This window comes from Micrasema longulum, unplaced genomic scaffold, assembly GCF_059751315.1.
Source record: "Micrasema longulum isolate JH-2025_06_02 unplaced genomic scaffold, ASM5975131v1 h1tg000108l, whole genome shotgun sequence".
NCBI classification, from domain to species: domain Eukaryota; kingdom Metazoa; phylum Arthropoda; class Insecta; order Trichoptera; family Brachycentridae; genus Micrasema; species Micrasema longulum.
The window spans coordinates 1-59308 of NW_028277314.1; the positions used below are offsets into that span (position 1 = coordinate 1).

At 32.8% G+C, this 59308-nt stretch overlaps 3 protein-coding genes and 1 long non-coding RNA gene across 4 annotated transcripts; 3 read left to right on the forward strand and 1 right to left on the reverse strand.

Annotated features, from left to right (window-relative positions):
• The first annotated feature begins 4279 nt into the window (after nt 1-4279).
• Nucleotides 4280-11593, forward strand: LOC148284582 (uncharacterized). The gene is made up of 2 exons (XM_088237765.1): nt 4280-4417; nt 11122-11593. The coding sequence occupies exons 1-2, from the start codon at nt 4397-4399 to the stop codon at nt 11560-11562; spliced, it is 462 nt and encodes a 153-aa protein (XP_088093891.1). The 5' UTR covers nt 4280-4396; the 3' UTR covers nt 11563-11593.
• Nucleotides 11594-18985: 7392 nt separating this feature from the next.
• LOC148284583 (uncharacterized) lies at nt 18986-22205 on the reverse strand. The gene is made up of 2 exons (XM_088237773.1): nt 22123-22205; nt 18986-19716 (listed from the first exon to the last, which is right to left on the reverse strand). The coding sequence occupies exons 1-2, from the start codon at nt 22138-22140 to the stop codon at nt 19156-19158; spliced, it is 579 nt and encodes a 192-aa protein (XP_088093899.1). The 5' UTR covers nt 22141-22205; the 3' UTR covers nt 18986-19155.
• Nucleotides 22206-37227: 15022 nt separating this feature from the next.
• Nucleotides 37228-41210, forward strand: LOC148284584 (uncharacterized). The gene is made up of 2 exons (XR_015824394.1): nt 37228-37349; nt 40693-41210. It is a non-coding gene; the product is annotated as an uncharacterized LOC148284584 (long non-coding RNA).
• Nucleotides 41211-47655: 6445 nt separating this feature from the next.
• On the forward strand, nt 47656-52979 carry LOC148284585 (cytochrome P450 6a2-like). The gene is made up of 4 exons (XM_088237907.1): nt 47656-48398; nt 49163-49390; nt 51478-51729; nt 52734-52979. Exons 1-4 carry the CDS (start codon nt 47723-47725, stop codon nt 52898-52900), a joined length of 1323 nt encoding a protein of 440 aa, XP_088094033.1. The 5' UTR covers nt 47656-47722; the 3' UTR covers nt 52901-52979.
• Nucleotides 52980-59308: the final 6329 nt, after the last annotated feature.

Below are 59308 nucleotides of genomic sequence, written 5' to 3' on the forward strand. Positions count from 1 at the left end.
TATGCAGGTTAGACACATGCTTCACTACGCCACCACCGAGGGTTAATGACTTATGAAGCTAATATTTCAAAAGGATTAACAATCGGAAAAGGAGGAAAAAGGGAGGGGGAGGGTAGGGTGACCATTACAATGAAATATCGAATAATGTTTTATACAAATTTTATTTACATAATATTAAAATGTTGGACCACAAAGTTAATGCTTTGAATATTAATAATTAATGTTTTAATTAATAGCACTAGGTCATCTAGGTCATCTAGCGGCCGTCGTGTAGCGGTGGTTGATGTCATTAAGGCTAGGGTTTCCTAGGACAGCGGTGCCCGTATCTTAACGACCGTAGTGAACGGTGATGCGGTGGACAGCCGTCGTAACGGAGACTAGAGAGTGGTTCCCTAGGAAAACGGTGTTATCAACACCGTTTAATACCGTTTTCCTAGGAAACCACTCTTTAGTCACCGTTACGACGGCTGTCCACCGCATCAGCGTTCACTACGGCCGTTAAGATACGGGCACTGCTATCCTAGGAAACCCTAGCTTAGAGTATATATTAAAACGTTGCTAGATAACGGTTCCGCTTCCTTTAAGTTTCCATATCTGGTTACCGTTTAGACGACCGTTAAACGTTAGACGGCTGTTATGCCCATCGCATCATTGCATATCATATATTATAGTGGTTGTGATGTAGCGGTAGGTAAGAAACGTTATCTGTACATACCAGGGCTAATATTCCGAACACAATTATAGCTCGTTTTTACATACTAAATACTCGTTATAGCGCGCTATAAATGCGTTCGGAATACCAGCCCAGGGGTGGTATTCTGGAACTTCTCTACCCCTAGAGAGAGATTACATTGAAGAATTTTACTTTTTAATAAACGAAACATCGATTTTATTGATTTTAGTTAGGTATAATCAGTCTGACGAGTAGTTGTCTTTTTCGCAAGTATCGGAGAGGTGTTTGCGAGAGACTGACAGAAAAACAACGTTTAAATACCTATTCATTAAAACAGTCTGGCTCCGCATGCATATAGAGCATTCTAAAAACATAAGATTGTATAAAATGATTAGTCACAATTAGAAACAGCGACTGCTAAAAAGTCTTGCTAATTTTATTGAATTATTTCTAATGAAAATTAACTGTAGGAATTCTACTATAATTTTATTTTTTGACCGAATGTGAAAAATACTTACTCTTCAAACATTTCAGAAAGTTTTCTCATATAAGTACGTTCTTTAATTTCCGTTTTTGTTTATTATTTATTATTGATTTTGCGATGCGTTTTATGCTGAAAATCGATTTGCGATTAAACATGCACTTCTATCGAGTTCAAAGTGGACACTGACGTCGAGTGATAAATAATAATTCCTTTTTTTTTTCGAAACCATTTTCGCACCATAAAGGTGCGAAAGAGACTAGATTAAATTCGGCGAGAGAAAAGGAAAAGTAATAGGAATTAATTTACGCTGTGATACATTAACCAGGGGGCTCAAGCGAAATATATTATAATTTTATTCATAATTATATATTTGGAATTCCTACGCAAACAAAAGTTAGCCACGTTAAAATAGGTCAGTTTGTGAAAACGGTAATGGCAAAAGTAAGCACCTATACTTCTCCGTCATTGAAATTGAAAAATTATATCCTCGCCCACATCGGGAATTTCAGACTGAGTTCAAGCTAATTAGTTCAGAATCTCATTTTCGCAATGTCCGCCCCGTATCTCCTGTGTAGGTACACCCCTGCCTAGAGATGTGTACATTGTGTAAAACATAATTAAAGTGGTCAAGACGCTTGACTCACACACGGAAGGTTCCGGGCTCGGTTCCGGGCCCGGTGAGAACACAAAATATAAATGTGATTGAGAATTCAAGCCTGGGTGTTCTTTTCTTTGATGTAATTCAAAACTGTAATTAGGCCTCCTGGCCTGTTTTTGGTGCAAAAAAAAAGAATTAAAAATATGTTATAATCATTTACTTTCCACACCTATTGGTGCATAGGGCACTATATTAGTAAACCAACCACAGCATATCCTGATCATTGTTGTTTCCTGAAGGTAAGATGATCAGTTTTGCGCTTCGAGTGCCAATTCAGGGACTATGAAATATTCTAGTGTAAAAACAAGTTTTAAAAAATACATTTTCATTAATATTGAAGTCCGAGAACGGATGCAGCAGTCTCCTATTACGAGCGTCTCGAGGATGTGGCGGCTTAGACACGTGCTGCGCATGCCTCAGGAGAACCTAAACGTCCTAAACCCAAGTTGCCTCTTCTTTAAACCTACGGGCTCACGCCGTCCTGTGGGGCGTCGATGACGATCTTTCGACTTTATTCGGCGGAACCAAGGGGCGCTGGATTGACGTGGGAGGAAGCGAGAGTGCTGACTGGCAACAGGGTCTGCTGGAGGCAACTGGTAAAGTCCGCATGCTCCACTTAGGAGCGGATGTGAAAAAGAAGAAGGAATACAAATAATAAGAAGTGTACGAAAAGCAAAACCTCATTGAAGTGTTTATTTACAATTGATTTTCCCCCACTTCAAATACCCATTCTCTACAATTGTCTGGTATCTCGTATTCTCTTAAATTCTATCATAATTGGAAACAAGAAACTAGAACCCGACCGTCCATGCGCTATCTAATCGCGAGACGGGATACTTATTGTATAGCGCCCTTGAGACGATTTTCACAAAATGGCGCTAAATAAAATATACATTTATTTATTTAACTATTTATCAAAATACAATTTTACATTCATTTTGCCCAGCTAACAAGGGTACATACCCCGTTCCAAGCTAGGCAATTACATTTTTTATTTTTTTATTTATTTACAATTTTAAAAAACCCGTTAGGGTTACATTAGAAATTTAATATTGTCTAGTCATTTTATGTCTCGTCTAGTCTAGTTAGTTCAGTCATCATGTGCTTTTTCAGATTGATTTTAAATTTGTCTCCATTAAAAGTTTTCAAGTAGTAAGGTAGGTCGTTGTAGTGTTTAAGTCCATTATGTAGTATTTTTGACTGTCCTGTGTTTGTCTTTGCTTTTTCAATATGATAGTGTTTTTGTTGTCTGGTGTTATATTTATGTATATCAGCATTTTTGACTAATATTATGTCGTCGTCTTGTATGTTTCCCAGTGTTATTTTGTGCACAATTTTTAAGGTCTCAATTTTAGTCAAGTAGTTTATGTCAAACTGGTGTGTTTTTTTGTACAGTTCAGTCGTAGAGGTCAGGTAGGGTAGGTTGTATGTTAGTTTAAGAATTTTATTTTGTTGTCTTTGTATTCTTGTTATGTCTGTATTGTTACCAGTTCCCCAGAAGGCGATCATGTAACTCAATTTACTTTTGACATAGGCTATATATAATAATAGTTAACAAATTAATAGAGAGCAAAGACAAATAAAATACAAACTTATTCGCATACACATTTTGATACATATACATACACACATACACATATATTTATATATATATATATATATATATATATATATATACACACACATATACACACACACATACATACACCCATGCGCATACACATACATACATTCATAAAAACATAGACAATTTATTTATGCGAAACTTCATGGTTGCCGTCTACAAATATATTTTTTTTAATTATTCCTTAATTTTATATTTTATTTTCGACATCCAGTTAGAATTTCTAATCCGTGGCATGCATCAACTTTTCTGACTCCCTACGACCAATGTCATGAAAGAGCGAGGTCAACACCTGCCGCAACTTGACAACACTCCCGTCTTTCCACGATTCTGGCAAAAGGTTATGGACCTTTTTGCCTTCGTAATAGTGTTGTCTCGATGCCAGAACAGTGTTGACCCCTTCACTTAGTATTAGATCCCTATTAGAGTATCTTGTATTATGGTTGTGGTTGACGCTTGGGTAAATGTCTCTATTTATGTGTGTAACCACTACCGATCTCAATATATACTGTTGAATAATATTCAGTACTCTGAATTCTTTGAAGAGCATAGTAAAGAAGTATATTTATTAGCATCGTACTTGTTATAATGATAAATTTCTCACGCTAATTAAATAAAAAATAGCAACATTTTCGCCTCGCTCTCTTATGACTGACTGACTATTGCTAATTTGGTGTAATTTATACTTTTATAAGGTTAATTAACATTTTGTATATATGTATATTTGCGCAACATAAACTAGGCACGTACATCTAACTCGCTGCAAACACAACACATCATGTCAGAAACATGCCAACTGGGTAAACAGAACTGAATGCTAAAATTACCTGTAAATTGCCAATAAATAATCATTTGCTTCGTTGACGTTGTGGTCTACTTATATAACCTTCGGTACATCGTAAATCTTATCAGATGAACGCTTAGTTCTGTGCCGAAAAGTTATCAGCGAACTCCATCATGATTGAAATATTAAGTCGGGTAAGTTAATGAATAACATTTCAACTTCAATCAAGAATAGATTGATAAAATATTACGCTTCGATCTTTCAAAATACAATAGGGTATTAAATTAGCCCTATTTTATTTATTATTTTTATTTATAAATTTATTGCAAAAAAAATTATATACATTCTTAATAACAGGGAATATATATAAAACCAATTAATGTAAAATGAAAACGGAGTGTTCTCTGTTTATGATTGTCTCCATCTAACATGGCACAGCATGTTCTAAGATGGAGATTTTCTATCTTTAGAGCATAAGTAGTCCTATACTAATAAAACAATAATATAAAAAAGAAAAACTAATACTACTCAATTATAAATGCCTAGCTAATCAAACGTAAGAAATTAAAAATCGTTATTATACAAATATAAAGTATATATAAAGTATATATACGTGTCAAGAATACATGTTAGTTCATAAATAATAAAGTATAATATATAATAAAACAAATATAAAGCAATGAAATACATAAAAATATAAATAATATGTTTACCACTTATATAAAGTACTACGTTTTTTTATTTACATATATTTTTCAAAAAAATCTCTCGCTACACTATTTATATGTGCAGTTATTATTATTTTAAAATTTGTTATACATTTTGAGTCTTTTACATTTGGCAATAAATCATTGAATATTTTTGAAGCTATAATATATTTATCATAAAATTTAAGTAGTAGGCACCTCACAAACAATTGTCTTACATTCAATATCTTTAACTCAGCGAATAGATCTTCCGTTGAATATCTCAAGGTTTTTTTAGAATGATCTTCATGATCCATTAGAAGCTCTTAAAAACCGCAATCGTGAGTCCCATTTATAAAAGGGGATCACATTCGGACTACGAAAATTATCGTCCCATTTCTCTACCACAAATAAAACCTTTGAAAAATATCTTCCTAAATACATTTCAAATGTATTTTTATAGAGAAATAATATATTAATTATAAATTAATATAGGTTGCAGGAAAAAAAATTACAGCACTGCTACTTTCTAGATTTTCAAATCATGTAAACATGGAGCTCAACGATAAAAAAACATGTTTTTTTATCAATTTTTAAAAGCCTTCGACACGCTAGACCATGAAAAATTCATAAAATACCTCGAAATTGCAGGAAAATACCGAATAAACGCTGTTCTGCAGCACTGAAACTGTAAATGTTAGTCAATAATTATATATGTAACCACTTACCGACTTTTCTATGTCTACCAGTTTTGTCAGGACACTAACACGCGAACCCCACGACAGACTTAATATTTTTATATAAAATCATTAATTCTAAATTCGAGTGTTGCGAACTCCGCGAAGTTACCAACACGTATAACTAGACAAAATACTCTAGTATTATTGTCACCCTTCTCAAACCGCGTATACACGGGCTAGCAAACGAATGTACCTTTCATATCCACATTTTTAATTTGAGTCTCTGTGAATTCAAATCATCTCTTTATATCTTTATAATCATCTGTAATTGGCTTATTTGTTATTTGTTTTGTTATATATATATATATATATATATATATATATATGATAATTATAGCTGTTGGTTATCAAAATAAATAAAATTAAAATAAAATAAATAACATTTTATGATGTTCTATAGTAACGATTAACGATCAATTTGCTAAAGCTACTTACGTTAATGATCTGTAGTGAACTCATTTTATGTTCATTAATACCGACGTTGTATGCTGACATACATATATATATATATTTTTTGTTATTTTTCATTTTATTTTAATATTTCATGTTTTTATTTTTATTGTGTATAGGTATTGCTTTTAGATGTTTATTATTACATAGAAATTGTAATGCTTAATAATATAATATAATAATATCCTACAAAATTTCATGCTTGCCATAATTAGAATAAATCAAAATGTCAAAAAGAAAAGAAAAACGACTCTTGTCTTTTAGTAATCAGAAAACACTACCAGGTTGCAACAATCAGATTTTTTTGTCAAAGCCAACTTAAATTTGATTATATTATAATGCCAGAAAAAGTGTAAAAACCTCCGTTTAGGAAAAAAGCGACATCACAAATTTAATTTTATAAATGGCAGTTAAAACATATCGAGGCTATACTGACAGAATGCATTAAGTCAACAGTATTTACGTGTTTAAAATATTTTTGAATATAGGTGCATGTTAATTATATGTTAAATCAAATTAAAATTACTGATGTTTCTACCGTGAGCGATCTGGGTGTTTTGTTCGATTCGAAATTATTATTTAAAGAGCACATTATTAAAATATCTAACAAAGCTGTAAAATTATTAGGATTTGTACTTAGAACCGGAAAAGATTTTAAGAATATAAACACATTAAAGTATCTTTACCCATCTCTAGTTAGAAGCCAACTAAATTATAATTCTCCAATATGGTCACCTTATCAAATCACTTTCTCAGATTTTATTAAGAGAATTTAGAATAAGTTTCTTAGATGTATTAATTTTAAGATGGGTTTTTCTACTAATCAATTAAATTATAACAAAATTTTAGACTCTCTTAAATTAACTAAATTGCAAGAACGAAGAACATCAACCGATCTTACGACTTTATATAAAATAATAAAACCAATGTTTGATACCCTTGATCTACTGAAATTGATTTCATTCTATGTACCACCTAGGTTAAGCAGAACATCTACAATATTTTATTGTCAAAATTCTCGAACGGTAGCTCAATATAACTCACCTCTTGTTAGATTACAGAATACCGGGAATGAATATGCATCATATTTTGATATATTTAGTTTATCTCTGCCTAACTTAAAAAATAAAGTGACCAACATATTTTTATCAAAAAGAGCAAATCATCTTCAGGAGATTGGGTTGGAATAGTTATAATTTTATTGATTAATGTATTTTGCTTTGTATAATTTCTTTAAAATATATATATCATTCAAGTAATTTATAATGTGTACAGTACGAGTAAATTTTTTTTTTCTCGATTTTTAAATATTTTTATGCACCTTTATACCACATATATGTAAATGGCAGAAGTGCCGTATATAAATAAATAAATAAAAAAAGATGTTCATTAAAAAATTTATGCTATGCCTAGAATAAATATTACTATTTTAAAGCTTAAAAAAATATAAAAAATAGTGGAAGAAATAATGCGTTGAAAGAATAAAACAGCTTTAAATACGATTATCTAGGAACTTGTTTTCATGACTTAATGCATTATGTCAGTAAAGCGTCAATATTATGATGTTATGGAAAAAAACACGTTAAAAAAAATATTAGAAATTCAAATTTAAGGTTAAGACATGCCATGCCGTGTCAAACAATTTATATGTGAAATATATAAACTATATTATTATTGGAGCACACATACGAATATAAAAATATTCAACAGAACTAGTATTATTAACCATTGTTATTCTTTTTGTATGAATTAATCTATTTTTTAACTTTCATTTCTTTATTTATTAAAGTCACTACTTGGTTGGCACTTTTAATTTTTAAAAAAATATATATAAAAATTTTATGCACCCTAACAGGCCCCCTAGAGGCCCAGTTTCAGTGATAAATTACAGCACAAAACACCCAGGCTTGAGATTTTTTTATATTTTTTTTGTTCTAGAAGGGCGAATTGTTTTGACTCAACACAGGCTTAGCAGAATAAAAGAGCCTTAATAATAAAGAGACATACAAATTGTTTAAATACAGTCATACAAAATTAAACAATAAATTAAATGTAAAAACAAACAACTATAGGTACTAATTATGGGTTTTATAAGAACAATAAATAGAGTTCATAACTTGTTAAGAACATAACTTTGAGTTCAGTCAAAAAGAAATGGAATTTTTATAAAAGGGATAAGCAAATAGAGAAGAAAAAGAGGAAGGAAAAAAGCAGTAAAAGGAAGTAAATATATAAATAAAATAAAAATATAGAAAGTAAGAAATAATAATATATGCAATAATAATGTAATGTAGAAATAAATAATAAAACGTAATAAATAATCAAATAATAATGATAACAAATATTGCTCATTTCATGTCTCTTAAAAATAATATTGACTTTTTTGAAAAGTTATATTTATTTACTTATAGGTTGTCTATTACACATTATTTGAGACATAAGTCCCAACTCCATGGGACTAAAAGTCCTGTGTTGAGTTGGTACGAGCAATTAGTTGACATAGACACATGAGTATATCATCAAAAATATTTTATAGGATCAAAAACACAACGATAATATTAAAAAAAACAAAATATGATTTCATCAATATGCTTAACAGTAAACTCAAACATTCAAACTCAAATCCCTCCCACTAAGGGAAATCCAGTCCCTCCTCTCTTGAAAATGGTTTTTATCCTTGAGAACTTAATACGCTCTTCCAAAATATTGAACACTCTCGCTGCGATAATGGAGAGATGTCTCAGATCAAAAACAAAAAAAAAGTTGATATTTATTTAAAGCAGATTACTATCTGATTACCTACTGGAACAAAAAAAAAAAATAAGAAGAGAAAACAAATTTAGAGGCATAGGGGTGCTATTCTGAACCACTCTCGTGGCACGAGAAAACAGCTTTTCTCGTGTATTTTGTATGTAAATACACGAGATAATACGGCCACGAGAGCGTTTGGAATACCAGTCCAGATATACTTATTGTTATTCGAGGAGACGTACTCGATTGATGTATTTAAAAAAAAAAAAAGAAAATTTATTTATAAACCCTTACGGATTATTACATTTATTTTACAAAAATAATATAAACATTTTTTATTCATACTCTGTTGTTCAAAATAATATTTTTTACATCTTTTGAAAAGTTTGTCTGAGTCTTTTGTTTAGTTTTTCTGGTAGTTTATTGTATATATTATTATTTTTTACACTGATTTGATCATTGTAGCGATGGTAAAAAAGGGGTGTTGATTTGCTATTGAATCTGGGTATTCTTAATGAAGAAGTCCAGTTATTTTGAAATATTTTCTATCATTGTCATGATTTTTAAAAAAAATTAGTAATTTTGAAATTACTCCGCTCGTGATGTCGCAATGTCACGATGTCGTCGGTGAGTTGAGCTGAAATTTAAAAAAAATCCTGTAGCGTTGGTTGAAGGTTGAAAAAAATGCCTACCTGGAAACCGGAAAACTATAATAACACTCTATAATTGGTATTGGTTGATTCGGAAAAACTTGTTCAAAGTAGTTCATTTTTTAAAAAACAATTTTTATTATTTTTTTCATACGTTTATGAGAATCTTCGTCGTACAATTAAATGTTAACTTTTACTGCGTTCAAGGTTTTTTTATTTTATTTTTTAAATTATTATTTTTTTCTTTTAAATCTAATTTTCCGTAGCACTGAACTTCCTCATTGCCTAAGATATAGTAGTTCGGTGGAATATTTTTCATTATTCAACCGTTTATATAAATATACCGGCTTTTGAAAATTCTTCGAACTTTGAGATGATTAATTCCGTAGCGTTTTGCTTTTTGAATTGTTAAATAAATAATTAAAAATAAACTAATTTAATACAAATGTCTTGTGAACTAAGTTGTGGTTCCGTGGTAGTGTTGTGGGTCCACGGATCAAAGATCCGAGGAAAGAAAAAACGAACTTGAATCGGGTTGCGGTCTCGTGGCTAGTGTTGCGGACTCGCGGATCAGAGGTCCGAGGTTTGAACCCCACTCTACCCCAACTTGATTCCCATTTTCTAATAGTGAGTTATTTACAACTCGTTTAAAAGGCCCAAAAATTCAAATATTTGGGTAAATAATAAGAACCCAAATATTTCCTATTAAAAAAAAAAAATCCGCCCAACCGCAACATGATTTCCAGAGGAAAATGGATGCTAGAAATAGCCTTAAAATAATCACGATTTTTATAAAATGGCCTCACAAAAAAGTCTTTCCATGTTATTTTATTATTTTCGTTTTTAAAGAAGCAAAAAACTACTATGATTAATGTTTTTTTTTCGTGTGACGTCGGATAAATTTTCCAGAAAGGTTTAAATATCGTCGTTGCGCCGGTAATATCTGTTAAGTGACATTTTGCATTTTTTTAAGGAGATAATTTAAACAAAGTATCTTTTGATGATGGATTTTATTTTCAAATACATTTTTATTCATGACATAAAGGAAAAAAAACGTAATTTTATTTTGAAAAAAAATTTAACTATATTTTGTTGAAACAAAGCTGAGAAATCTTAATGAGAAGTTAAAAATACTTTTTTTTAAATCACTTAACAGATATTGCCGGCGCAACGACGATATGCATATTTTGAATTACCCGAAAACGAGACCTTTCGCGCACGGCACGTATGACGTTTTGGTGCCAAACTTGTGCGCAATGTTTATTAGAAGCGCAGTCGGCAGTCATAACTCATGACATCAAAATGACGTGATGCCAACTTCGGGCCGTTTTGTATGCGCTCATTTTTAAACCAATAAAATATAATTGAAAGCTTGTTTCGAATGCATTGATAGTTATATCATTAGAATCTTAAAAATCCGCTCTAAATATATATAATATTTGAACGTTATTCCCGGCTTGTGAAAATACCCTATTGAGATATTTGGGAAATAAGAAATCAAATACTTATTTAAATAAAAAAAAACAAATTTCCAGCCTAATTTGTGATCATTTCTATCGACTGCCGATGATACACGTATCTCTGAAATGCAAGACTTTACTTGTTTTTTTTTTTTTTTTAGGTAGCGTTCTTGGCGTGCATCGTCTTGGTTCAATCGGCACCAGCTCCTAGCCCCAATTTCGGTGGCTTCGGTGGCTGCGGCGGACCCCCCGTGTTCGTCGGCTCCTCGGGATTTGGGAGCCAGCCCGTGTTCATAGGGCCGCAGGGCTTCGAGGGAACGCAGGGCTTCATCGGACCCCAGATCTTCGAGGGGCCTCCCATCTTCGAAGGGCCTCCCATCTTCGAGGGGCCTCCCATCTTCGAGGGGCCTCCCATCTTCGAGGGGCCCCCCATCTTCGAGGGATCTTCCATGTTCGGCGGAGCCCCGGGATCCGAGTACATCATCTCCATGGTTCCCGCTGTGCCCGCCCCAGCGCCGGTGGCTCTGGTTCCGACAGTCCCTGTTGTTCCCTCGGGATACTCGGTTCTAGCGGGAATTTTAGAAGGACTTCTAGGGAGATGATTTGATATCAATAAATTTATTAATGACACTACCTAGTGAGGTTAATTATTTTAATGTTAATATTATATCTTATTAAATACAAATAATAAAATTAAGTACATAATATATATTGTTTTTACAAAAAACTGTGAGTTATTTACTAAATTTGACTAATTTTATTATAATTATTAGCGGGTCCGACAGACGTTGTCCTGCTCGATCGTTGGTTAGCCTGCTATTAACTTGGAAAAAGATTTTTCATTGATAAGTAGGTACCTAGGTACTTGTTTATGATTAAATTTTAAAACTCCAGAGTCCTATAGAACGCCAAAAAATGACTCTATTCATTAAAAAAATTACTACTTGAGGAGGTACGTGGAAGGTGAAATTTAGTTTTAAGTTCTACCCTTTTCTCAGATATTTCTTTCTTACAATATGTAAATATTTAATTAAAATTTTTATTATAAATTGTTTTTAATTTCTTTGTAGTATATACTTGCTTGCTATCTTATTTCAGTTTTATGTACATATTATTACTTGTTACAATATTATTATTATTACCATACCTTTATGTAAATATTATTCTGTCCCAAAATGAGGTTGTTGTAACTCATTGGACTGCAAAAAATGTATGATTTAATAAAAAATATTTTTTTTTTACTTATTAATATTCAAATATTGAATTTAAGTAACCAAAAAAAATCATTTTCAAATATAAAATTCTTTATGCAAATGTCAAACTCGGTTCTTCTCACCAAAGGGGTTGCACTTTATTCATTAATGCGATTTTCAAAAATGTATTGAATGTCAGTTAATATTATTTTACTTATACCAAAGATCCAGTAAAAAGAAATTAATGGGAAGAAGTTATAAGGAATGTAAGGAAAAAATTTGATTGGGATCCATAAAAAGAGAATTTTGTTTGCAAATATTAAAAACAATTTTTATTTCAACACGAAAAAACAACATCCTTCCATTTTTTTAATATGCATTCTCGTCGAATGCAACCCTGGTAGGTCGATGAGAAAAAGATTTTTGTTTTTTTTTTTAACAGATTCGATTGAAAATTTTAATATTTAAGAACACACGCAGCGCAAAGATCTACATTTTGCTGAAAACCATACGTAAAAGTTCAGTGAAATCACACGTACAGAGGAATTATAAAAATATTATTTTTATAATAATATATAGATTATTTGGATTTTTATTCGCAGATGTAAAATTTAATGAAAGAGAAAAAATACCGACATCTGCCGATGCGTGTTTTCATTAATTTCGGACATCATATGATCAAATTCAACCAGGTAGTGCTGAAATTTTACTCTGCGTTCAATGCTAAATTGAAATTTAAGTATTTCTTTTTCGCATTTTAAATACGCTTCTGTGAGTAAAAGTAGCCACTTTAAAAATAATAAGATAAAAAAAATCGCATTTAAAGCAAAAAATACTCGTTTGAATACGTGTGACCATGGTAAAAATTCTAAAAAAAGATATTGAGCAAAGAAAAGTTCATCTTATAGTGTAAGATGGTTGGCACGTTCGCCAACCATTTTTGGGGTCCAGGGTTCGATTCCTTTCAGGATTAATAAATTATTTAATAAAATTATAGAATTTTTAAATGATTCAATTAAAAATTTAAGTTAAATCATCTTAATATTGCTACACCACTGTATTATTAAATTAATTATCCGTATTATATTTTGATATTACGTATAAGAAAAAATGAGTTACGAGTAAGTTACCTACTTGATAAAAAAAATTAAGTTCCTATAACGCGTTTTTATTCATTATTATCGTCACACCCTTATTCACATCTGATGATGCATAAAGCACTGCATTGGTTACCGCATTCGTTTTAAAAAAAATAATTATTCATATAAAATCAACGAGTTAACTATAAATTCTTCTACGGAAGTCCGTGACCTTGGTGTTGTACTTGATAGTAAACTTACATTTAACAAACATATAGAAAACACTGTAGAAAAAGCTTACAAAATGTTAGGGTTTGTCATACAATCAACCAAACCTTTTACAAGAACGGACGCATTAAGAAAACGTATTTTTTCATATATACGAGAGTCCTCGAGTTTGGTTCGCTCAATATAATACTTACGAAAATCTCATTAAACATATTCAAAATTATTTTCTTAGACAATTAGATTTCAAAAAGAATATTTCATTTTCAAATAGGACTGAGTCCGCTAATTTTCACAAGGTTCAAAATCTCGCAACTCGGCGTACCATGTTGGATATGAGCTTTCTCTACAAAATTGTTAATAACCTAATTGATAGCCCAGAAATTGTTAGAGGCATTTCATATCGAGTCCTTGTCCGTAGAACTCAATCTGTACTCTTCGACATTCCTAACTCAATGACTAATTATTTGAAAAATAGCACTCTTCGAAGAATACAGATTACCTATAATTACAGTTTTAGTGACATCGACATATTACATTGTAAATACCATATTATACGGTTCATTGGCGAAAAATCAGCGTGAACTATAAAAATAATACAATATGTTGCATTTGCAAAATAGTGAGGAAGGAGTTTCTAATACAAAAAAGGGGAAATTAAATTACAATTACCATGGCGACTGCTTTTCTTGACATTTGGCTTGGCAACCGCCGGCTAAATGCAATAAATAGCATGATAAATAATAAATAAATAGATTAAAATAGCATTTTTGGAATATTTTCCATATTTACACCGGTGAAATTCAAATATGTTTGCGCAGCAAGATTATACGTCGCGAAACGTAAATATTTTGACATAGGTGTTCACGGATGTTGCATTGTGATCGCGAATACGATAAACAACCGTGGTGAGAAATTGTAATCACGTCGCGTATAAGCACGTCGATAGTTATTTGTGATTGAGCTACAGAGGCACCAACCCGGAAGGCCTTCAAAGATGTGGCAAGACAGTTAAAGTTCGGTATCCCTGAAGACCGTTTTGTAATGAAGAGATCCTCGGATTTACTACAAGATGAAGAAAAAGAAGACGTATTAAGAATATCATCATCATTCACCTTTCTGCACTGTTTGGTTTCTCTAACTGGTCTCACCTCACTGGTCCCACCAATCCTCTTTGACCAAAGGTTGTATTTATTTTTATATTTTTTTGCAGCATCAGGGTGGAGTATCTAGTAACTCTTGAATTGCTCTAAATAAACCACTGTAGCAGCTATAACTGACGATTTATTTTTAAGCATTTCATTCACCGTTCGCTTCCTCAATTGCTGTGTTAATAGTTATATTATCTTTTCTTTTTATTCAAAACTCATGATCTATATGGCAAAACATAAATTAGATAAAATAATTTATACCAAAAAATAATTTGAATCGGGTTGTGGTTCCGTGGCTGGAGTTGTCAACTCACAGGTCAGAGGTCCGAGGTTCGAACCCCGCTTTACCCCAACTTGATTCCCATTTTCTAAAAGTGAGTTATTTACAATTCGTTGAAAATGACCACAAAATTAAAATATTTGGGAAAATCATAAAAACGTATAAGCATACAAAAAAAATCATAATGAGACGGACATAAGAAATACAATGAACTGGGAGTCCGTTTCACTATGCTTTTTGATGTCCGTTTAATTGAAATTTCTAAACCTTAAATAAATTTAAATATATTCATTACTTTTGAGAAAGAAAAAAACGTATTCACCATTTAATAATGTACGTAATAATGCAAGGTAACAAGGTAAACCAGCAATTGTAGTTTGGAAATAAAAATAAATTTAACACTAAAGGTTTCTAACTTTTTACTAAGCTCTTTATTGTACCATTTTTAATACAATGTACAAGTTTTAAGCAAATATATTATTTTCATACTTACGCACCCATACACCGCACCCTCTCCCTCTTTCATTCCCACACGCACATGTATCCTCTCCCTCATTCATTCACGCATACACACATTCACATACACATGAATACAAACGTCACACAAATACAATTACTAAACTTCTTTTCTTATATATTATGTGTCATTATATTTACAGTGGATTTTTTTAATTGGCTTTATATTGTTAAGATTTTTCTAATTATTTTGTTTATGTAATAGCTGTAAAAATCCCAAATAAAATGAAATAAATAAATAAATAAAGTTTACGTTTGCCAAACTCTCAAGTTTGTAAAAATAAAATAGTCTAACTATTTTGGTTGTTTATTTAACTGAAATTAGATAGATCGCATGTCATCGCATATTATTTATACAAGTGGCCTAAATTCCAATAATTCTTCAGTAAACAACCCGACAAATAACTAATTATAAAAGGTTACATAACAGATTAACAATAGTTGTATTTACTTTTAGTAAATAGTAAATATATCATGGCAATGGAATGCTATTGTCAACACCAAGAAAATAAATAAAAATAAAAGCAATTATTTATTCAATAATACTTCATTTTCGACTAAATACATTCAACATATACATTTAGATCGATTTATTATGTATTGTTAATTTTAATTAATTGTCTCAGTCAGAATAAAATTTTCCAAATCACCAACAAATAGGTTATTTCTGAAATCGGATGTCATTCGTAATTTCACCAGAGATTTAGGAGTTTTTCTGGACTATAAACTGACATACAGCGAGCATTTAGATAAAATAGTAAATAAATCACTGTAATTACTTGGCTTCATCAACAGAATATTCTCTGATTTTACTAATGTCCGCACCATCAAAACTCTTTATTGCTCAACTGTTCGCCCTCTTCTAGAATATCCCTCTGAGGTTTGGTCGCCATTCTATGTGAATCATTAAATTAGTCCGACATCGCTTGCTTCGAAAAGTAGCGTTGATGCTTCGACTAGAGAAAGGTAACTATTCATATGCTGATTTGGAGTCAATATTAAAAATTTAGATTTTTTAAATTTACATTTAGTGCTTTATCGCCGTCAGAGCAACCTAAGTATAAACAGCCAATTTGTCTGTTACCCTCAATCAAACTTTCCCAATTCTGACGACGATAGGGTATGTTAGTTCATTAGCTTGTTAGTAAACCAAAAGAAACGAGTCCGATCGGGAGAACCAGTACCGTTTACCACCCCTTGTTAAGTAAATAACAGCATTTATCGATACTATTCCTGGCCGATTACCTTTCGTTCCCATCCTTCCTTTGACCCACCCTTATGGTACCTACCTAACATCAAGATAGAAGATATTCAAAACTAGAAGATTCGTATTGAGAACAAAAACCACACAACATTTTTGACTTTACATAAAATCGGATAAAAATTGGTTGGATTTGTCGCGCGTCGTGGAAAACATTGTTAAATTTTATAGTTCATTTTGTCATCCAGTGACCGAAATTGAAGAATAATAACATCATATTAAAGGTAGGTATCCATTCCTTTCTTCAAATATTTCCCTTTTACAAAACTGAATGAAATTCGTTTTTCATTTGCAGTCCGCCTTTTCGTTAACACCCCTCCACCGGCCAAAAAATTCAAACCTATTAAGCCCAACAAAAAAAAAACAAACTTCAACAGATGGAAGAATCGAAGGAATATAGATGAAAGAAGATTAAGTTTGTAAGTGAAAATTCTTGATGGAAGTTCATTGTAATTTATTATATAAAAAAAAAACAAGTGATACTTTAATCCGTACTTTAAATAATTTGATAATGATCCCTAAGATAAAAATAACTTTACTTAATTTACTTTCATATAATTTTGAATTATCTATCCTTACCTCTATTTTGTATAAATACATTGAACTCCTTAATAAAGATACCAGTCTCGAAGATGTCGTGAAAGCGATGAAACCGGTCACCGAATATTCCAAACTTGTGGATTAAAGTATCACTCGTCTTTTATTTATATAATAGAATATAGATGTTTAAATGAAGGCAGAATGGTGAATGTTACACAGTGTGTAAAGTGGCCACTTAAACAAGCCGATGGTAGGTCATACGCCCTTCTACATTCTTCTACATTCCCTTCTCTTAAAAGTTCCTTATCTCTGTTGTAATAAGTAATGAATTAATTTGTTTAATTAACAGACATGTATTTATTTTTTCATTTTTCTAGCACAAGTTATTTACGACTTTCAGGAAATGGTCTGAAAATTTAATTACGTATTTGAATAAATAATAAGAACTCTGGTATTTCTCTTTTTTAAATAAAGAAAAGAGAAAGTTTAAGAATTATATCACGAGAGGAAGAAATAAATCAGACTTGTTTTATAACTATTAAAGTCCAGAACCAGCATACCAGCCTTATACTGATTACCATTACTGTGGAGCCCAGGGATAGGCGAGTGCATGTGATAGTCGGTCCTAGAATTTGCAGAAAAAAACGGAGATCTGTGACGAGTATGTCGACCAGGTACACGGAAACACACCAACTCCATCAAATCTGGGCCTTAATTCCAATGGGAAGTTAACAGAGTTATCTTCTTAATAGATTGAGTTTTTCTACTGACATTTCTTTGTGGAACTGCATTTTAATTATAATAATAAAAATACGTATAAAGTTTTATTCCACTTTTATTTACATGTTTTCTTTTTTTTAGAGTTATTTTCGACTGTCTTTAAAGAAAAACCGATATTTATCTACGAAAGTGAGTATATTTGCATGAACATTTAGAGTATCTTCGTCGATAACATATAATTGAACATGTTTAGATTTAAAAAAATGTGTGTATATTCTGCTTTTCATACAGAAAACTTAATTTTACTTTGTAGATAAAACTCAAGATAAATGTTAACTTCCCATTGAAATCGGGGCCCGGGACAGTCAATGAATGAATTGATGACTTTATGAAGTAATAATATTAGGTCTGTTAAAATTCTACTATCGGAAAGTTTTAAAAGATTTGCCAAAAATAACAATTGATTATAATGAAATAAGTCAGCTGGAATATGTATTTTAAAATAAATATATTTTAGAAATTTATTCTGGACGCTCTCATGTGAATCAGAATGTACACTATAATGGGGTGACCAGGGTACGTATTCTGATGGGAAGTTAAAATTTATCTTCAATTTTATCTACAAAGTAAAATTAAGTTTTCTGTACGAAAAATGGAATATGTATACAGCTTTTTTTTCAACACGGAAACTAAATTTTCTAAGTAACAAAGAGACCGATGTAACGGTTTTGTCCCATTTCCACTCGAATGTTGCATTTTTTTTCATTAAATGCAGAAAGATGGATAATGTTCATTGAAGTCGTTTTATGATCTTAACTTATTTTAAGGTTTTTTTGATTAATTACAAAAATTGACAACACTGCGGTGAAATATTACATTTTCGCTCAGTAAGTTTAAAAAAAATGATAGTGAGCATAGTGAGATAGCGAAACTGAAGACAAGTCTTTAGGTTTATGAACAGTGTTGGAAAAGGGTGGGTGTTTTTATTGTACGAATGTTTAAACTCAAAATGATGTGCGAGCACAATAGGAGAAAAAAATTCTGTAGAAAAGATACACAATTTTCATAGAGCATAAAAAAATATATTTTCCACTAAACTATTTTAAGAATACAAAAATATTTTTTATTAATCTATGGTTGTGACACTTTGATGTGCGGTATTACGATATACCCCACCGTTCAAATAGATTGTTTGTTTTTGTTCTTACGCAATCGTTTTTACATTTCTCTTTAACCGAATAGTGAAGCTAAAGCGGCAAAGAGGTCTGTCGGGGACGGCGGTAAGAGGGGCGTGGCCGGTGCGGGAGGGGCGGCAGGGGGCGCAGCCGGAGCATCCGGAGCTCCAGGGGCCGGCGGTGCAGCCGGAGCTCCGGGCGCCGGAGGAGCGGCCGGAGTTTCAGGCGCCGGAGGAACGGCCGGAGCCGCCGGGGCGGCGGGGACCGCGGGGACGGCCGGAGCCGCGGGATCCGAGGCTGGCACGGCCGGCACGGCGGGCACGGCCGGCACGGCGGGCACAGCTGGCACGGCGGGCAACCCGGGCAACCCGGGCAGCGCGGGCAGCGCGGGCAGCGCCGGCAGTCCGGGGATCTGCGGGAACGCCGGCACCTGGGGCGCGCCGGGCACCGCCGGGAGAACGGGGATGCTGGGGGGCGCCGTGGGGAACAGGGGAGACAGGAACTGCGGGAAGGCCGGGAAGGCCGGGAAGGGGTTCGCGGGGATGCCGAAGGCCGGGATGTCACACGGCAAGGGGGCGGATTCAATGCTGATGGCCAACGCCGCTAGGCAGAATATCTGAAAATATAGAAACAATAAAATTATAAGTCCTATTTCGATGCATATGATATAACGTGTAGGTAATATCAAAATTTAATTTTTCCACTTGTATTAATATTTATGTATTAGACGTTAATATTAGCTGTCACCATTTTTTCCTAATTTAAAAATAATCACGAAAAGTAAAACAAAATGGTAAAGGTTATAATATGCCATTCGAAAGAAAATCACGAATGTGCGTGGCGAAAGTGGGGCATAGTGGGGGTATTTTTGGACACAGTCCGATGTATTCAAATATGATTCTACGCTCATTCTGGACTATTCTTAATTCTATGGTTAAAAGTATTTTCTAAAACTATTATTTGTAGAAGAAGTAAATAAATAAAATTTAATTAAAGTAAATGTATTCTTTGGCAGGGGGTTTCTCAGTGAAGAATACATTGTTATTTCAACCGTAAAACAATATAACATATTCTGAACATCGATCTATTCAAATCATTTTTCAGAACAGATCGACTATCATTGAACTATTGTTTTATGAAATTTGCATCTGAATCGCCACGTAAATTATAATGAACATTTTAATTAGCATGTTTTTTCAGCAGTTGTTATTTTTATTCTAAATTCGTTGTGAATTCATAATGGTAACCCAAATATCCGACACTAAGTGTTTTTTTTTCGGTATTTGAAATATGAAGATAAATGGTGTAAAATAGGAAATAAATATAGAACCACGATTGAATTTTAAAAAATAGAGTAGAAGTAGGTATAGTATTTCACTAAATAAAATAATAATTAAAAAATGAAAACGTTATGTATTTGAAAAAAGTAAAGTGTTTTAGAAATAGATTGTCATGGAAATATCCATAGATTACCATTGAGATATATAACTAGAGTAAATATGCGCGCTCTAAATATGGTCCCTCAACCTGCGGCCAATTGCCAAATGTTTGATAAAACGGACTTCAGTCTGTTGCGAGCTTTCTCCGGATACTTTTGAACTTTTGTCTCCTCGCAATTACTAAAATGCCTATAAATGTACACTAAGATACTGCGCAAATCGATCTGGAAAAATAGAAATAGCGATGGTTTGACCTTTTACCGCTAAGATATCTTAATCAATACTAGTTTAAAATAGCTATTTTAATGTTAAAAAATGTTTTCTTTATTTGTTTCCAGTATTTATGACTATATCCTGCTTAGTTAGTCGGGTGTATAATAAAACAATAAACAAAGGTGACGCGTATGCGGAAGGGAGTTAGTGTGCATGAAAGTAATAAATCAAGTATGTTTGGCTTGTAATGTGAGATGGATTCGATTTAATCTACATTGGAAAAACTAAAAGAAACTTTGGTATTAGAGTAAAAGAACAATGAGGGCGCCATATTTTTTTTTCTGAATTCGCAAACCATCTGATAATAATCATAATTTTAATAAAGACACTGGATTAAAAGTTCGTTGAAAATAAAATATTAAAATTAGACAACTTGGAAATCTTAGAAATTAAAAAGTGATTCAAAATAAGAAAAAAATAATAAACGACCAAATAAACAATATTTCCTTTAGTCCACTCCTGTCTAGTTTTGAACGAATCCACCTCACATTACAAGACAAAAAGACTTGATTTATTACTTCCACACACACTAACTGATAAAATAAAATAACCGGGTTGTGGTCCCGTGGTAAAATTGTTTGACTCACGAGCCGAAGGTCCCAGGTTCAAATCCCACTTTACCACAATTCGATTTCCATTTTTCCAGCACAAGTTATTTACGACTTTTAGGAAATGGTCCGAAAATTTAAATATTTGAATAAATAACAAGAACTCAAGTATTTCTCTTTTTAAAAAAATATAAAAAAATAGGATAGAATTCATTAGTTGTTCAGTATACCTTAAAAAAGAGGCTTTTATACATTTGAAACCGGTCATTCGAAAAAATGAAAAATAAGTGGTTAAAAAAAGTTGTTTTATTTAATGTATTTACTGTACTATTTCAAGTGAAAATAATTACAATATTTTCATATAAGTAAAAAAGACTTTGTATTGATTTTAGATCTCTGTGCAGAGCCAATTTCTTAATATAAACAAAACAAGTATATTATAGTTTCATAAAACAGTACAGAAATAACTGATATAAAGTGTGAAATAATTCAAAAAACATTGTTAATAAATTGTTTGAAAGAAAACAAAAAAGCTATTGTAAAGAAAAGAAAAAAGATTTTATTAAAGTAGGAACCCATATAAATTTCCCCACTTAAAATACTAATACAGACTTGACAAGTTTCTTGAAAAAAAAAGTAATTATCAAATATTTTTAACTGGGTTACATATTACTTTATTTTTTGTAAAAACGAAAATAAATGTGAAAAAATCTTAAGAGTATATATACTCTAAGGAAAAAATAAATGTATTTGGTAACTTACTTGTAAATAAACCTTCATTTCGAGGACTAGCTGATATAATTAAAACTTTGACTATTCTGCACTACGGTGATAGATTGTATGATGATTATTGGAGGTGGTTTCAGGTTTTATAAGTTGATAAACGAAAACACCAAAGGAAGATGTTATAAAATACGAATTAGAGAATTTTCAGTTGATACAGCTGACGGTTAAACACAATAGTGCAGTATGCGTCATTCCGTACCCACATCTCCAAATTACAGCCTCATTTTACGTCTTAAAATGGAGAATACCGCTTCTAAGTACGCGAAAGGTATTTTTGTTTCATTAATGAGCAATTTGAATAATATAATTCATTTTCTTACAATTTTCACCACAACACCTGTACCAATAAAACATTATGGTGTTCTTATAATATTCGATACGCAAGTTCTAATTATTAGTGGGTCTTTATTCGTCTTTTATTTCTCTTTAATTAACATTGTTTTTGTTTGTATTTTTGTTCCGCCGTCACCGCTTTATGATCTGAATATATTAATTCTAATTTTAATTTTATCAATAGAAACATTATAAATTTATTAACCAATTAGATTATTTAAGTATAATTTTATATTAATTAATAATCATCGTCGTTTCATTTTCCGCACCAACTGGAGCATTTAGATCATAAGGTGATTAGTCTTACGCTTTAGCGGTGCTATTCTGAACGCTCTCGCGATCACTTTTACAAACACTTTTGTAGCGCGTATTTATGTACAGAATAGCAGCCCGGGGCCGCGATTATGATGGGAAGCGAAGGACGTCATACCTTAGCCGTGACGGTATACTTGAAGATAAATTCTCTTTAATGGATTACGAAGACACACTACCGACCCCCCACCTTCAAGTTTTGGGTACATCGATATGTAACGAGGGGAAGCGTACGTCACGGTACACATATCTACGCACCAAAGTGACATAGCTTCATTATGACGTCATAGTTGAAGATAAATTCTCCTGAGCTATCACGAAGATACTCGAGTTCGAGTTTTGAGGTAAGTACATCGGTTTGTACCGACGGGTCTAGTACCCTTCGATTTACATATTTATATACGCATTGAAAGTGACAAAAAATTTATTCCACAGAGCAATTTTTCATTTAATTACGAAATATTTACATTTTAAATCGTTCTCAGGCTAACACTTTTTGTCTTAAAGCCTATTAAAAATATGAGAGAGAAGTAAGTAAATTTTGAAGTGGAATTAAATTCCGATTTAACTGTCAGTTTTGAAAACGAACGCCTAGATGCACAGATAAAATGGCAAGATTCTACCATAATAACATATAAGAAAGTCTAGGCGTATAAATGTTGCCACAATAAAAAAATCATTTAGTAATTATATTTTTTCCATCTGTTTTACTATGGGTATTCCTGAATGTACTGAGTGCTTAGAGTATATACATCTGTACTACAAATGTATATACTCTAATACTGAGTGTATGAATAGATACGTTAAAGGAGCCGGCTTTGTAATCGCTCGGTAGATAAATACAGACGGTCGTTAAGCATACCGTCTTAGTAATATTCAAAAGTTATGTAGAAATAATGTTCAAGTGACCAGTTTTTGCTTAAATTAAGATTGAGTTTTTAATTGCTTTGAAGTGGCGACTTTTAACTACGGAAATCTATTGTAAATATAAATTAAAAAATATTTTTAATTTTAACTATCCCTATCTAACTGCAACTAGAGAACTTTTTAAACAAACTAAGCAATTAAATATAACTGAACTCTTTCAACTAGAATCATTAAAATTTATAGATAAATTAGCCACTAATGTAATTCTAGACGAAGAACTAAAACTAGTAAAAAATTGTAGTCAACGTGGACTTATGTCCGTGGAGAATATCAGACAAATACCATTTATAACTTTCTAAAACAAGACAAGGACAATCAAGACTAATGAACCAGGGACTGAAATTATACAATAAACTACCAGACAAAACTAAACAAAAGACTCAGACAAACTTTTCAAAAGATGTAAAAAATATTATCTTGAACAACAGAGTATGAATGAAAAATGTAAATGAATGTAATAATCCGTAAGGGTTTATAAATAAATAAAAAAAAATAAAAAAAATGAAGTTAGTCGCGAGTCTGGCGAAGTGCACGCGATTTGCGCGCGTATTTAGAATTCGCGCGATGTTTGTGGATGCGATGTATTGGCGCCTAGTATCTCGCTAACGCGCGAACGAGTTCGCGCGAAACGTTTCGCGGCGAATTCGCCCTTTCTGGACAAGCTCTAACGTTGCTGACATCGGAAAAAATGGCTACGCCGGAAACCGGAAATCTGTGAACAACGCTATGATTTATTGGCTATTATTAACATGTGATCATGTGGACCAGTGACGTATTAAAGTAGTTTATTTTTATTATTTTTTTCATACATTTTCCAGAACATTCAATGTACAATTAAATGTTCTAATTCTTACCACGAGTAAGAAAACCTGTTTTATATCCAATTTCCCGTGGGGCTGAAGTTCCTCATTAGTCAAAAAAATAGAAAGTCTTGATTCAATTTTCTTGCTATTTGTGTTTTCGACTTGCCAGCGCGCGGCGACTGCGCACGTGTTCATTCGAATGGTTGAATTAACGTGTTTCAGCCTGTGGGTAGCGATGCTTTGATCAAGTAAGACGTAAGGGATAAAACAACTGGTATCCTGGAGCGGGAGGGTAGCGCCAGATCGTAAAAAATCTGTCTATTACAATAAATTATTTTTTACATCGTGAAAATAATTCAGTTGTATCTTAAATAATAAACGGCCTTTTAATTATTATTATGGATAACTAATAAAGCACCAAGATTAATGATTACTTATTTTAAATTGTATTATTTATGGATAACTAATAGATCTTTTTTAATAATAACTAGTACCTGGTACAGGTGGTAAGAATATTTATATTTCACTTTGCATTATTAGCATCTATTTATATGTTTGACTTGCAAGTTAATTGCATGTAGTACTTTGCCAATAAACGCCGTATTTCGGCGTTAAAACAGAAATAAGACATTGTTCATAAATAAATGGATACTCAGAGTGTTACACTATTTGCCTAACTCCATGTGACAGGCGCACACATAGGTTCGGTAGAAAAAAAGGTTCCTCAACTCTTTATTTTTTCGGGAATATTTTGAAGAATTTATATGAAGAACTAGCGGACCCGACAGACGTTGCCCTGCACGAACGCTGACAAAAGATTTTTCATTGATAAGTAGGTACCTAGGTAGCTAGGTACTTGTTTGTGATTAAATTCCAAAACTAAAAGTGGTTTATATTCAAACATTAAATTCAAGTAGGTACCTCGTTTATGGTTGAATTTCAAAACATAATTTATTTTTTTTCAAATATGGCATTCTTTTTGCAAACGTCAAACTCCGGTCTTCTCAACAACGAAGGGGGGTACTTATGTAGAAATACGATTTTTAAAAATGTATTGAATATAATATTATTTAAGTATTAGAAAGTATCTGATTGAGATCCACAAAAAACAAATGCTGTTTGTAAACATTCAAAAACGAACTTTTTTATACGCAAAAAACCAACATCTTTCCATTTTTTTGTAAATGCATTCTCCTCAAATGCAACCCTGGTAGATCGATGAATAAAAAAATTATGCTCCTTACTTATTTTTTACATACTAGATTGAAGGTTTTAATATCTACGAACACGCACAGCGCAAAAATCTATATTTCTCTGAAAACCGTACGTAAATCGATTAAGCCGTTTAGAAGGAGTTCAGTGACATCACACGTACAGAGGAATTATATATGTAAAGATATAAAAAGTGTTCGTGTTTCGAAACATAGATTTAATTCATTTACTCTCTACATTCTAACTGTCAAAAAGAACAACTTAAATACAGTTTTATTATACAGCGTGTGTAGTGGAGATGGGCATTAGAGTGGGCCGATGATGTATAAAGTTTTTTTTATTTTTTAAAACATCAAAGTGAAGGGGTTCTAAAAAGTTGCATTTTGGATCACATTAAACTAAAAAATATTTAAAAAAATATTCCATACTATTTTTGGCCCTCAACCGAGGTTTATATTGTTGGATAATTTATAAAGCGCCATTTTTGTGAAAATCACCTCAAGGGCGCTGTACAATTAATAAATATCCCAGTACGTCTTGCAGCTACAGAGCGCATGGACGGTTGGGATTCTAGTTCCTCGTTTTCAATTAAGATCAATCAAAAATTATAACAGATAGAGCTTGATTACAGGACGTCTTGCAGCTACAGAGCGCATTGACAGTTATAAATTTAGCTCCCATTTACACATTTTAAAAATTGACAAACAAATTTAGTGTATTAAAAAAAATATATATATGAATAATAAAAAGGAGTACGATTACAACACGCCTTGCGGCTACTAAGCGCATAGACGATTGGAATTCTAGACCCCGTTTACAAAATTTAGGTATTTTAAAGTTGATATATGAAAGCTAGATAACCAATCATAGTGCAGCTACAAAGCGCATGGACGAGATGAATTCCAGCAAAGTTAAAACAATATCAATAAATTTATAAAAAATAGAGTATAGTAGTAAATTGGTCAAGTGTTCATGCCAAGAAGTAAGCAATAAAAAACTAAATAAATCAAACACTGTTTGAACTCCATGGTTAACAAAGGGAGATAGATGTCCGAAGAGAAGCTTTTGTAGACAGTAGGTAGATATCGTCGCCATGTGGCCCGCTGGCTGGTAGATAGTTTCTGGAAACGCACGTGTGTCCATTTTGGTCCGTATTATTTCGTTTTATGAGACGCAACATTCCTGTTCAAATTCACTTTTTTACATGAATATTACACAAACGCGCGTATAAGCGGTTTGATTTATCATTTTGTATATTATTAGAAGGCAGGTATTTGAAATATTATGTATTTATCAATAAATGTCAGTTCACTTTTAGTAGCACTGTTGTAATTTATTAATTATGGGTGTTTGAAGTTTATAACTGTCTGTTTATTTTGTTAATTATCCATATTGATTTTTTGTTAGTAAATATATAACTTTATCAAATTATAAATTCGAACACATTTTAAAACTACCGAAATGCAAAAAGTTTACACTCGGAACTGATTCCGTTGAGCGCCTGGCTAATATTTACGAAAACAATGGCTCATCAAAACAATGCTAACCATTTATTACAAAACAAAGTGCAACTCACGCCTTTAGATGCTTATTAAATAAGGTTTATTGCACGTTATAAAATTTAATTGGACTGATTTGCTTACATAAATACGAAATGACAGCCGGTTTACCGCAAAAAATTGACTTTTTCGAAAACTTCAAGCTGTGGTTGAGATCGAATATTTTTGTTGATATCTTTTGCATTCGGAGTAATTTGAAAGCCAACTTTTTAGACCCCACCCCTTTCATTTCAAAATTCGGAAAAAAAAATATCAGCCCGCCCTTTTGGGCGTTTCGTTTATTTTTATAAGATTAGCAGTAATAGTTACCGTTTAACAAATTAAACTATTTCATGCAGACTTTTAAAAAATAACAGTTTAGTGCAGTGTGCGAGCCCCCCTATTTATCAGAAAAACAAAACTATAGCAACACGTCAATGGTAAATATCTATAGTGCGTAATAAAAATTACTGAACTAGTGCCACAATCCAGGGAGTAAATACGGGAATACATTTGTATGAAAAAAAAATCAGGCCGCGTTTCCAAATCAGTGAAAATGTCAGTTTACATGCCCAATCAGTTAAAGTGACTTGAACATCTATGCACGCACAAACTTCGTGTATTAAAAATATTGTCAATAGTTTTAAAATTGTAGAAATTTAGATTTAGGTTCCTAAATGCCACAGAATTGTCCCGATAAAGAAGTTCAGCCCTACGAGAAATCGGATATAAAAATGCATTCTTACGCGCGGTAAAAATTAGAGCATTAAATTGTACGGGAATTTTCTTGAAAAAGTACGAAAAAAAAAACTACTTTGGACAAAGTCACTCGTTCTTCCAAATTAACCAATGATAAGAGAGTTGTGATAGATTTCCAGTCTACGGTAAGTCAACTGACCAATCAGCAGAACTCATCGAGAAGAAGGGGAAGAGAACTGAGACGTCACACGCTGAATGATTTTAAAAATACAAAACTTTAAAATATAATACGATACATAAAAATTTAAAAAACAAAATTTTTGGTTGGTTTAATAGTCTATTAACAAAAAAAAAAACAACTGAACTTTCTCATTACGGTAAAAACACTGCTAAAAATCTGTAAATATAAAAAATATGGTTTCAAAGCGGAAAAATGTGGTTCTGTCGATTTAATTGTAAAATTCAATGTTTATAATAATAAACACAAGTATTAAATTCAAGGTTGTTTCGAAAACAATAAAATAAAATATGTTTTTAGCATTTACATATCTTTTGTCGACTTGTGACACATTTTAAGGCTTTTACATTTAATATATCGCACCTCTGATAAAATAGAGTTAGAACTCAAAAATCTGGCATCAAATAAAGTATACAATATTAAAAAAACTCTTATACGTTAAAAAATACACGTTACTAAATCTGGCTTCACGGTTTAACCGCTCGATGGTTTTTTAATTATATTTTATTTTTTTAGCAATTACACTTTTTTAGAATTTGCTTTTTTTGTCACAAAAAATTTTCACTTCAATTTTTTAAAATCCTTTTTGTCAGTTTTCCCATTTTTATAATTCATATTCAAAAGGAGATTAAATTAATACATGATGCAAAAAAAGGATAAATGGTTATGAATTTTAATAAACTTGTAAAGTAATAAATTATCAAGGGTGCATTCGCATCATATCAAAATTCAGACTTAAAGTTAAGGAACACGTGTTTAAATATTCACAAATGAGATTTATGTTAATACAATATTATTATTTAGAGTAAACATAAGAATATGCTTATGTGTGTTAATTAGAAAGTAGGCTTCCACATTTAAAAAAATATGTTCCATTAATACCTAAATCCCAAGTTATTACCAGTGAAACTAGAAATCAACTAACGTTCTACATCGGATGACAATTTTTCTGACTCCCCCCGACCAATGCAGAGTAAAAATAATATGGCCAACACCTTCCTTGCCTTCCATTTTCTCTCGATTCTTTATGACACACAAACTACCAATGTTTGTTCGAAGACATTCTCAAACAATGTCATCATATAATTCTTTTTTCAGTCATAAGGCGTTTCTGTTTCACACGAATATTGACAAGGGTTAATTTTATGTATGATTTCTTCCAGTATCTTCCTGTATTCCTTTTATCAACTGATTCGGGGCGTTCGCTAACTTCGTATTTTGTCATCGTTAAGAATAGATGTGGCAGACCCACAGTTTGGACTGTGTTCCACAATCCACAGAAGCAAGGGGTAAGTGTTGGCCGTATCTCGCTGCCGTCGTCGCTCTCGGGGTCGTAAATCCCGAAAGATATGATGCCAATGAATCTCGAAGTTCGGTGTCACTGCATAGGTCGGTAGAAAATACTGGGTCCGTATTTCCAGGGCGAAGCGATAGTCAAGGTAAGAATTCATTAAAACTAACTAATAACACATGACATTGGTCGTAGGGAGTCAGAAAAGTTAATACATGCCATGAATTGGAGATTCTTACTGGATGTCGAAATTAACGAATAATTTTAAAATATATAAATACAGATGGCAACCATGAAATTTCGCATTATAAATAAATTATCTATGTTTTATGAATGTATGTATGTGTATGCGCATGAGTGTATGTACGTGTGTGTATATGTACATGTGTATATATGTGTGTATATATATATGTGTGTATATATGTGTATGTGTGAATGTATATGTATCAAAATGTGAATACAAGTAAGTTTATATTTTATTAGTCTGTGCTCTCTATTAATATGTGAACTATTATCATTTATTATAATGTAATTGCCTACCTTGGAACAGGGTATGTACCCTTTATTAGTTGGATAAAGTGAACGTTAAATTGTATTTTTGATAAAAGGTGTAAATAAAACATATACACGTGTTTTGACACTAGAATATTTCATAGTCCCTGGACTGGCACCCGAAGCGTTAGGCTGATCATCTTTCCTTCAAGTAATAAACATGATCAAGATACGCTGCGATTGGTGTACCAATGCAGTACCAATAGGTGTGGAAAAATAATGAATGAATGAATCGAAAATAATACATTAGAAGATGTTTCAACTATAAGAGATCTTGGCATCACACTTGATTCCAGACTTAAATACGGTTATCAAATCGACGATATAAAAAAAAACTTCCGAAACTCGCGAATTCATTCTACGAATATCAAAACCATTCAAAAGCCCAGTTTTTGCAATTACTCGATAAATCTGGGGTCAGGAGCATATTAGAGTTTAATTCTATTATACGGTCTCCCATCCACGATATCCATAAAAAGCGAATTGAATCCGTGAAACGCAAATTTCTTACCTACCTATCGAAACAATTTAATCAAAAGATCTTTACAATACATAGGTTTCAAGGAATTTAATAAATTGCCACAAAAATTTAAAGTACCTATTTCAAAATATAGAAACAGGACGTGCGAATTGAAGAATTATTTTTTCCAGAAGTACTTTGAACAAATAATGTTAGTTTATAGAGAATGCGCATCTTGAACATATACCTTTTAATATTTCACCGTTTTTGCTTGTATATGTAATTTTTAATACTATTTAAATGTTATTTGTGTTTTTTTCTTTTTATATACTTTTTTTGGCTTGTATACATAATTTCAATTTTTTCAACGTTTTTGATAAAAAAAATTAACCTGTATTGGGTGTGCGCATATTTTGTTAATTAAAAAAAATGATTTTATTTTGTACTAGTTCAGTATGTATATATACATCCATGTAATTTTTAAACTTTTTCAATTTTCTTTCCCAGATTGCATAATGTAAACATTATTTTGAATTTATTTCCATGCCTAGTATTCTGTTTATTCTGTTATTTTCAAGTATTTTTCATACCCTTTTTAATTTGTAGTAAATCAAAATTTTTATTTTTCTGCTTTTGTTAAATAATATTATAGTTTAAAATTTAAAAACGTCTCTAAAAAAATTATTATCTGTATGTCCCTAAATGAGTTTTTTTTAAAAAAAAACTCCTTGGGAATATTGTATATAATTATGTATAATATGTTTTCAATATAATAAAAATAAAAAAAAATACTTTATATAATTACTTTGATAGACTGGAATATTTTCATATTTTTAGGTTGGAATTCAAGAAGACTTCAGCTTTATTAATAGTTTTACATAAAAATGTATTCGGTAAGATGGACGCTCAAGATATTTCATCTCAAATCAACATTCAATTCAATTATTCAATTAATTTATTTTAAATATAACATATACATTACAAAAATATATTAAATACGCACATATTATAAAAAAGAAAAAAAATACACGAAAGAGACTCATGTCAAAGTAGTAGAAGAATCCTGCTCCGGAAAACGGATACATGGAACAGATCAATATCCAGAGCGATGTTGTTCAGCATAGCGGTAGCCCTTCCAACAGGCATAACCATAGGCAGGTTGGTCCTGAATATCGGAATATGAAACAATCTATGCTGACGCTGTCTTAGGTAATTATCAGGAACATACAAACCAATGCTCATCATAATTTCAGAATTATCGATCATACCGCGCAACAATCGATAGAAATTTCTAGTCAAATACACATTGCTTCTAGTCTCTAAACTGTTGTAGCCAAGAATACCCTGGAGAAACTCGGTCGGGTAGAGCCAAGGATAATACCCGCACTCTCTCATGTAGAGATATCTCAGAAACTTCTTTTGGATTTTCTCTATCATAAGAGAGTACTTCAGTTCATGTGGCCCCTAAATCATCGAGCCACTCTCGAGTCTACTTCGCACCAAGGAGTTGTAAAGAGTTCTCAGTACGCGGGTATTTTCGAAAACCCTGGCAGTACGCAGAACAAATCTTAACATTAATGTTCCAGATCGCGCCACTCGTACTAACACTTTATTTGCTGTGGGAAATCACAAAACCAATGCTGGCTCTTTTTCACCGATGCCAATAATGATCAGACTTTACAATAAAATGTCCAAAGACAGTTCGGGTAATGTATTCCTTCAGCAAAGAGAGTTATACAAAAGAAAACTAATTAGCTCACTTTTTGAAAGATGAAACTTACCGACGCGACGGGGAGATAATGTCTTATCTCTTTTCACTATGAAATGATAATTATATATTTGTACATTTTTTTCTTATATTATGTTGTTTACAATATGTAACTTAATACCCATAACGTCATAACATCCCTAATAAAATATATTCAGCATACCCTAATTGATTTTTAATTACATTTCTTTATTTATCTTGGCTTGTGTAAAAATCCTCAATCATTAAACCGCAATTATTTTTAGTAAATAAGGAAACTTTGTAAATATTTAAGTTAGTTTGAAAATGTCTTAACAATACGAAACGCGTCACAATGTACCATCTTTGATATTTTAAATATAAAGTAGAATTAAAATCCAACAAACGTGTTATCTTTTGGATACATTACCAAATTTAATATGGAATTCTACCAATAGTCTGCATACACAATAAATAAGTATATATTATAATATATTTATGTTTATAAAAAGGAAATAAAATAATATATTTATTTACACCTATCTACAAACAAAAAACACATTAAAAAATGTGGGCGAAAACATTATTTGTTGATTTTTATTTGCAGTACTTCGTATTTTAGCCAAACGGAAGCGAGTTAAATATTTTTCGTTATAATTATTCATACACGTTTTTGTACAATTCTCTTTTACAAAACAAGTTAAACAATATCTGTGACGTAACTGTGACAAAAGTGGCCTAAAACATTGCAATGCACAGTTGAATAAAAGATGAGTTCATCAAAATTATTAGTAAAACTCTTTTGAAGGGGATTCCCACAATTTTCATGAAAACTATATATACAAAAGGCAATGTTTGTATGTGTGTCCTCGATATATTAAATAACTACTGGACCGATTTACGTGCGGTTTCGTTCAAAATGATGAGAATTTGCGATGGGCATTTCCATAGCTCTTAAAATCTAGAAAAAAAATTAGGAGCGTAAATGTTTTATTCATCGACCTACAGGGCTGCCTTCGGCAAGAATGCAAATACTAAAAAATTGGGAGGATGTTATTTTTTGAAAATTAAAAGCTTTAGAATTTAATCATAAACAAGTACCTACCTAGGTACTTACATACCAACGAAAAGTTACACCATTTTTTTAACGTTTTTTCGAATGGTTTTTACACGCTTTTACGACACAATTTTAGTTTTGAATTAAATGTCAAGCTTAAGTCAAAACCTGTCTGGCGGTTAAAAAACGACTTAATACACGTTGGACATGACTGAGCGTTTGAGCATGAGTTAAGTGTCATAATTTAGGAGGGCTCAGGGCGCGTCTATGTGTTAATGGTTTTATTTAAGAACACCGAATTCTATGGTTAAGTAAAAGCATTGTTAAATAAAGTTTTGTAAGTATAGGTTCTTAACAATGTTTAATCTTTAGAGGAAACACGGTCCGACTTTCTTCATAAAAACATATTCTCGTATTTTCTCCCTGGATTATGGAACTAGAGCAGTGATTTATTTGTCTAACTATTTTAGTTAAGCATAAAAGGTCAGACATGCAGTTGTCTTTACCGAACAATATTAGGGAGGCATCTGCAAGACAGTGACAGAAAATCAATTTTCAAATACCTATTTATCGAAATTCCCTGTCAAGCATACTCTCACAATTTATGTAATCCGAAACAAAAAAATAATCATTTATATGTACATATTCAATTTGAACTAAACACAATAATTGATATCAAACTTTCAATTGTGTTAATTTAATATATATACGAGTATTTAGGTACTCAAATCTAGCAATAGCTAAGTATTGCCGTGTTAAGCTCGTTGGTAATATATTTAATATGGAGAACATTAAACTTTGGTAGAATTTTCAGCAAAGACTGAGAACCTTTTTGGAAAGAGAATAATACACTCGTAAAATCGACCTCGATAAACAGTCTATATTTTAATGTGGATAAATATTGCACAACACTATATTAATTTGTATTTTCCACTCATATGTGACACCAACTTGTTATCAAATATGAAGATAGCATTTTCTCTTAGTGCTTTAATGTATTTTTTTTCATTTAACCCTAATCGGCACCTGGTGGTGCATAAGGCACTGCATTATAAAAGTACATGCGGTGTATTTCGATTATCTGTTACAGGATCTACCATTCATGATCACTGCACGTGTCCCATTCAAGGAAATGTGTGAGTTTCAGAAAAACGCATAAAACAATTGGGTTATATTTGACTTAATTTGTTAAAACTCAATTAAAAATATCGTCAACTTCAAATATTGTATATGTTAATCGGTGCACCCACCACAATTTAAATGCGCAAATTCAAACAAATCACCGAAACACAAATTAGTTTTTACCCAAAAAACTTGAAACACGTCTAGCTTGCTTCATTGCCGGTAAAAAACTGTGGTTAATAGGTTAATCTGTTTTATTTCGTGGTTCTGATACTGCTGATGTAGCATGTTTTTAAAATATTTTTTGAGACAGTCGCTTTGGCTGGGAGAAGATTGTCCCATTCGTGGTCTGTCCCATTCGGGAGCATTTTTCACTACTCGGCGGGTTTGTAGCAAATTTTAATTTCTTTCAACCCATTAAAATATGGTTGACTTGCACATGATAGGTATTAAAAACATTTTTATTTTAAAGGATCACAAACATTTGGGCTTCCAATTTCCACCCTGTAAAAACAAATCTTCTTTGTACTTATAACGTGTTGTTCTAATGAATAGCGTAAATTAGAAACCACTTTTTAAAAAATGAAAACAGGACCGTACTTATTCACAGTGGGTATTTTATTCGTGATTTTTTTTGTGTCATAATTATTTTTTTGTACTTTTTGATTATTTGAACGTTAATTTATTTGAATTTGTTGCAACAGAGAAGGAAAACACTTTTGAGAAGAGAATATGGAAGTCTAGGCATTTACAGGGCTTATGACCTGTCATTGGCTGGTTTAAGTAGCCTGAAAGGCGATGCACAGTAGGTGAATTGGTTCAGCCGGATGAATCTTACCCGCGTGATAAAGGTTTCAGCTCTTTTACTTCACAAAAGTTAACAGATTGAAGACTTGAGAAAACGTGCACGTTTAAACATAGGCAGAATGGTAAACGTTATACAGTGTGTGAAGTGGCCACTTAAACCATCCAATGACAGATCATAAGCCCTGTATATACCTAGACTTCCATATTCCCTTCTCAAAAGTGTTTTCCCCCTCTGCTGCAACAAATTCAAATATAAATAACTCCCTCGGGAGGAAATCCAGCCAGTCTGCAAGCATTTGGACATACTCAAAACATTGCCGAGTTAACTTATTTATTTAAACGTTTTCCTATGTATGTGTTCTCTCCGATGAAGAATACATTTGTGTGTGTGAAATAGAAACAAAATCGTGTTCTTCTTCTTCCTCTTGTCTTAAATCCAGTAGGTATCTGTTTTTCGGTTCCTCGCTCCTGGGAAACTGATGACCATTTATCTCTCCATCTTGGAGGTCTTCCAGGTGGAAGTTGGCTTATGGGGATCTCGTTTGCAGCACATGGGCAAATTTTTCGTCTTCCATTCTACGTACATGGTCCTTGAGAGTTCTACCTGCAGTGAATCTGAGGGTTTTCATTTCCGCAGTTCTCAAGAGGTTTTTGTTCTTATTGTATCTGCTCTTGTTTCCACACTGTAAGTCTTTAAAAACCAGAATTCCCTATGAAAATTATCACTTTAGAATTTCGATTCATGTAAAAATCCGTTCTAAATACATTGAGATATATTTTATTTTATTTTATTTTATTAGGGAAATCAACAGTTCTACATACATATTTTTAGTAAACAAACAGATATAGTCTATAAACTCAGAACTAATAACAGATTTCCACATAGTATACAAAGTTAGTAAAGAAAATATATAACATATCAAATAAATACATACAATTTATACATATCAAAATGTTATTTTCATGTACTCAATAATCAAAGATTTAAAAAAAAAAAAAATTACTGTAAATTGGGCGGGATAAGGACAAAAATGCTTGAAGAGAGGATAAGGAGGGGAGGGGAGATGTACATATTTATTATTATAATGTCTACTAAGTTACATAATACATTTTTAGTGTAAATTTTAAATCTGACAGAGTGATGTTTGTATAATCTATATTTTTAAATTTTGTATTGTACATTGAAAAAGTCCTACGAAAAAAAGCATTTTTAACATATAACTAGAGTAAACATGAGCGTTCGAAATTTGTTCCCTTTACCTGCGGCCAATTGGCAGATGTTTGATAGAACGGACTTATGTTTGATAGAACGGACTTTGGTCTGTTGCGAGCGTTCACCGGCTACTTTTCTCCTCGCAATTACTAAAATGTCTATACAAATGTACGTTAAGATACTGCACAAATCGATCTGGAAAAGCGATGGTATAACCTTTCACTGATAAGTAAGTTTTTATCTTAATCAATACTTGTTTAAAATAGCAATTTTAATGTTAAAAATGTTTTATTAATATGTTACCAGCTATCTCCTGTCTCTGTCCTGCTCAGTTAGTCGGGCGTATAGTAAAACGATAAACAAGGGTGACGTGTATATGGAAGGGAGCGACATACTGACTAGAACTTTCAGTAGACCGATGTAAACAGTCCGTGCTTTTTAATGTACTATTTGTTTTGCTTGTCAAAGTCGACGTGATATGACGTTACGATTCTTGCTCCCTCCGCTGGTTATTCCTTTCCTTTGTGTGTTATCTCTTTATACAGGTATTATATCTCAATGTCGAATATATGTGAAAAGTCTACGGCTATTTCATTTTGTGTAACCTTTTCTTTTTTTTATTTTTTCTTACAAGTTTGAAGTTCGGTTCTGATTTATTTTATTGAACCCATGGCACGAGGGAAGTCGTGCAAACATCTTACTCAAATATTGTTTGTTGAATTTGGGTTTTCACATTTTAATTTTTAAGACAATCTATTTAAATAACGAGACCATAGATCACAATGTCAGTTAAATTATTGCCAATTTTCAAACGAACGTGTGAAAAGTTGAAGTACCTACGTTCTACGTATTTAAAACTTTACATTTTACTAGTTTTATCGAAGTTTTAATTGCAATGAAAGTGGCACTACAGGTAATGAAATGATTAAAATATGTTATTAAAATTCATTTAATTGATTTGATGTGATAAAAAATGCTTAGTGATCGCGAGTTTGGCTATTTGCTAGAGGTTTTGGTATTTTGACAAGATTGACAAGAATTATTTATTTAAAAAAGTGTTTTACAACAATGCATTTTTTTAGAAAATAATTATAAGAAAAATGGTATTATTTTTGATAAAACAAATATTAATTAAACCATAATTTCCTTATCCGCATGATGCCAAAATTTCCGTGTCCGGTCAGCATAAAGAATACACAATTTTGTGGGCGAAATAGAACCAAAATCCTGAAAGGGGAAATTGAGTACTGATTTGTCTGCCTTATGGTGTTGGTGTAGCTACTAATCTGGTCTTAGGAAATATGACCACATTTCTGATTATCGTAGGCAACTGAAATGGCTCAAAATTAGACAGCGGAGAGACTATCACTCCCTCTCACTTCTGTTCAATGTACTTCATAGTCCTAACGCTCCTATATACCTGTGTGAAAAATTTCAACGCTTATCAGTTCATGGTTTACCTCTTCGTTCTCATTCTCAAGGCACTCTCTTAATACCCATACACAATTCCTCTTTCTTCTCTAACTCATATAGTGTCCATGCGGCTCGACTGTGGAATCATCTCCCATCCACCATCAAAGATGTTACTACATTATCTCTGTTTAAATCACGTCTGAAGAAACATCTCCTTTCTCTTCCTTAATCTCTCCTCCTTTCCTTTTTCCTCTTTCCTCTTTCCTCTTTTTTCCTTTTTCCCATTGAGTAATAGTTTCGATTTAAGGTAATTTATAAACAAATACGTTTATTTCTATTTTTATATATCTTTGAATTTTTAATCTTTTTTTTCTATTGAATATGTACTGTAACTTGAATTATAAAAATAAAACTTTTATTTTATTGGTTGGTTGGAAGAAATTGCCATTTGGCAATAAGCCCGCCAATGTACAAATAATCATTATGTACAAAAAGTTAAATAAAAAAAATAAATAAATAATCAAGGCATTAGGTACATGCCTACCATGTCTGAGGTCCTCGGGTTCGGCACCCGGCAAGGTTGACACGGAATATTCGTTTGACAGGTGTTTTTACACGGCATAATTCATTGTCCCTGAACTGGTACCTAAAGCGTAAGACTGATCTTTTTACTTTCATGTAACTAAAATGAAGATACGCGGCAGTTGGTTTACCAATGCAGTGCCCTATTCACCATTAGGCGTGGGTAGGGAATTGGCGATGAACCTTTACACTTGCTTTAATGCAACTGCCCCTAGATGACTTGCTTTAATGGGCTGTCCCTAAATGACTAACTTTCATGCAACTGTCCCTAAATGACTAACTTTTATGCAACTATCCCAAGATGACTAACTTTTATGCAGCTGTGCCTTGATGTCTAGCTTTAATGCACTGTCCATTGACGACTACCTAATACATTAACCCTTAATTAATAAAAATTATCTTACGAGTCCCTATCAGAACTAGCTACCTTGGTTTATTCGAAAATTTTTAAAACAACTTTATGTAAAAGCTCTGTTACTATACGCACATAAACATTATTCTCTGCCTTCCGTTACAAATACAAGAGTTACTAGATACTCCACCCTGATGTAGCAAAAAAAAAAAATTAATACAACCTTCGGTCAAAGAGGATTGGCCTACTACTTGGTTAAAGTGTACAATCTACTTCCCTGCCACCGCCCCTTTATTACTAGCTTAAATGCAACTTCTCTCTAAATACTAGCTTTTATTAACAATATTTTGAGTCCAACCAAAAGTTTGTAGGCAAGAACTGCATTCAGCCCACTAAGAAAGTTATTAATGTTAACATATTACAACGGAGATGAAGAACATTTTATAAGCAGGAATATAGAAGTCTATTCATATACAGGGCTCTTTAACTTCACAAAGATCAAGAAAAGTGTGCTGCGTTGGTTGCTAATGGACAGCAAAAGAACAGCTAAAGGGATCTACGATGCGAACTTTGACGGATGCAGAAAACGACGAAGACCGAGAAAGACATGGCTCGATCAAGGCCATCAAATACTTGAAGATGGACATGTCAAGAGTAGGAATAATCGGCGTGCGTACATGAGAAGATGTTTGAATGTAGAGGAAGCGAGGTCTGTATCCAAAGACATAGCGATATGGCGTTCTATCCTCTCTGCCTACCCCTACGGGGACACGGCGTGATGTTTTTATGGGCACGCACTCACACGCTGCATTTTAACCGCCCGCAACACCGAGCGTAAGGCGTACATCGGAACTGCACGACACCGGCGTGATCGAGGCACGGCAAACTCTCCGTGTCCCTCGTTGATCACAGTTCGTTTGCGTTTCGCTCTTTCTAAGACTTTCAAATACCCACTTAATATAAATTCGTGTCACGTTAATTCATTCAGTGTTGTACTTCATTTAATCGCTTTTTGTATAATCTTGTATTTATCTAATGCTTATTTTTTGCTGGTATCGTAGGAAATGAGAGAGCGGATGAACGAGCAAGAGCCGCAACTTGTAAAAGAACGGCACCTTTCTTCTCAGAATTTCCCCTTAGCTTTACTAAACGCTGTATAAAACAAAATACGCAGCAGCGTTGGGATGATCATTACCGCGCTTCTTCTACAGGTAAAATCACTAAAATGTTTATCCCAACGCTGGCTGATGCAGCAAACTTCCGCCATCATCACCAAAGTACTTTCGAAATGACCCAAATTTTTACCGGACACGGAGCTTTGAGAAGTTATCTATATAGGTTTAAATTAAGGAATGATGACTATTGTCCATGCGATGATATTTCTTCACAGAGTATAGAACATCTGTTATTTCAGTGCCCATTTTTCAGTTTGCAACGCCATAATCTTGAAGCAGAATGCAGGAAAGGATATCCACACTGTAGTAAAAAGTAGTTATCACGCGCCATTGTTCTTGAACTTTGCAACAATTGTGATTGGACTCATAAAGGTAATAAACCAAAATCAGTGATCGAACATCCCATTTCCAAGACAAACAAAAACTTTTTTTTTTCCGAGTACCTTAGCCTTGTACATGACACGTAAGGTTACTAACTACAGGGGTCCAAATATATAAAAAAATGCTTATTTTAAAACCTCAGAACAATGTAAGTCAATCTTTCATTTAATTTTACGCAACCTTACAACAAAACTGCGGTAAGTCAAACCAACTGTTTCATTCGAACAAAAGAGTTCACTTCAGTTTGTTTTTGACATCACAATGTTCTTCATCTATGTTGTAATATGTTAACTAGCTTTTATGATAACCGCCTTTCAATTAATGAAATTTTAAACCTTGCCTAATATTTCCAGGTGGTGCTTTTAATGGCGCTCTTTCTGGCGGCATCGGCTGACCCCGTTCCTCGCGGCCAGTACGGCCAGTACGGCCACTACGGGCGCGGCGCGTACGCCCGCCCGCGCCCGGGGCGCCCGGTGGCCGTCATAGTGACCCCCGTGTACAGGGGGGGCTCACCGCTGGGCGGAGGCTTCGGCGGTCGACCAATAGCGACTCCCTATGGATAAAGAAAGATGTTCATCAAACAGATTTTACATTTAAATGCGTATTTCTTAACATTTTATAAACAGTGGGTATCAAACTTATAATAAACCTAAAAAATAATTAAAAAATTTACAGTGTTTTGTAATTAATTTGTTTTATTTTTATTTATTACATATTTTTTTGCATTTTACAAAAGGTTTATATAAGTTACGAATATAAAATAAACTTTTATATTAACACAAAAAATCCCATAAAGCCTGTGTGTGAGCATACAATTAATTTTAAATTTCAATAAAGGCTCTGGAATAAAGATATGATTTTATTCAATCAAGTTAATTTTATTTTATTCTTGCTTCATTACTTGCCTATTCAATTAAACTATTATTGTTAAAAATAATATATATATATACAGTAAACCCCCCTATAACGTACACCCGTATAAGGTTTCCCCCTAAAACGTTTCCGGCAGTTTTTACCTATAACGGTGGTCTGCCGTATAACAAAGTAGGTCCGTGTGCAACCTTGATAGACACGTTCAGCGGAACTAACATTACAAGAAACACTTAGAAATATCTAAAGCCCTATATTATAAAATTGACGAAGAAATGCAGGCAAAAGTTATTTTCGACAATATAGAAAATTGTAGTCCAGTTGATAATGAGAATGATGAAAAAATTGTGCAACCGGTATTTAAAAATTCTCGATGGAACGTGATATTAGATGATACTGACAGTGATTAAATACATACTTGGTTACACGATTCGAAATGTTAATCTTTTTTTGCTTTCGACAATCATTGTTTGGTTTTTATATAAATTTTATTTTATATTAATATGTGTCTTTTTGTAAAATAAATCATTTTCCCGGAGTAGTTTTTATTACATTTATTCATCATATTATGCCGACCCATTTTGTAAAATTAACTAATATTCTGTCATGTTGAACTTTTTTGCCCGCAAGTTTCAGGAAGATTACATCATCCAAAATCGTCGCGCGAGTCAAGTCGTAACTGGCGTATTGTATAGACTTCGAGGCTTGCTTCCTCATTCCGTTTTGTTTGCCGTCTGCTACGCTTTGATTCATTCCCGCCTATTTTATTTATCATGCATACGGGGTTTTGCCAGCAAAAATCAGATCTCGGAAATACAAGTTCTTCAGAATAGAGCTCTAAGAAACATTCTTGGACTTAAACGGGATTCTCATGTCAAGGATATTTACCGACAAACAAAGATACTTCCTTTCAAGGTAATGCCACTGCATGACATAACCAATACCATTTTAAATATCATCAACTTTTTTGCTAACTCAAATTTAAAATACACATTTGGTCACAATTACAATACGCGTTATATTCACAAATATTCACAATTACAATACGCGTTATTCAACGAATCTTCATGTGTCTAAGTTTCGCTCAACAAAGTTTGGCAGTAGGTCCTTGGAAAATATTGGCCATTCCGAATATAATAAACTGCCTGATGAGCTAAGACACGAAAAACTGAATAAAAAATCCAGAAGTGTCGCAGTTAAAAAATATTTCTTAAATCTTTTTGATATTGATAATTATTAGTGTAGTTTATATAAGATGGTGTTTTATGTTTCTTATGCAATGATATTTTCTTTTTATTTCGGATGTATTAATTTGTATGATATTATGTATTGTCAAAAAAATGTTTTTTCTTATGTACGGTCTCAAATGAGTTTCTAATAACTCCTGGGGGTATAATATGTAATTTTTGTATTATATGTTTTATTAATAATAATAAAAAAAGTATTTTACGCTGGTTAAAATATTAAAATACTATTTAAATAGCGTTCCCCCCAATAACGTGGTACCTATCTTAACGTTATAGGAGAGTTTACTGTATTTAAATATACACACTAATTTAATTAATAAAATATAAATTATTAATCTATGTATAATGAGAATAATCTGACAATCACGAAAATAAAAGATTCCAGCATCAATACATTTAAAATATTTAAAAAAAAACTGTTTTTAGATAAACTATTAACTTTACATGCGTGCTTGGATCATGTTTTGTAATAAAAAGAAGTAGAAAGCCGCAAATAATGAGGGCGTTACCTTTCGTAAAATACAGAAATAAATTTAAGGCTTAGGTTAGGCTTATGGTTTGATGTATTTTCAAATGCATGCAATCATTTTTCTGCATCATGAACACATATTTTAAACGACGCACGACTGACAACTTGATGCATTTTGTTTAGTTTACTGTCGGCTCAATGTCAGCGAAGTCAAATGCATTTTCTTTAATACTAAATAATTATCTTTTCAGTAGCAAGAAGATATTATTACAAGGATTATGCAGCATCATCTTTCATTTGTATACTATTAAAAATAGACAAACATTATAATTATTAATGATTACCATACAGAACTGCTTTCATATGTCACTGCATACCTATTTATTATTTAACTTAGCGAAGATACTCTCAGGAGCCTTATTTTATTTCTTTATTTTTTTTTTCTTTATGTTGACGCCCATGGGGCTTTTACATTATACATACTATATAATAAGAAAAAGTTACACATTAAACATAATTAACATTTTATCAAATATAAAAATTTAAAAAAATATATTTTTTAAATTTAAAAATAAAGTTACATAGTTAACATAATACACTATTAAGACATAATAATACATACATTATATTATGTTTATAATATAATATAATATATTTATTTTTTTACACCGGTAAACTAAACTTTAAAGTGAAGTTATCCAAAATGTTGAAAACTGAAAAGGGTTTTACAAACTAAAAATATAAAACATAACACGGGCTAACTTTTAAGTATAGATAAATACGATCGAAGATTTATTGACTAGACTCCGTCGCGTCGGTCGCCTGTAGTACTTTGGTCTTGAATATGCTCAATGAGTAACGAAATATATCAACATCGCCATATTCATTACCAAGGCGATGGAGTCTAGCTATAGGTGAATTTACATAGTAGTTGTGCCCGCTGGACACCTCGACAAACACCGACTTATTTCGTGTGCGGCGGGAAGGTATTTTAATATTAACCAGTCGCGTTAAATCAGGGCTGTCCAGCGCGCCATTTACTATTACTTGCTGGAAAGAAGTGACATTTTGTCACCCACCCACTCGACAATAGTTGATTGAGCATCTCGATGGCTTTGTCATAATGCTATTCTTGACAATTTGATTACAAAGACGAATGAGAAAGTAGCAACACTAACAAATCCGTATTTATCTATGGCTCTTCCGTTGAATATTTTGTGTATGGAATAGTATGAAAAAAATAAAAGAAAATGTTTTACTGAAATGCTACATTGATAATTATTATTTGCCTTTGACATAACACACATATACGTGTTATTAGAAATATTTCATTTTCATTTAATGGATTTTAAAAACATATTGTATAATATACGAGTCATAGAATTAAGAATAGTCCAGAAGGAGCGTAGAATCATATTTGAATACATCGGACTGTGTCCAATAATTCACACTTTCACCGCGCGCATTCGTGATGCCGCCGCGTAACGTTGCACTATGGGAAAAAATATAATCAAAACACAAATGTAACGTAAAAAAAAGCAATCTGTTAATTTCTCTAAAATTTTATTGAGCACGCGGAAGTATTGATTGACACAACAGAGTAGATAAGTAAAGGGTCATTTAACAAGAGTAATTGAATTAATGAACCTTGAACTTAAAATATAAAACATTTTTTTTTACATAAAACGGATATTTTATATCATGTTAAATAACATTTGATGTTTTAAAGATAATGCCGGTCAAATGTCTACCACAGAGTTATTTAATCCGAGGTCCAATTTTCATTAGTTCTCTCATTAGATGAGCAAAGTAGGGTTTAAAAAATTACTACCCTGGCAACACTAACGAAATGTCCATTTTAATTTCTTCGACAATCTGCAGGTGGATAAATAATTCAATTTTTATGTAATGTATTTTCTATTTACACATTCATTTGCTAATTACACATGAAATGTGATCCCATCCTGTTTCTTTAAGATCCTAGCAGTATTTCTACACTTGAAAAGGATACAACACGGCATAGTTGAATTCAAATCGGGAGTTGCGTAGTGAGCGACGTCTACAAAGAAACTAATGGGTCAAAACGTAAGCCTACTTATTTATGAGTAGTTTTGTCGCCTTCTGTTTGATGAGCGTATGCGGTTTCTGGACTATTTCTTAATTCTATGATACGAGTATATCTCAAATACGACGAGCGATAAAATAATTTTTAAATCATGTTTCTAGTGGAACTTTATTTGATAATGCATCAAAAATAAGTACAGTTATATTTATTGCAAATTTGTTGATACGCCATCTTTGCCACTTTGCATCATATATGGCCACACTGATGATTTAACGTCAAATCACGTAAAATAAACATCGTTCTTTCATGACATTGGTCGTAGGGAGTTAGAGACGTTGATGCGTGCAGCGGATTGGAAATTCTTACTGGATGGTGAAAATAAAATACAATGAAAAATATTAACATATTCCAACAAAGATGAAGAACATTTTAGATAATGTTAAACAGTGTGTAAAGTGGCCACTTAAACCAGCCAACGACAGGTAATAAGCCCTGTAGATGCCTTGATTTCTATATTACCGTTTTAAAATGTCAGCCTCGTGGCGTAATGGTCAGAGCGTTTGCCTTCCATTCAAGAGGTCTCGGGTTCGATTCTCGACATTTTCAATAAATATTTATGGTTGATCTTATCTGGAATCGAACCCGGGACCTCAAGAATGGTAGGCGAACGCGCTAGGCTAACCTATTCATACTCGAATTATTTTTTTAGTATTTTTATCTAAGAGCGCCCATCGAGTCGAAACACTGTCACATCTGTGATCTTGATTCTATTTCTCTCTCATAACTGTATTCTTCGTCTACCTGGACACGTAATAATCAAATATAATATTGTATGATAGTTTATAATATTGTGAAGTAATGTCAATTTTCTTTCTTCCTATTCATTACTGAGACAGTCGTCAGAATAAATTGAATGGTATGTAGTATATATGCTAATCTATCGTGCAACCCACAACATTATTATTTATATAAGCTATGTAATTACTATTTTAAATTAAATGTTATTTGCTGTACATAACTTAGAAGAGGTATTACGTCTAGTAAATATAAGTTTTTACTAAGGCATTAGAATATTGTAATACAATGTTACAGAAATAGTACCTATTGTAAATACTAAATAGATTTATCACAAAATTTTGAAAAGAAATTAAAAAATGGCATAGACACCTACCAAGGCCTCGATTGTGATGGGAAGATAAGGACGTCATACCTTCACCGCGACGGTCTAGTTGAAGGAGAATTCTCTCGAGCGATTACGAAGATACACTACCGACCCCGTACCTTCAAGTTTTGGGTAGGTACATCGATATAAAACAAGGGCAAGCGTACGTCACGATACACATATCTACGGACTAAAATGACAAAGCTTCAGTATGACGTCATTGTTAAAGATAAAATTCTTCCGACCCATTACGAAGATACACAACCAACCCCTTCCGCCGTCAAGTTTTGATGTAAGTGCATCGGTTTGTATCGACTGGTCTAAAACCCCTCGATACGTTTATCTATGCATTAAAAGTGACAAAAAAAAATTTCCACCGAGCAATTTTTCCTTTAATTACGATTTATTTAAAATTTTAATCGTTCTGAGGTTGGCTCTTTTTTCTTAAAAGCCTCTTAAAAATATGAGAGAGAAATAAGTCAATTTTTAAGTCGAATTAAATTCCGATATAACTGTAAGTTTTGAAAACGAGCGGCTAGATGCAGTGGCTAGACTGGCTAGATGCTGCCCTATTATAACATACAAGAGCATCCATACAACCGGAAACCGAAAATCTATCACAAAACTCTGTCATTATACAGGGTGTTCTTTAAACCCTGTCACATCCGAAACCACTATGATCAGTATTAGCAAGAAGACATATTGGCATATTAAAATATTTTTTTAGAACGAATAAAATTTAAAAAAATAAAATTTTTAAAAAAGCAAATGGTTGCTTACTTCTGCAGGGGTGAAACGAGGAGGGGGAAGGGGGGGAGTCTGATACTGCGCCGCGCTCCCCTCACTTCTCCCCTGCAGAAGTAAGCAACCATTTGTTTTTTTTAAATATTTTGTTTTCATCAGACCCCTATTCGAGTATCTTGTATTATGTTTGTGGTTGACGCTTGGGTAAAAGTCTCTATTTCTGTGTGTAACCACTACCGTTCTCAATATATACTGTTGAATAATATTCAGTACTCTGAATTCTTTGAAGAGCAAGTCACTTGGATAACGAAATGTTTTTTTGAAAATTACTCGGATTAAAGATTTCTGTGCAATACTACTGAGCGATTTGGTAGACTACGGTATTTTTACAACTCTAGTCTTGATACACTTTATAATTTGTAACCATCCACGTACGCTATGATATTATATATGTCTATTGCAATTAGAACTACATTATTATAAGGTATATACGAGTATAAGAGTTAACAACTTCTCTAGAAACGTTATTTTATCTTCCTCCTCTAAAGTTACAACAGCAAACTAGTATTTATTTAATTGAAATTGTTAATCAATGTAATTTCAAAGTGTTTCTTTTTCTATTAGTACATTAAAAATGATTGCATTTTATTCGTCGTTTTATGTAAATTTAACGTGTTGGGGAGTAACGTTAATTATTGGTATATATTTCTGGTTGAAATATAAATATGGGTATTGGACGAGGAAAGGAGTTTACAGTATTCCAGCTACTGTTCCCTTTGGGCATATGGGGCCGGTTGCCACTCAAAAAGCGTCTTTCGGAATCCACATGAAGAATGTTTACAGTCAAACGAAGAAACATCCCTTCGTCGGGTTGTTCATGCTGACGAAAGAGACGCTTCTAATCAATGATTTAGAACTCGTGAAAAGGGTGCTACAGAAGGATTACAATTACTTCCAAGGACACGGATTCAAAACCCACAAAGATGTCGATCCTTTAGCTCAAAATTTGTTCAATTTGGAAGGGGAAGAATGGAAAAGAGTCCGAGTGAAACTCACTCCTACTTTTACGACAAGTAAGATGAAATACATGTTTGAAACTATAGAAAACTGTACAGACTCCATGACTGATTATATCAAGGAAAACGTGGGCTCCGAGGGTATTCTGGAAATCAAGGAAGTCATTGCCAAATGTTCGACGGATGTCATAGGATCGTGCGCTTTTGGAATCGAAATGAATAGCTTCAGGCACCCTGATGCGGAGTTCAGGAAAATGGGGAAGAAAGTCTTTCAGCCAGGGAAAACCAAATCTCTCGTGGAAACTCTGTCTTTCGTCGCGCCTTCGGTGTTGAATTTGTTCAGACTTAGTTTCAATTTCGCGGATGTTACCAAGTTCTTCATGGATATTGTTCCGGCTACCATCAAAACTAGAGAAGAGAGAAACATTAAGAGGAACGATTTTCTCCAACTTTTGATTGACATGAAGAAGACGGATGCGCAAACAGGTACATTTAAATTACTGTCGGATCAAACTGTTTGAAAGCACTATTACGTAATAGTGTTACGGTTAAAAAAACACCAAACTTCTGAGTTTTGAGATTAAGTGCTTGAGGAAAATATTAGGTACAAGGTGGTTTGATTTTATGAGTAACATTAACGTCCGAGAACGGACGCAGCAGCCTCCTATAACGAGCGCCTTGAGGATGCGGCGGTGGACCTGGCTTGGACACGTGCTGCGCATGCCTCGGGAGAACCTTGTTGCAACCAAAGTTGCTTCTCCTTTAAACCTGCGGGCCCACGCCGTCCTGAAAGGCCATCGATGACGATCTTTTGACTTTATTCGGCGGAACTGAGGGGCGCTGTATTATTGTAACTATTGTTTTCTGTTTTTTTCTGAATTCAGTAACATATAAAATTCCCAAAAAAGAACAACACGATTTTTTTAAATCCAACTTTAAGTCGAGGCGAAGAAGTATCTGGTAATTAGTAAATGTTTTTTTTATATTTTTTTTATTGATAAAACATAAAATACATATAGTAGATATTATTTATACCCTCAGGGGTGCTATTCTGAACCACTCTCGTGACACGAGAAAAGGCTTTCTCGTGTATTTTGTATGTAAATACACGGCAAACAAAACAGGACGAGGAAGCAAGCCACGAAGTTTATGCAATACGCCGGTTACGGGTGCTAATTTTGATTGTACATGAAATACCTGATAATCCTAGAAATACATGAAATGAAAGATAAGAGCACTTCCTCTTCCAGGTGACGGTCTGACGATGCCAGAGATCACAGCCCAGGTATTTCTCTTCTTTCTGGCTGGGTTTGAAACATCTTCCACTGCAGCAAGTTACGCCATGCTGGAGCTTGCCAAGCAGCCGGACATCCAGAAAAAATTAAGGGCAGAAATACATAATGTTCTAGGTCAAAATGGAGGAAGGATCACCTACGAAGCTATTAATAAGATGTCCTATCTCAACATGGTTGTTGAAGGTAAGTTTATGGCATTTGTTTTGTTCAGTTAGTTCGGTTGAAATGCGATATCTTAGACGAATGTGTAGGAAATCAATGTATGACGGGGTTACGAATGATGAAATCAGGCGAGAGTGTAAATCTGAGTCAAGTATAATTGATAAGATTAAGAAAGGGTCTCTGAGATGGTTTGGTCACGTGGAACGAGTGGACGACGAAAGAATGGTAAAACAAGTATATATGGCAAAAACGAACGGTAACGTGAGACGAGGACGACCAAGGAAGATGTGGCATGATCAGATAAACCAAAATCTTAACTCTGGTCACGTCAAAAACAGACAGAACAGATGGGCATGTATGACAAGATGTATGAATGTGGAAGAATGTATACCAGGATGGACGTGTGTGGCGGTCCATTCTCTCTGCCTACCCCTATGGGGAAATGGCGTGATGGTAGTAGTAGTAGTAGTAGTAGCAGTTAGTACAATGAGTTCGTTCAGTACTACGGAAATTTAATATTAGTATTTTTTTGCACCACAACTAGCCAGGAGGCCTATTATTCTTCGAGGTGAGGCTCAGCGCTCCCGATGTCACTGCCACCAGTGAAGATCTATTGTGACGGGGCCAAGCTACGTATTCTGGTGGGAAGTTAAAATTTATCTTCAGTTTTATCTACAAAGTAAAATTAAGTCTTCTGTATGAAAACAGAATACGTTTACAATTTTTTTTTAAACATGTTTAATTACTAGCCAGTAACCACCGACGAAGATACTTTGAATTTTCATACAAATATACACACTTTCGTACATAAATATCGATATTATAGTCCTTAAAAAATAGCTTGATTAGAGTGACAGCTGTCAAACTAATTTTATTAGTGATGGGAAATTACTGATCACTGATCAAATTGATTTTATCAGTTATTTCATGCAATCATAAAACTATGTTTCCGAAAATTAATATAAAAAATGCAAAAACAAGTCTATTGTAGTGTGTTTAACACAATTATTCACCAAAAAATGAGACATTTATACTTTTTTCATGAGCAACATCAAATGAACTATTTTTTTATTCGATCAATATACATTGATCAATTTGTCCCATCTCTAACGTTTTTGCAAAATGATGTAACCTTGTAAGAACGTCGTTAATAATTAGGTTTATTTTAGTTTTGAAGCTGATTTTAAATATTAATGTTGATTTATGTTTCAAGCATTGTATTAAAAAAATAAATTAACATGCAAATGATTTTTTGTGTGTCAATATAAATAACTCCTTTTACGTAACTGCAAAGTTATGTCGTCACTTTTTCTGACAACTGTCATTCTTATCATGTTACATTTTAAGGACTATAGTTTATACCGTCTCAGTATATACCGATGAAGATAGCCGTTCACAATCGCGGCCCAGGAGGCCTAATTACAATTACACAGTTCTCACCGGGAATCGAACCCGGAACCTTCCGTGCGTGAGTCAAATGTCTTGGCCATTACACCACGGGGCCGCTAAACTGGATTTGTACGCGGTAAAATTAGAGCATTTAATTCTTAGATTAATAAAATAAATCTCTAATAGCCATACAAAAATAAAACAAAGTAAACATGGTCAAATGGCGGACGTATTGCCACTTGCAATTTCTTACAGCCTGACCAAAAACAAATAAGAAATACGAAAAAAACAAAAAAAAAATTTAGAAAAAAAACAATTAAATACAAAAGTTAGGAAAACACAAACTGAGAAAACATTATATAATATTATGGAGTCTATTGCTTACATTTAATACATTTTCATTTATTCAATTGCATCTTCCAAATATGCATTTATGGAATTTATTTTAAACATTTATAATAATAATAATTCGCTTCCGCTTAAAGAGAAGCTCTTTAGCTCTATGGGATAGAACAAAATCGTTCCAAATTTTTTTATTAGGTTTTTAATTTAATAACAAACAATTTTCGATGGTTTTTGTCCTTATGGGCGAGTCTATCAGCCGGTGGTGTAAGATTTACTTGCATGGCAAAGTTTCTCGAAAACTTCGCCTTTCTGTCCTATCTTTTTCTTTTTTTTATTGTTTGAATAATCAATGAATTGTTGCGCTGTGTTCACAGAGATATTAAGGATGTATCCACCTCTGCCGTTCTTATTCAGATATTGTACAAAGGACTACAATATTCCCGACACGGGAGTGACAGTGGAGAAGGGCACGCTGGTAGTCGTGCCTATCCTGGGCATCCATCATGATGCGGACATTTACCCATATCCGCACGTCTTCGATCCAGAAAGGTTCACTCCGGAAAATATTGCCACGAGGAATAGCTACGCTCATCTTCCATTCGGCGAGGGACCCAGAGTATGCATAGGTAAACATTATCAATATGTCATTTTATACAAGTGTTCAGTCCATGTTGGTCCGCTGCGATATACACCTCCCACTGTTTCCTCCACACCTCCCGGTTATGCGCCGTTTTCATTCAATGTCTACCGGCAAACCAACGAATACCATCCGACCATCTCATTGGTGGTAGTCCTTAGGGCCTGCATTGAAAGCCGCACCCACTTACATCGAAGATTATTAAACTGTAGAGAACGGTTTGCTGTTTGCAAGGGAGAAAAGCAAAGACAAATGTGAATCATTATTGAAAGAATTCAGCAGAAAAATATTTTAATATGATTGATACATTCTTATCATTATGGGGTAGGATTATGCAAAAAATGAAATCAATACGAAGATTTGATTTATTTAATACTAGCGGACCCGACAGACGTTGCCCTGCCGGAACGTTGGCTTGCCTGCTATTACATTGGAAAAAGACTTTTCATTGATAAGTAGGTACCTAGGTACTTGTTCATGATTGAATTCCAAACTAAAAATTATTAATATTCAAAAATTGAATTTAAGTAGGTACCTAGGTACTTAAAATAATTAATTTCCCAATATAGGATTTTTTTCGCAAATATCAAACTCGGCTCTTCTCACTAACGAGGGAGCACTTTATTGATGAATGAGATTTTTAAAGATGTACATAATGTCAGTTAATATTATTTTAGTCCAAAAATCAAAATTGTAAACATTAAAAAAAAACTTTTTCAAACACAAAAAAACAACATCCTTCCTTTTTTTTTGTATGGGCATTTTCTTCGAATGCAACCCTGGTAGGTCGATGAAAAAAAATTATGCTTCCAACTTTTTTTTCACAGATTCGATTGAAAACTTTAATATCTACGAACACACGCAGCGCAAAGATCTACATTTCACTGAAAACCGCACGTAAATCGGTCGTTTAGGAGAAGTTCAGTGACATTACACGTACAGAAGAATTATATATATAAAGATTTATACTATTGTCCTTGCTTTTTATTCTAGGGACGCGATTCGGGATGGTACAGGTGAAGCTGATTATAATGAAAATTTTGCAAAGCTTTGAAGTATCATTATGTGAAGAAACGGTACTTCCCCTAAAGTATGAACCCAGTTCTATAATGCTCCAAACTGAAGGAGGTATCAACTTGAGACTAACGGCAAGAAAATAATAATAAATAAGGAATAAAAATAATTGATCGAGTCGTGGTCCATTGATAGTGTCCCGGACTCAAAAGCTAGGGTTTCCTAGGACAGCGGTGCCCGCATCTTAACGGCCGTAGTGAACGATGATGCGGTGGACAGCCGTCGTAACGTCGACTAGAGAATGGTTTCTTAGGGAAACGGTGTTAAATGGTGTTGATAACACCGTTTTCCTAGGAAACCACACTCTAGTCACCGTTACGACGGTTGTCCACCGCATCACCATTCACTACGGCCGTTAAAATACGGGCACCGCTGTCCTAGGAAACCCTAGATAAACCCATATTCTTATTTCGTAATATTAATCGGTACCCATTTCTATACTGAAAATGGCGACAAATAAATTTATATTTGGAAAAATAAAAAAAAAACACAAATATTCATTTTTCCCCCAAAAAAAATTTCTTTTTTTATTTCCATTATCCAACAAAAAGATATACACCAACTTAACAACATTACATTTCAGATTTACATTTTTTTATTTAGCACCCACTCCACTGGCACTTAGGCGCGTTTTTACAATATACTGGTATTATAAAAATAAATGTCCAAATTTTTGCCTGGGAGTTTATTTTATTTTATATATTTAAAAATACATATATTTTTATTTTTATTATTATTATTATTTTATTTTTGATTTTTTTCATTATTCTTTTATTTTTTTAATTTTAATTATTTAAAATACAAATAGATGTACGGGTTAAATGAATATAAATAAAAACTATATAAAAATATATACATAGTAGGGCCTGCCATCCAATAATATATGTTCACTTAATTATACTACGATAAAGCGACGACGGTTTAAGATACATGAAGAATAAATATACCATATATTAAAATAAAAGAAATATGGATAAAACAAGGAGATAGTGGGAAGGAAAAGAAGGAAATTGATAAAGAATGCTGAAGGATTAAGAGCATAAAAGAGACAAAACGTCTATCATCTGTTATTCTGATTCAAGCCTTTCTCTTCAGTATCTATTATATGGAGTGTTAAATATATCAAGATTACTAAAATTCTTGTTAAATGCTTCATATACACGAGATATGGTAGAATGTTTCTGATGGTTAGTTATATAATATAGAAAATATCAGACAGTCTAGTTCGTCTGGAGGGGACACGGTAAGCAAGTAGATGAATAAGTTCTGTGGAATAAAATGTATTATTTTTAATTTTGTAAAGCAGGATCTGATCGAAAACATCTCTTCTGTGTGTTAATGAATCAAGATTTTTAATTTCTATAGAAACAGAAAACTCTCTTAAATCGGAGAATATGTAAATCTAGGCATTTAAAGAGCTTATGCCAAACCTCAAACATCCATAAACTACTTATGATTATGATAAAATTATTAATAAACTTATCAATGAAACTTCTTGGTTTAATTTTACTTTTTATTATTTTGACCAACGAGTGCTTTCGCCTAAGTAGGCATCTTCAAAACTGGTGAATTGTTTACAGCGTTTACAGCTTTTATACTATTTTTAACATATTTTGGAGATAAGATCAAATAAGTATTTTAACAGGGGACAGAAAACATAAATATTTACAACTAGTTTGCTAAACAGATTATTTTTGGGAGTTTTTGACCGAAATTGGGATTAAGCTTTTGAAGGCGCCCAGCCCAGTGAGGAAAAAATAAACAGTTTTATGTGAAATAAATAAAGTAAATAACGCCTATATTATTAGAAGAAATTGCCTTTTGGCGATAAGCCCGCTAATTTGGAAATAAAATTGTACAAAAAACAAATAAATCTGTCTAACAAGCCAAGTAGATTAAATTGTAATAAAATTGCAATGAATCAACGAAAATTATTTGCTAATTTCAATGTCTTATTTTATCGCAATTAACACATTTGTCACAAAAATGTAAGTACGTAAGTATTTGTTGCGAAGTCAATTTTATTTCAATACATAACACAATAATTATTATGCCTATATAATGTATGACGTTGCTGAATTAAGATTTATCATTAATTTGTCTTACAAACTGTTTCGTCATATCAAGAAATCACTATTTTAATAACGAAATAAAATCTTTGATGCGGCTGTTGTATTTAAAAGACATTTACATGGTTTAGATCATTTGAACAAAAATATTTGGTATGCTAAATGTTAGTTATGAAATCAAACCTAATACTCTCCTCAAGCACTAACTCCCAAAATTCAGAAGTTTGGTGTTTTGAGTTTTGGCTCACCAAAAAACCTTAGCGCCAAGATTCGCACCCATATATGAGTACCAGCATTATCCAAGAGTTGAATGATCGGCATTTTGTTTTGACCGAGTATAGACTAGAGTTACAGACAAAATTCGATTTTTTCATTTATTTTAAAATGAGGAACTTCAGTTCTACAGGAAATTCGATACAAAAAATGTTTCCTTACGCGCTGTCAGCGATAAATTGTTCTGCAAAGTAATAAACAAATATTAAAAAATATTTAAGTAAAAACGAACTGCTTCGAACGACGTCACTATTTCATATGAATAAAACAACGATAAGAGAGTTTTGAAAGATTTCCGGTTGACGGTAAGACAACGGACCAATCGGTAGAACTGACCGAGAAGAAGCGGAAGAGAACTTGAAACGTCACACGCGGAGTAATTTCAGAAATACAATACATTAAAAAATCATAGCGCTGATAATAAAATATTATAAAAAATATATTTTTGGCTTAGTTTATAAGTCTATTAAAAATTGGCGGCCTCGTGGTGTAGTGGTTGGCGCGTTTGCCTACCATACAAGAGGTCTCGGGTTCGATTCCCGACATGGTTGAAATGAAATATTTATTTAAAAAGGTGTTTTTACACTAGAATATTTAATAGTCCCTGGACTGGCACCTGAACCGTACGACTGATCATCTTACCTTCATGTAACAAAAAATGATCAAGACTGCTGCGATTGGTGTACCAATGCAGTGCCCTACGCACCATTAGGTGCGGAAAGGGAATGATGATGATGATTAACAAATAAAATAAAAAAACACAAAACTTCCTCAATCGGTGTTTTGAATTAGATAACATACGATAAGGACTTTAGATCAAATATGTTACATAAAAAAAATATTACGTGACAACTACTTGAAATAATGTTTTTTTTTTTAAATAACCTTATCTGTAGGAACATGATTATTTTATAGCTTATTAACAAATCCAAAACAAATTGTTTCCAATTTTATTTACAAATTTTTCGGAAGCATGTTTTTTTCGTGAGCATTCATTCAAAACACATTTTTTTCTACTTAAAGTGTGTCCTAAAGTTCATACATTTAAACAAATTAATAATTACTGTTCAAAATAAGATTGTCTTAACAACGCATGCCCATGTGTTCGTAGGCAGGCTGGGAGTTACAAAGATATACATTTGTTGCAAAACAAAACAAAATCAAAACAACTAACTAATAAAAAGAGAAATATTAGTAAAGCTGTGAAATAGAAAATAAAAAAAACATTTATTTAAAGCACTATCTTTGTGGTTAATTATTAAAATAAAAATAAAATAACTTTGTTTTTAACCTTTAAATTTGTTGCAACAGAGAGGGAAAACATTTTTGAGAAGGGAATATGACTGCTTATGGGAATATGCTTATGACCTGGGTTGGTTTAAGCGGCCACTTTACACACTCTGTAATATTCACCATTCTGCCTATGTTTAAACATTCACATTTCCTCAACTCTTCCATCTGTTGTCTTTTGTGAAGTAAAAGAGTTGGAACCTTTATCATGTGGGTAAGATTCATCCGGCTGAACCGTTTCGCCTACTAGGCAAAGCCTGAAAACTATTTTCAATTATTGCAATTCTTCTTATACCAGTTGGTTTAATCAACAATGCTTTGTGAGCATGTCCGAATCTTTGTAGACAGGCTGGATTTTCTCCCTAGTGGATGTTTCACAGTGTGCAAAGTGGCCACTAAAACCAGTCAATGATCGGTCATAAGCCCTGTAGATGCCTAGACTTCCATATTCCTTTCTCATGTTTAAAAAAATCAATATTTTGACAGTCACATGTCAATATATCTATGAAAATTTAATGTACGTACATAAAAAAATTGTTGATTTTGTAAGAAACAGAGATTTCCATAGATTCGACACTAGAAATAAAGATATGCTAACAAATTACAACAGGGATGGAGAATACCTTAAATAAGGGAATATGGAAGTCTAGGCATTTACTGGGTTTATGACCTGTCATTGGCTGGTTTAAGTGGCTGGTTTAAGTGGCCACTTTACACACTGTGTAACATTCACCATTTTTGTAAATGCCTAGACTTCCATATTCCCTTATTTAAGGTATTCTCCATCCCTGTTGTAATTTGTTAATCTTAATGACTCCCGAGAGGGTGAAATCCAGTCTTTTGTCTACGAACATTTGGACAAACTCAAATATTGTAAAGATATGCTAGTTGTGCCCACCACTAGACTACAAAAAAAACAATTCTTTTGCCTCGAACTGCATTCGATTCTACAATAAGGTACCTCTTGGAATTCAGGCTTTGCCAGCAAAAAAATTAAAGATTTTGTCAAGCACAGCCTTTTTAGAAAGAGCCACTATAGAGTCGATCAATATTTGCAGCACAAGACAGCTTGGCATTAGATTCGCGATTATTGATTATGGTTGTTTGGTTTAAATTCGTTTGATAGGTTTAATTGACTAATTATTGATTTATATTGTATAGTTAAAATTTAATTTTTGACGATTATAAGAGATTCGACGAATCCTATATAAAAAATAAAAAAAAATTATAAAAATAAAAAATTCTCTCTTTTGCAAAAAATTAAGTTTTTCATCATTTTTAAAATTCTGTATTCGGTGACAATTCACTTGTTAAATGTTTACTTGTCATTTGTATCCGCCTACCATAGAATTAAGAATAGTCCAGAAGGAGCGTAGAATCATATTTGAAATTTGAATACATCGGACTGTGTCCAAAAATTCCCCCACTATGCCCCACTTTCACCGCGCGCATTCGTGATGTCGCCACATAATGTTGCCCGATGGGAAAAATATAATCATAACACAAATGTTAGGTAATAAAAAGCAATCTGTTAATTTCTCTAAAATTTTATAAGAGTAATTAAATTAATGAACTTTGAACTAATTTTATTTTACATAAAACGGATATTTTTATATCATGTTAAATAATATTTGATGATTTAAAGATAATGTCGGTCAAATGTCCACCACAGAGTTGTTTAATCCGAGGTACAATTTTCAACAATTAACAACACTAACGAAATGTCCATTTTGATTTCTTCGACAATCTGACAGATGGAAAAATAATTCAATTTTTAAGTAATGTATTTCCTACTTATACATTTATTTGCTAATTACACATGAAATGTGATCCAATCCTGTTTCTTTAATCCTAGCAGTATTTCTACACTTTAAAAGGACACAGCATGGCATAGTTGAATCCAAATCAGGAATTCCGTACTGAGCGACGTCTACAAAGAAACTAATGGGTCTAAACGTAAAACTACTTATTTATAAGTAGTTTAGTCGCCTTCTGTTTGATTCTCGTATGCGGTTTCTGGACTATTTTTAATTCTATGCCGCCTATATTTAAAAAAGTAATATTTATTAGCTGTCAATATTTGAGAAAGGAAAATTTATCAGTTGACCATTATCAACCCTTGGCAGAACGATAAAAAAGTTTTTTTACGCGGATGGTTGAAACGACTTCAGAATCCCAAACTAAAATATTTTTTGTGTTTTAATCAAAGTTTATTATGCATTATGATAATGCAGTGAAAATTGAAAAATATGGTGACGCAGAATGATGTTTTACTTGTGTTTTAGTTCATGAGAATAACGAGATCATATGTACCCTATAGGATACATTGGAAAAGAAAATTTATTAGCTGTCCACATTCGATAAAAAACGTATATATTATTTTTGTAAACTATCAACTGTCTATATAAAAAAAAAACCCGTTGTTTATATTAATAAAAAAAAGAACATTGATCAATGGAATGTAATGACTTACATACTTTTTGACTAAAACTTTCCTGTATAATTTCTCCTACAAATTGACATAAAAAACTAATTTTCTCCTTGTTTACAATAATCAAGTGTAAATATTTTGATATTAAAATGATAATGCTTAGTAAGAAACGTTTATCTTAAGCAATAAACTTTACATAATTAAGACAATCTAACACTTAATCGTCTTGTTTTTATGAATTTAATATTTTAAATAAGTGGATTCTCATGATATAACTGCATCTTGGTAGCTATAGTATATGACACAGCATTATCTCGATTTGGTACGTAAATAAAAATATTTTGCCAACGTTTTACAACAGAGATAAAAAATAATCATTTGAATAAATAAATATTTGGCATGTGATGACAAAGTACATTGTTTTTCTTAAA

Coding starts and splice junctions, on each gene's coding strand:
- LOC148284582 (XM_088237765.1), top strand. CDS start 4,397: ATGATTGAAATATTAAGTCGG. Junction 4,418..11,121: donor TGATTGAAATATTAAGTCGG/GTAAGTTAATGA, acceptor TTTTTTTTTTAG/GTAGCGTTCTTGGCGTGCAT.
- LOC148284585 (XM_088237907.1), top strand. CDS start 47,723: ATGAAGAATGTTTACAGTCAAACGAAGAAACATCCCTTCGTCGGGTTG. Junction 48,399..49,162: donor GAAGACGGATGCGCAAACAG/GTACATTTAAAT, acceptor TTCCTCTTCCAG/GTGACGGTCTGACGATGCCA. Junction 51,730..52,733: donor GGGACCCAGAGTATGCATAG/GTAAACATTATC, acceptor TTTTTATTCTAG/GGACGCGATTCGGGATGGTA.